Source organism: Pinus tabuliformis, chromosome J (assembly GCF_031772625.1).
Source record: "Pinus tabuliformis cultivar Carrire ecotype Pingquan chromosome J, CPIR1, whole genome shotgun sequence".
In the NCBI taxonomy this organism is placed as follows: domain Eukaryota; kingdom Viridiplantae; phylum Streptophyta; class Pinopsida; order Pinales; family Pinaceae; genus Pinus; species Pinus tabuliformis.
The window spans coordinates 962,388,722-962,460,810 of record NC_142295.1 but is presented as its reverse complement, the minus strand read 5'-3'; the positions used below and the strand labels follow the sequence as shown (position 1 = coordinate 962,460,810).

General features: G+C 39.4%; 1 protein-coding gene across 1 annotated transcript; it reads left to right on the top strand.

Moving 5' to 3' along the window:
- Window positions 1-48,421: 48,421 nt before the first annotated feature.
- LOC149230026 (uncharacterized) lies at window positions 48,422-48,739 on the top strand. Its single transcript, XM_089381183.1, has one exon. The coding sequence runs from the start codon at window positions 48,422-48,424 to the stop codon at window positions 48,737-48,739; it is 318 nt and encodes a 105-aa protein (XP_089237309.1).
- The last annotated feature ends 23,350 nt before the right edge of the window (window positions 48,740-72,089 follow it).

The following is a 72,089-nucleotide window of genomic DNA, read 5'->3' as shown; positions in this document are numbered from 1 at the left end:
CACATACCAAAAGATACAAGCCATAAACCCAAGACTTTATCAGAAATTGACATCCAATGCACCATGTTTAGGACTACTCCAAGCTCGTAGATATGTCTCCCATCAAATCAGTGTAGGAAAAAAAACCCTCATTCAATTTTGGGGCCGACTTGTACTTTTGGAGGGAGCTGCTTCAATTTGAATTTTTGAACCCCATATGCAATAATTTAATTTTGATAATATTATGATCCAAAATATTTAATTCAATCCTTTGATGAATGCCCTTCTTGGCCTCATAATTTAAGCAATTTTCTTGGCTAATGATAAGCTACCACATCATCTTATTTTGGGCTCTTTGACCACAAGATGCGGTTTTGACCTTCCGTAAGGTATATATTTCAAACTCCAAGGAATTATGAGATGTACCATATATCGCTAGAATCAACATGATGAGGAGAATCAATTAACAATGATCTTGAGCCCAAATTGTATAAATTATGGTGTAGATTTGCAATTTCTCATGAAGTTTTAATCAAAATCACAAGACATAAACCTACGCTACTGCTCTGTGAAAATTAATTCACAATTTAGAACAAAAAATTTAAACGTGCAACAAGAAATAATGCACATGCGCACAATAGTTTCCTGGGGAAAGCAATCTACTAAAAACCCCAATCCCTGCTTTCATTAATCTCATGAATAGAGATGTATTACAATTTCTTTGCTCAACTGAGCATATCCTGCAAGTGAGGAACCTATCTCTATGCTCACCGAGAAGCTCTGACCCAAACTTAGTCAATTTCTGCCTCTGCTTGAGCCCCTATTTCCTTGTGCAATTCCTTAAGAAATTATGCCCCTATTCCTTATGAATTTCTCCAAAATGGATTGCACAATTCCCAAGGTTGATCATCTAACTTCATGCAACACCTGCACACTCAAGACTAGTCTATAACTGATGTTACACTGCCTTGGAATCTCCACCACAGTCGGGGAACTCAAATTCTATGCATGCACTAGCTATTTTGGGTTGATTGAACAGTTAACTGGATGATCATTGAGTTTGACTGATGTCCCACTACACAACTGACCTTCCACTAGTTCCTCGAACAATTGGAACTAGTTTAACTGAAAACAACTTGAGATAATTGAATTTGATAGCTAAAAATTAGCAATCGCACATTCTTAATTGAACTCTAACATGGGCGCTAAAAGACGTGCGGGTCAGGGAATTTTTTAGGAGCGATGGAGGCGTTTCTTGGACTTAGGGTTTCAGAAGACTTTCTCAGCGCCGCCGCGGACCCAAAAGATCTGATCTGCCCCGGATCGGCTAGAGGTCTGGCCGATGGATACTCTGAGCTCGGAGGCCCCTTTGGGTCCTGGATCGAATCTGCGGATGGAAAGGATTTTCACGCATCGAACCATAGCAAACTGCGCTTCCCCTCCTTCAGGGTGCAGATAGACTACTCCACGGCGGCATCAGGAACTTTTTGTCCGATGTTTTATACCCCAAAACAAATGGTCTTCATCCTGTCACGTCTTGATACGCCATCGTACGAGAATTTTTGGCACAGGAATGGAAGATCTGTTTGCGACTATGAAGGGAAGAGGCATCTGCTAGCTTTCATGGCCCATTTAGGCACCCTGTGGATTCGATCTGCCGATCGAGGAAGATTCTTAAAAGGTAAAGCCGTAGATCAAGTTGGGGGTGGGAGTAGGGCCCTGGTTCCACGGCGTTTTGAGATTTCTATGCCCTCTGCAGCGCAGATCTGGGCTTATACCACTTCGACGCAGCTGTTCATGCTCTGGTATGGAAAATTTGTTTGTGACTATGGAGAAAAGAGGAGCAGGCCAGCTCCTAAGCCTCGTCTTGATACGCCGCGATCTCGATCTGCAGATCTAGGGCGGATTTTAAAATGGCAAAGCCGTAGATTAAGTATGGGGAGGAGTAGGGACCTGTCTTCGCGGTGTTCTGAGAACCCTATGATCTCTACAGCGCAGAGCCGGGCCTTTATCACCTCGACGCAGCTTTTCAACAGAGGTTCTGAAGACTATGTCATGCAAATGAGCGGAAGCCCTAATAGTAGTCCCGATTTGGGAAGCGGCATACTAGATCGGGCCAGACTTTGCAGAACTGGGGTGGATCTACCAGTTTCTGCCAGATCCAGGCAGAAGCAAAATGGGTTTTCGCCAGATTCAGAAAACAATTCCGAAAACCGGGTTTTGATCAAGGCAGACACAGCGGATCTGAAGCAAATTTTCATCAGATCAACAGAGGGAAGACATGTTTGTATGCAGATCTGGGAGCGGATGAGTATTCTGGAACTGAAAAAAGAGATCCAGGACAAACTCGGAATCCCAGCTGTATTACAAAACCTTTTATTTTCAGGGTTTTGCATGCAGGATCAATATACACTTCAGTACTACAGGGTTACGAAGGACTCAACAATCATACTTAATCACCGATTGCGAGGCGGATCTAAGGGATCTACCTCAAAACCTACAAGCTCATACCGCGATGCAGCCAAAGGGAAAGAGCCTCCAAAGGGGAAAGAATCAACAGCTGTAAATGCACCTCCAGGTCAGTATATCGTGGACCAAATGCCAGAGAGCCCCTCTATCTCTTTGGATCTACCAGAGGTAAAGTACATTTTCTCTGATTTACAGAAAAATGCTGTTATATGTAGATTTAACGGTTTCTGGCCTAGAACCGATGCATTGCACCAGTGGATTCACACTGTCTGGACAAAAAATTGCCAAATTCACCTATGCTCAAAGGGTTTCTTCATAGTAACTTTCCTCGAAGCAGAAGAAAAGGAAAAAGTCCTCAATGAAGGGCCATGGTTTTGGGGCAATGCGGGGCTGTTTGTTACTCCATGGTTCCCGGAGTTCGATGCAAACACTATGGTGGTATCAAGGATGCCTGTATGGGTAAGGTTGCATAATCTTCCGATACATTTCTGGCACTCCAAGGCCTTACTAGTTATAGGGAATACCCTTGGTAGAACGTTAAAGATTGACACAGAGAGACACATAAAAGGAATCTTTACTTTTGCTAGAATATGTGTCGAGGTAGATCTTAGCCAAGGTTTACCGGAAAGCATCATTCTGAACTTCAACAACTCACAGTGGAAACAACCTTTGGACTATGAGAATACAGCCTTCAGATGCAGGGGATGTCAACAAACAGGTCATCTGTTCAATGCATGCAAAAGCCTCAACAAGAGCAAGCCACAACAAAGGAAGCCAAAAGGTTGGCAGAACATAGATGAGGTTGTAAAGAAGAGAGCCGCGGAAAGAAAAGCCTCTTCGACACCAGAAGTTGAAGAATCAGAAACAGATGAGGACGACACCACTATAGCGGAAGTGGAAACAGGGAATCAGAAGGAAAACATATCAGAAACCAAGGCCCCACAACAGGTAGAGATCCACCAAAGCCAGGCAGAGATGAATAGTATGGATCAAAGCATGGGAGGCAACAAGCGGCAACACCACTCAGATACTTCAGATTCAGACAAAGAAACAGGCACACAGAATGCAGGAACACAGCTAGTCATTGCATCGACCGAGCCCACTCTGGGAGAGTGGCGTAAGGTCGAAAAGAAAAAGGGGCGAAAAACCTGATGCCGGATTTTCAGTTTTTCCCCCTTTTTCTTGCTCTTTCCTCTTCTCTTTTCTTCTTCTTTGAGCACGTTAGTCTTCTAACGTTGTGTAACCAAGGAGCCCAAGTGGCAGATTGTGAAATGCACCATTGCAGCTACTAGTGTAACTTTTCATTAATTTCATTAATAAAAGGTTACCGTTTTTTCCTTTGGGAAAAAAAATTTGAACTCTAACTCCTCCAACTCGAATTTACTGAGTAAACTGGGTGACACAAGCCATCTCACACAAGTTAACTGCATCCAAGTTGTCTACTGGTGTAGAAATTCGATTTTTCTCAATTTAATCAAGGAAAAATCAAATTGAGAATTTCTTGCTACAATTTTCAATGCTCCCTCTTAGCAAGAAAGGGATTATCAACTACCCCTATCCTACACTTGTGGAACTCTAACTTCCCTCTTGAAAAAACCTTTGTCAAAATGGTAGCATCTTGTTCCTCCATTAGAATGTATTGTAGCAACATTATCTACCTCTGCACACAGTCCCATAAATGGTGATACCATAGATCTATATGCTTGGATCGATCATGAAATAAAAGATTCTCAGAGATCTTGATGCAACTTTGATTATCATAGTAGATCATAGTTGGATCCATCATCTAACCAAACAATACAAGAAGTGTCTTTCTCATCCAGATTGCCTCACATGCTGCTTGACCTGCAACCATGTATTTTACTTCTGCCGAGCTGAGCACCACAAATATTTGCTTCTTGATGTACCAAGAAACAGTTGCGGACCCAACACTAAAAAAGCCACCTGATATACTCTTTCGGTTGGATGGACTCCTTGCCCAATCTACATCTGTGAAGCCACACAACTTCACTCCCTATACTCGTCTGTAACGTAGTCCAAATTGGGTAGTGCCTTGAGGTATCGTAAAACATGCTTAGCTACCTTCCAAAATAATTTGGTTGGCCTAACCATAGCTTGGCTCAGCTGGTTGACTGCATATCAAATATCTCATAGTGCGTTCACAAGATACATTAGTGAACCCACTAGCTATCGATAAATGGTAGCATCCACTTCTTCACCTGAAGTGGCATCATCCTTCCTCCAATTGGTTGCTAGAGGTGTCTCCATGGGTTTTCAACTCTCCATGTAGAACTTTTGTAGTATCTCATTTGCATACTTGCCTTGAGAGACAAATAATTCCCCATCACCTTGCCATACTTCCAACCTGAGGAAGTAGTGCATGAGACCCATGTCCTTCATTTTAAATTCCCTTGCAAGGTCCTCCTTACAAGATCTGATCAACTACTCATCACCAGTTAAAATAAAATCATCAACATATAAGACAATAATAAGTAATTTACCTTCTACCAAGATATGATAGAGGTTTGCATCCACTTCACTTTTGGTGAAGCCCAAACCAGTGAGATAGTTATCGATCATGGTGTACCAAGCACAAGGTGCTTGCTTGAGATCGTACAATGGTCTCTTGAGTCTGTATACATGAGACTCTTGATCAAATGTCTCAAAGCCTTTTGGTTGCTCGATGTACACCTCCTCCTCAATAACTCCATTGAGAAATGTTGTTTTTACATCCATCTGATGGATCTTCCACCCCATCTGTGCAACCAGTGCAAGAATTGATCAAATGGATGAGTACCTTGCTATAGGAGAAAAGGTCTCCTTATAGTCAATTCCCTCAACTTGAGAGTACTCCTTGGCCACACATCTGGCCTTATACTTCTCTATTCTTCCATCTACTGCCTGCTTCACCTTGAATATCCATCTCAAAGCCACAACTGATTTATCTGCTAGTCTTGGGACCACTTCCCAAACATTGTTCTTTACAATGGATTCATATTCCCCCACCATTGCGTCAACCCATACAGGTTGCTCTACTGCTTCCTCGAAAGAGGATGGATTAGTCTCTACAAGATCAGTCATTAGAGCCATGTAGCCAGTGTACCGATCAGGTGACCTTCTCTTCTTGCGAAAATTTGAAAGAGCTCCCACATTCTCCCTCGCATCTTACACAAGTCTATCAACTTTCCTCTTTCTTTTTCTTCCTTCTCTAGATGGTTATGCTTAAGTGGTTGTCTCCACTCTCTGCTCCTCAATTTGTGGCTACTCCACAACTTCCCAAGGCTCCTCCTTTCAGTTGAAAGCTCCTCTTTTTGTGGGATTTGAAGCTCCCTCTCAAGAGAGAACCGCATGGTTTTCTCCTCGTCAAACTTTACGTCCCTTCATACAACTGTCATTATCAAGGATGGAAAGTACATATGGTAGTTGTGTGGATTTTCTGTGTAACCCACAAATACCCCCAACTCTACTATTGGCTCAAGCTTCTTCCTTGATTCTTTGGAGACATGGCAGTAAACAGAGGCTCCAAAAATCCTGAAGTGCGGCACATCTGGCTTTCTCCCCGAGAAAGCCTCCTCCGGTGTAATCATGCCTAGAATCCGATGAGGACTCCGGTTCTACAAATAGACTGTTGTATTGCACGCCTCAGCCCACAAATGTAGAGGTAGGCCTTGGTCATGTAACATTTCCCTCATTGCTCCCATAATGCTACGATTATTTCTCTCAGCCAACCCATTTTGCTGTGGGTTGTGGGGTGTTGTCAACTCTTGTCGAATACCTTCTGTCGCACATTTTTTTTTTTAATTCATTCGACATATACTCACCTCCATTATTGCTCTTGAGAGCCTTCACCTTCTTATCGATTTCTTTATTAAGTAGTTCCTTGAATTCTACGAACTTGGAGAATGTCTCATCTTTCTTCTGCATGAAGAAGATCCAACACTTCGTTGAGAAGTCATTAATAAAAATAACAAAATATTTATGTCTGGCAGTGGAGGATGTCGAGAAAGGTTCACAAAAATCAAATTGGATCCTTTCCAAGACTACATGTGCTTTGTTGTCGCGATCATGGAATGTGGATTTTGTGTACTTCCCCAAGGTACATCCTTTGCATACATCCTGCTGCTCAAGTGCTCATTTAGGGAGGCTAATGGTTATTTGTTGCATAATCTTCAAGGCGCCATGATGCAAATGGACAAGTATTTTGTGCCAAAGTTCACCGATGTCACGACCCTACACTTTCTCCGTCTTAGTGCTTAATGCAACACAGTCTTCCACATCTAGCAGATACAATTTCTTCACATGAACCCCAATTTGCTTCACTTATCCCATGGCTATGGGTCTTAGGAATGCTTTTCCTTTGCAGAAGATCGCATCATAACCACGGTCTTCCAAAAATACAATAGAGATGAGATTTTTCTTTAGGCCTATAACAAACATGACATCTTTGAGCCTAAGAGGGGATGCCGACTCCCTCTGAAAGGTGATTGTACTAATCACGGTCGCACTATACCTTTTGTCGTCCCCCATCTTGATGTGCAACTGGAGATATTTCTCCTCCAGGTCACTAAAAAAGTCTCTACACCCTATCATGTGGAACGAGGCACCTGAGTCCAAGTACCACATGATCGCCATCACTGTGTTGACCATGCATGCGATAAGGGTAAAGTCAAGCTCAAACTATGAAGCCAAGGTTTCACCTCTTACTCCTCCTGAGGTCTTTTTTCTTGCCTTTTTATGTGGACGCTTCGTGGCATAGTGCCTGAATTCATGACAATAGAAGCATTTAATTTTGGACAAATATTTCTTCTTGCCCACTTGGCTAGACTCTGTTTGGATTGATATTTATTCCCTTTTCCCTTCTTTCCCTTTCCAACCAATGCAAAGTTTTCTTCATCCTCGCCCTTGGATGAAGTCCCATCTCTGGTATTCCACCTTATTTCCTCCTATACCAAATCAGACCATAAGCATTCCTAATTCGGTAGTTTCTCCCTCCCGTTCACTAAATCTTGGTAGCTATGCTAGCTCTTGGGAAGGCCTAGAAGGGTTAGGCTTACCAACTCATCTTCTGCAACATTTATGCCAACCCCACCAAGTTCATCACGACATTGTGTGAATCTACTCAGATACTATGGAATAGTTTCATTCTTTTGCATCTTGATATTTTGAAGTTTATCCTTGAGCGCCAACTTCCTGTGGTCACTATTATTCTCGAACAATTCTATCAGTGCTTTCCACATTGCGAACGAAGTTTATTTCCTAGAGATTTGAGACAATGTGATCCCGTACTCCCTCTAATATTATTCTCCTCGCCTTGGATACATTTTTCTTCCACTAAGAAAGGTTTTGAGCATCAATTTATGTTGGTTTTGCAACATCTATCTTGATGTATTCTAGCAATCCATTGTCATCCAATATCGCCTCCATGTGATCCTTACATGCAATGAAATTAGCGTTGCCTTCAAAGGCAAACTCTAGCCTTAGTCCATTGAAGCCCATCTTCTTAGCTCTGAAGAGACCCTGCTACACTGAAATGCAAATTCGATCCTCTTGAGAAACAACTTCAAAATTCTTGCTCTAATGCAAATCCTGCTTTGATGCCATGTAGAAATTATGGTGTAGATTTGCAACTTCTCATGAAGTTTTAATCAAAACCACAAGACACAAACCTACTATATTGCTCCCGGGAAATTAATTCACAATTTAGAATAAAAATTTTAGACATGAAATAAGAAATAACACACATGCACACAATAGTTTTATTAGGGAAAGAAATCTGCTAAAAACCCCAATGCTTGCTTGCGCTAATATGATGAATAGAGATGTATTATAATTGCTTTGCTCAACTTAGACAACCTGCAAGTGAATAACCTATCTCTCTGCTCACTGAGAAGCTCTGACCCAGATTTATTCAATTTCTTCCTCTGCTTGAGCCCCTATTTCCTTGGGTAATTCCTTGAGAAATTAGTTCCCTATTATTTAGGAATTTCTCCAAAATTGATTGCACAATTCCCAAGGTTGATCATCTAACTTCATGCAACACTAGTATACTCAGGACTAGTCTACAACTGATGTTACATTCCCTTGGAATCTGCACAACATTTTGGGAACTCAAATTATCTGCATGCACTACCTATTTTGGGTTGATTGATAAGTTAACTGGATGATCACTAAGTTTGACTGAAGTCTCGTTGCACAACTGACCTTCCACTAGTTCCTCCAATAGTTGGAACTAGCTTAACTCAAAACAACTTGAGATAACTGACTTTGATTGTTACAAACTAGCAATCACACATGCTTAACTGAACTCTAATTCCTCCAACTCGAATTTATTGAGTAAACTAGGTGACACAAGCCATGTCACACAAGTTAATTGCATCCAAGTTGTCTGCTGATGTGGAAATTCAAATTTTCTCAATTTAATCAAGGAAAAATCAAATTGAGAATTTCTTGTTGCATTTTTCAACACAAACAACTTGATCTTCCTTGTAATTTTGGTCTTCAAAGGTAGGGCTTCTAGGGATTTCCTTGCTCTTTGTCACTTGGAGCTTCCAATCAATGCAATCTAGACAAATATTAAGAGCATTTAATTTTCAATATACATAAAATAATTGTCACTAAAAAATAATAATTTTCAACACTCTACAAAAAAATACATATTTTGCACATAAATATAATTGAAAAATTAAGTATTTCGGGACCTTTTCGCTAAAAACAACATATATTTTATGGTTTTTTTTTTTTTTGGAAAAATAACAAATTTTATGAATTTTATATCTAAAGACGATAACATATATATATATTCCACAAAAAAAAGAAAAACAGACAAACATACAAACCATTAAAAATAAGAATAAAATATAAAAAACATTAAAAAGAATTAAATTGAAAATAATAAGTATTTTGGGACCTTTTCGCTAAAAATGATATGTATTTTATGAAAAAATTGAATAATTCTTCTTGGAAAAATAACAAATTTTATGAATTTTATATCTGAATCCTTGATGGGGTGATTTGAAAACAAACCAAGTGGCAGAGGGTCAGTCCTCGGGACCGTCGGTGGTTCCACACAAATAATTACTCCACTTATGGCTATACAGGACCGCATTTACTACGGATCGTGGGAGGTCTTGCTCGAGAATAATACAGCGAGGTGGTTGTAGAGGCAATTAAGTAAGGCGAATAGGAAATGAGTGTGGCTAGTCAGGGAGACTGGTTCTGTTTTCATGTTGACTCCTCGGGGTTGTGAGGCCCTGCATGTTCTTTCATCCCTCTCATGTGATCGGGGGCTATTTCTCTACTTTGTCCTTGTGACTCGGGGTCGCTCCTTGTAATCGAACTGAGTCGTCTCCACGCTTTGGTTCACTGGTGGCTCAGGGACTTGGAAGACAGGGTGATGGACCTCATTGTTTTTATCTGGGAAGAGGAGGAGCAACAACTGAGTTTCTCGGTCCAATGGCTCTTGGTGTCTTTGGATCCTCCGTCTACAGTCACTTAGGGGAAGAAGGGTGTTTGAGACTCTACAGGGTGACCTGGGTGCACCTTGAGGTCAAATTATGTTAGAAGGGATCTCGGTGGAAGGGGTGAAGCTAGGCTACAATGCTTCTTAGTCGTGGGGAAAAATCAAATTCGCAAGTTGGTGAGTGGTGAGAGGGAATTGGTGTGGAGGCCCTTTAGTTTTGCCTCTTGGTCTGCCTCCTCCTATTCCTTTCGAATAATGCTTGGAAAGTGGTCAGTGCAGTTGGGGCAAAACTTGTTTGGAGCTGTGAAGTGGCAATCAAGCCATTGGGTGACCCAGGAAGAGTGTTGTAGAAGGGAGGAAGGTCTTGTCTCTTGGGGAGCGGTGTGCGCAACTCAGTTCAGTTGGAGGGAGGTGCCTAGTCAGGTGCTTCACCCTTCTATGTGGCATCTCTTTGACACAGGTATTGTTAGTTGTTTTTACAAGGAATTCTACTTCGGGGGAACATCACCCCTATTTATGGTTAATTGTTATTTCCTCTCAATGCCTCAGTAAAGAGGGCAAGCTAGATGTGGTGGGGGGAAACAACAGCAGGTGCGACGTCATGAGCTCGACCATAGTACCTTTTCATCCAACTCAGAAAGTCGAGAGACCGAGGAAATAAAGACGGTCTACCCAGTCCAGTGTCAAAGTCAAGTTGAAGCTCCAACTTCCCTTGACTCCATTGTTGGTCAATTACGTTAACTACAACTCAACATGGACATCCTTCACGACCACAGGCATGAAGATAGAAATGAGACCATGACACACTTCCAAGATATCCAGTTTAGTCAGAGGGAGATTTTAGAGTAGCTGGAGAGGGTGAGACGTCAACACCATCATATGATTGACCACCTTTGGAGTTTGGAAGCGAGGGTGGAGCACATTGATTTCGATCTTCATGGTCACGGTGGCCTTTTTGTTGCTCCTCCTCACCAACCCCCCTAATATGCGGTATATAGTTTTGGTTTCCTTTTTGTTTATGTCTGATATGCTTATGTATATATGTACTTCAGAAATAATAGTTGTTACAAGCTCATTTTGGCTAGTTCCAACCCCCACTCTAAAAAAATCTGGTTGGAATGAGAGAGGGGATGTTGGTAAGATGAACGATGTAAATTGTATTGTCATGAAAATATAATGTAAGTTTTTTTTACTGACAAAAAAAATGAATTTTATATCCGAAGATGATAACGCACACACACACACACACATATATGTTGGGTTGTGTTATATTCTTTCCACGACTACCCCATGGGGGGGGGGTCACAGGGGGGCGATAAGCCCCCCTTGTACGTTGCGCGGGGCGCTTTTGGGGGGTATGTAGGGAGGTGGTAGCCCCCCTGGATGTGGTATGATGCAACACCCTGGGAAAAAACATTTTTGGACCCTATATTAGGTGGGCGGACCTACCTATGGTTTTGTGCATGGATTTCGCACATGGTTTTGGGCATGATGGTTTTCTGTCCATGGTATTTTGTAGATCCAATCAAGGGAACTACAATTATGTTCTAATCCATGGTTAATGGATTGGGGTTTATGGATGTTTCGGCATGTATATATATATATGTATTGTAACGTTGAAAGGGATATAATGAAAAATCACTCTGGTAGTCCCGGTTTTGGGATTCAGGGGAAAATCTCTGTGATATATGTTTTATGTTTTATGCTCTCACCATTGTTATTTTCTGTTTTTAGAATTCATATGCAAGTAATTTATGTACGAGGTTAAAACCTACCCCATATATATATATTCCACAAAAAAACCATTAAAAAAAATAGAATTAAATAAAATAAAATAAAATAAAAACATTAAAAAGAATTAAATTGGAAAAAAATAATTCATTAAAATAAAAATAAAAAACATTAATTAAAAAATATATATATTAAAAAATAATTAGAAAATAAAAACATTAAAATGTTAAAAAAAAAATAAATAAAAAATAAATAAAATAAAATAAAAATAAAATCTCTTCAGTTGGGCGCTGATAGGCCGATGCATGGTAGCACATACAATGGCACTTTGCCGACTTTTTAGCTGCGACTTTTTTTTTTTAATATTAATTTTATTATAATGATAATATTTTTTTTAGTGTTTTTTAAATATATATATATATATATATATATATATATATATATATATATATATAAGTTTAATAAAAATAATAAGCCTAATGATGTGATTAATCTTAAAGACATTCACTTACAATATGGATCACAAAAGTCTAAGATCTAAAATTAATATTTTAAAGTTAAGATTTTTTATAAATTTATATATCGTTAATGAATATTTCAATACACATGAAATAATTGTCACTAAAAAGTAATAATTTTCAACACTCGAAAAAAAATACATATTTTGCACATAAATACGTATTTCGGGACCCTTTTGCTAAAAACAACATGTATTTTACAAAAAAATTGAAACAAAAAATGAGAAAAATGACAGATTTTATGAATTTTATATTCAAAGATAATTATATATATATTTTCCATTCTAAAAAAATCACATAAAAAAAGGGATAAAAAGAAAAAGAAAAAAACCATTAAAAATAAGAATAAAATATAAAAAACAAAAAGTACAACTAAATTTAAAAAAAATCCCTGATCAGGGTGCGTACCAATGGTAAATAGGTCTACAAGGGAATGATGGTGTCAATCCCAAGAAGCCCCCCTGCCACCCTCCACATGCACGAAGCACATGGAGTGGTGGCTCCTTGCATGCGACGAGTAAATGAAGGTGGCAAGGTCATTAATGGGAAATGAATTATCAGTTTTCTTTATGGTCAGTTTGGTAAGTTTTTGTATTTTTCTCTCCTCCTGCCTTAGCTTTGGTTCGCGCAACACAGTAACTAGGAGACAGACATGCTAGTGTGTTTTCCCTGGAAGTGGGCTCAGTCGCGGTCAATCCTAGCTCTGGTCTCCAGGTATGTTCATAGTTTCTTCACCTGTGTCCCTATGATCCGCTATATCTGTCTGTTGGCTTTCAGAATGAGAGGCTCTGGTGCAATCCGGTCTGGTTGGAAGGTGGTTTATGTGGTTTCATTAACGAAAGTTTCAACAAGGGAAGTAGTGGTTGTGGTCTTTTGTTTTCCTGTGTCTGTCGTTTTTGGTATTTATCTGTCTCGTATGGGATTATGTTGGTTGTGGTGCTATGACCGCTCTTAGGCTCTTGTTTATTTTCCTTTGTGGCCTTGAGGCCTCCCTTCAAGTCTGTTTATTATTAATTTTGAGTTGGTTGCCCTGAGGCTCTGGTATGCAAATGATTCAACTTATAATTTCGGCTCTCAGCCTGAACGAAAGAGGATGTTTGTTGGGTTCTAGGGGTTTCTTCCTTCTCGCTTGTTTTCTTGTGTCAGGCATATGAATTGGGGTCTGGTTCAGTTCTTAGTTTTCCATATGTTTCCCCTGGCAGGTCCCCGACTCGTGGCGGCCCCTGGAAGCTTTGTGTTTCTGGGTCAACGGGTGGTTTACGGGGTCTCTGTTTGTTAGATATTGCTTTTTTAGGTATCATTGGATGATGGCTCGCTCCACCTCTAGCAAGGGTAAGGCTACCCAAGGCTTGGGTGGCCGTCATAAGAGTCAAAGGAATTCCCTAGGGGGCAACTAGCCCAGCCCCTCTAGGGGTCGGACTCGCAGCCGAAAATCAGTTTCTTCAATTATCAATGAGGCAACGACGACTTACCATGAAGGCACCTCGACTCAGGTTCACCAATTGGTAGAGGAATGGGAGGAAGAGTTAAATAAGAAAGCAGGGCTCATGGATATTGATTTGGAAGACTGACAAACATTAGTGTTGGACCCTGGTCATACCCGGGGTCGGACTACCCAATTTAAGAAAACACTCCACCTATACTGGTTAATGAAGAGTCTGCTGGCTAAAGCTCTTGAACAAATCCTGGCTGGGGTGGCGGCGACCACTCATGGGTTCCCTGACTATAGTAAAGAATTTCAGAAAATTCAGTTTCAATTGCAGCAGCAGAATGGACGACTCAGTCGAATTGAGCAGCACATTCCGTGCATCCCTCAAACTAAGCTCCCTGGATCTAGCGCCAAAGACCCTGCTCTAGTTGAGTCAGTAGAAGATGATTAGCTTGAGGTTGGTCTTTCAGTCTTTTTTTTTTGTTTATGCAAAAGTTTAGTATAGTTCAGTATGTTTATAGCGATGCTTTAAGTTATTTAGAGTCAAGACAATTTAAAGACAACCAGACTTATTTGGCATGGATGATCAGACTTATTACATTTTGTTATTGGATGGCTTATCATGTTGTTAGGTGGCCAACAGACCTAGTTTCCCTCTAGGCAGGTTGAGGCCACCTAACCTTCTGGATCTGGATGTAATCTGCCTTTTTGATGATGAAATAAAAAGGTCCTACAAAAAAAAAATAAAAACATTAATTAAAAAAAATAAAAATTAGAAAATAAATGCATCAAGAAAAGTAAAAAAAGTAAAAAATCCTGCCAGTTGGGGGCAGAGAGGCCAATGCAGGGTCGATGGAGCAGGCATACAATGCCACTTTGCGACCTTTCAGCCACGAATGGCAGGGTTGTTTTTTTTCTTTTTTCTTTTTTAATATTTTTTTTTTGTTTGTTTGTCAAATTATCTATGTTATTCCAGACTTGACCTGTGGCTTGAGAAACCATGACCCATGGGCATCTAAGCATCAAAATCATCTGAGGATCGCACTCGACGTGGGCCACACCATCCCTAAGCTGAATGGATTTTAGCATGTCTCCTCCCCCTAGCACAGGCACAACAACCTCTATGAGGTTTGATCCTGGGTTGCCTTGTTGACGAGGCCCATCCTCAACTGGTTGTGCTAGTGGGACTTGAATTTCTAATAATAATTTTATTCTAATGATATTTTTTTTATTCTTCTTATTTTTAAATAAAATTTTTATTTTTGGGTGTTTTTTTTCTTATAATTTTTTTGTTTTTGTTTTTTTAATTACTTTTTAATGTTTTTGTTTTGTTTGTTTGTTTTTTTTTTTTTTAAATGTTATAAATATATGTTATTTTTTTTTTATTATTTCCTTTTAACTTAATAATTATTATTATTTAAATATATTTTTAATTGTTTTAATATGTTTTTCCTTTAATGTTTAAATATATATATTTTTTTCCATTTTATATAAATATTTATATTTTTTTTTTCTATTTTTTGGTTTAAATTTTTATCTTTGATGACTTAATTTTGATTATTTGTTTATTTTATCTTATATATATATATATATATTGGGTTTTTTTATTTTTTAATGTTTTGTTATCATTGATATATATATATATATATAAAGAAACATATAGCAATTTTTATAACAAAAACTGGAAACAGGTCGGGTCCCTTACATTCATGAGAAGCTCAGTCTCAGAAGTATGCAAAGAAATATTCAAAGAGACCTTACTGCTACCATTCTTATTTCTATATAATGTTCTTACATCGCTTATAATATATATTTTCCAAACGACACCACATAGCTTTACTATCCGACATAACATAATAATAAAAAGAGAGGGTACCCATGGCTTCCATGTTCCATGTCCTGTTGAGCCACTTTGAGAGTCTAGTCAAGGTCTATGATTATCTCAGCACTAGGCCCCTGAGCACTTTTCGCTGCTTCTGCATCTTCCTTCGCCATTGCGGTGGGAGTATCACATAGCCCGAAAACCTCTTTTAGTACTCCTACAGTGGTCGTTTCCACCTTAACTTTGATTTTATCCACTTTGGACTTCAAGTTGATCATCCCGATGTTCAGATTTTCCATGGCCTCCTGCAGCAATTCCATGTCTTTCCCTAATCCTGACAAATGTGACAACACAACAATGATTTGTTCCTGAACCTCTTTTACAACTTGCTTACTTGAATTTTCAATTATTTCTGCCACATTTCCACTGCTCCTGACTTCCTCAACTCCATTTCCACTATCGTTGCTTGCTGAGGCAGTCTTTCTTGCTATTCTTCCCTACATCAAAACAATTCTATGCTTGAGTTGCATCACTGAACTCCTACAAATTGTAGAAATTTCTCTTTAGATCAGCTAGCTCTGATACCATGTACAAATTCTGCAAATTCTCTACAAATCTACCTCTAAGATCATGTAGAAAATCTGACTATAGATTAACCTGATAATGCAATGTAAAAAAAGCAAAATACTATAATCTACTTCTACTATCAATTTGCGGAAGCTTAAAGATTGACAAGATAGAGTTGAACACATATAACCAAAAGAAGAAGAATCAATGCACATGAAACACAAAAAATACTCAGGGGAAAGCCTCAGCTAAAAACCCCACTGTCTGTATTATCATACAAGGTGGGAATACATCAGAATTATACAAAGCCCTAGCTCTCACAGCTAGCCAACTCTTAGTACAATCCTCCTAGATGCTCACAGGCAATTAGAGCTTCTCACAAGCCTTCTCCTCTGCCCTCCAAGCTCCTATTTCCTTGCGCAGTTTCTCCTGGGTGATCCTCCTGTTACCAAGTGGAACACTGATCTCACACCCTGTCAGAACTACGCAATCCTCAAGGAACCTTTCCTTGACTGCATGCACGAGTTTCCTTTATAGGAGAAAACATGCAACTGATAGTACATTGTCCTTGACATTTAGCTCAACTGGGTCTTTCTTAGACTAGACATGCATGAGTTTCTGATGAGGGAATCTTCAATCATCTGGAGTACACTGGTTGAGTGCATGCATGCATCAACTGACTGATAACTCACAATTAGTTCCTCAAACAACTTGGAACTAATTTAACTGGACTTAACTCAGTACACAGAGCTAACTAATTACAACTCAAATATAACTCAATATTATTTCCTTAATTAAGGGATAATCTCCTTAATTTAAGGGATAATTGTTGCATGACTTTAGAAAGACTTCTAACTTGAATTTCTCCAACTAATTAATCCATAATGAATTAATTAATTATTTTCAAGCAGCTGGTGAGTCTAAATTCGAATTTTAACTCACAATTTTAATTCAATGACAAATAAAATTGGAATTTTTGGATTCTATTTTTATCATTTCTTGTTGCTATTTTCAACAGAAATAACTAAGTGATCCTTTTCAAATGAGACTCCCATCTTTTCGAGATTAAATGACTTCCTTGTCTGCAACTACGTCATGGCATATTCCTCTATTCAAATCACCACTAAAATGCATCCGAACTGATATGTGATGGTACTAAGATTGATCTCACCTGCCTTCCCAATTAATAACCAACTAGGATGAGACCACTTGTCTTGCAACATGAATATTATTCTCCCCCACACCCATTTGTTAATTAATACACAACTACTCTCAACAGCTTTCGACGATCTCCTTGCCATTCCCAAGGTATTAATGAGATTGATATTTCTCTGAGCTATGATTATTCCAATGTTCCACCTGTAATCCATTAAGTATTTAATTAATCCCTCCATTATGGTACATGACATATTACCATGGTTTGATCAATGTGCAATACTCCTTGTTCTAATGTTGCACCAACGTTGGCTTGTAGGTCTTCCATATGGTTATTTTCCCTTTTTACATGAAAAAAATTGAAATCATCTAACTTGCTGAGTATAATCATAATCCTTGTAATCAATGAAGAGGTTTCAGAGTCTAAAAGATGCTCGTTTCTGGAGAGCCTTATGCATTTTTGGATCACCACCATTGAGTCACTGACAATAATCATATTTTTAATGCCTTTAGAGATGCTTATCTTCAGACCTTGCCAAAGTGAGAGTGATTTGACTTGGTTGTTTGAGGATTTCCCTAGACCCCAAGTGAACTTTGTTTCAATTTTTTCTTCGAGGTTATAAAGCACCTCTCCTGCTCCTGCTTCCTCGATTATTAATATTATTATTATAAATGTTTTTTTTTTGTAAATCAAGATTTTATTCATTCATAAAGAAGGAGGTACATTAGTAGCAAAATGTAGGTAGTCTCACCTCGATCGAGTTTGTTGACTGCCGCAATCAACATATGGAAAAAAACAAAAAACAAAAATACAACTAGAGACACAGTTCACAATTTAGGATGCCAAAAGCACCAATAGACACATAAAACAAGTAAAACACATGTAACCATGCCAGTTATCTGAAGTAATGGAAGCTAGGTTATTGGGATTTGTCCATGGAGGAGGAGGAGGACGGAAGGAATACTGGACATGCTCTTCAAAGTGGGCCATCCATGACTCCAACTTCTCCACCTTCTCGGATAACAAATTTTGGCCTCGCTAGACCACCACGACGTGCTCTTGGACATGGCACTGGAAGTAATGAATTTTGTTCAATGTGGCAATAAGCTCTGCATGCTCTTCGTACCGTACTCGGTCTAAGTATTCTAGGCGTTACAATACTGACTGAATCAAATCTCGGTATTTTTCCAAACAACATTGACGTTTTTGTCTTTGTCCGTGCCCAAAATGTCTCATCTTCCCACATATACCCTTGCCTCTACAGCACATCGCGCCACCTCGTTTTTGAGTCAGCGAGGTGTGACCCCCATGACCTGTCGTTGAGCCACCATGACCATGACCATCGCAAGCCCCATAGACTGCCCACCCCGAACAATAAACATTTCTGCCGCCTCGACCGGAGCTAGTGGTTGCCACTGCTACTTACAAGGGAGACTCCCAATCGCCTTGACCATCCGAATTGTACATCATCTGGGAAGAAGAATGGGCAATGCGAGGTACCAAGCATATTATGGTAGAACCGACACCGCTAAGAAGGGACAAAGCTAACCAACAAAATACTACACCGACTACAACTTCAACTGCAGAGAATCGCCCCACCCACGCCGACAAGACCATAGACAACCAACCTAGGAGAAGAGCAGGGAACCACAATTTCCAACTGGCAACAAGGAGTTGGACCAATAATTCATCGACCTTGACCCTTTGTAAGATGACCACTAACCAGACCACCTGAACTCCAACACACTTGTGCCACAGAAGCTGCTTAACCTTACAGAACCCTAAGAAAGAACTACTAAGGACGACGAACAAAATTCTGCCCCGACATAGAGGAGAACCCACCCACCCACAACAGGACCTTTGAATGAGTTTCAGAACCAGAGGCCCAAATCCTCTCCCGCTTGAAAAAACCAAAGACCACACACCAACAAGGAAATTACCCAAGTTACTGACTTGGAAGCTGGGGAGGGTACGACAACGATGAAGTCGCCACCTTTCCACAAATGTGTCCTCTATATTGTCTATTCTCGTGCCCAGAACTCGAGCTTCTCTCTCCAAAATGATACCATGCCCAAACTTCTTGGTAGAAGACCACACCACCCTCCATAAACCTTCGACGATCGCCTCCTCCTACTCGCTTCGAGGTTGATGGAGGTTTCGCACAAACAACAATAACACCTCTCGTACACAAGATGCCGTGAGAGGACAGGGAGGCCGGCCCTCGCAACAACCGCTAGGTGGCAGTCACGAATACCCACGTGTAACTTTGTTAGCCCGATTCATCACCCCATCGAGGAATATTATTAATAATTTTTTCAGTCTTTTACTTTTTGTTTTGTTCTATATTTTATATTTTATTTTATTTATCTATCTATTTATTATTATTAAATTTTTTTCTTTTTTCTTTTCTGTAGGTTCCATGTCAATCTTAAGCTCACATCCCGACACATTATGTGTCAATTTGATAGTTGATTTTAAAGTTTTTTATTATTTTTGGTGGGTTATATATATATATATATAGGGTCATTTTTTTTAATGTTTTATTATTATTATTATTCAATCTTTTACTTTTTGTTGTGTTTTTTGTTTTTTGTTTTGTAGGTTCCATGTCGATCTTCGACTAACATCCCGACCCATTATGTGTCAATTTGATAGTCGATTTTAAAGTTTTTTTTATAATAGATCAAGTCCACCCCCACAAAGTGTCAACTTCATGGTTGATTTTTAAGTTTTCATTTCAATGGGTCGAGTTCGCCTCCACTACGTGTCAATATGATGGTTGCTTCTTAAATATTTGTTGCAATATGTCAAGTTGTCTTAGGTTAAGATTTTAAAATAGTTATATTTTAGCATTTAAAATAGAATTTACTTTTGGTATAATGACTCTTTCATTCATGTGTTCATTTAAAAAAAAAATTGTCATATAATTTTTCCATATTGCCATAGTTGAAATATGTTGAAAACTTAAGGTTATTTGTAGTCATGATATTTGGTTTTAATTCCATGGTTGAAAATTTGTCAAAATTTTAAGGTTTTTTCTGAGTCATGATATTTTATCTTTAATGCTATAGTTGAAAACAATTAAAAATATTTTAACTTTAACATCATGGCTAAAAAATGTTGTAGTTTTAAAGTTTTTTAGAGATGTGGTATATTATCTTTAATACCATGCCTGAAAATTGTTGGAATTTTAAGGTTTTTTGGAGTCATGATATTTTATCTTTAAAATTGTCAAAATTTTAAGTCTTTTCAGAGACGTGATATTTTATCTTTAATGCCATGCTTGAAAATTGCTGAAATTTTAATGTTTTTTGGAGTCATGATATTTGATCTTTAATGTCATTGCTAAAAAAAGGTTGAAAATTTACCTCGGAAAAAAAAAAAAAAAAAATGTTGTTCCAGCATCAACACTTTTTGTTTTCAGGGTGTTTTTTCATTTTAAAAAATTGGTTTTCACTGCCATTTTTAAAAAATGTTGATAATTTACCCTTACAAAAAACGTTGTTCCAACACACACTTTTTGTCTTCAGGCTATTTTTTCATGTTTTTTGGTGGTTGTTTGGCTAGAATTCTCGTTTTGAGGTCACAATTCCCGTTTGATTGACAACTTTGATAATTGAGAAAAAGGATTCTAAAATTTTCCATTCCCAAAGAGATCAACTTGACTCACTTGTGTATGAGTTGGTTAAAGGTCCATTATTGTAGAAGTTTTTTTACTTCTCATGCCCCGAGGTATCTAGATACATTCTCCCAGAGGATAAAATGAACCTATATAATCTTTCCAAGAGGAAAGGGGAAGGGAAGAGAGGAGGTCCTATGCGTGAAGGTATACATGTATTATTTCATTTTATGATCAATGAAAGTTAATGTTCCCTTCTTGTAAGTCTGAATTTATGATCAGTTGTTCATGTGTATGTCTGTTTATTTAAGTTGAGATCCTGTATGGAAGGCCATTTGTGCTCTTTGTTGGTGGCGCTTATGTGTGGGTTCTAGATTTATTATGGAGGATGAGATATCCTAGTTGGAGCAAGGAATCTCTACATCAAACCCAACATCCATCACCGATCTGTGAGGATCATAGGTTTCAACTCAAACCCTAGCTAGGAAGTTGTATGCATGAATAATTGGATTAGATCATATGGTTTGGGATCTATTTGGTTGATTGATTTTGGTCATATACTCCTCGATCTGGTAGTCTTGTCATGGTCATAAGACTACGAAGCAATAGCTCCTAGTGGTTGTGTGTAATTTTCCATAACACCATAAAACCCTACAAATTCCTAGCCCATTATTTCTAGATGAAATCTAAATGATACTCTTGCAAAGGTATTTGAAGGCTCATGCTTAGCACAAGAGAATGAAGATGTCAAATTTAAGGTGTCCAAGTTAGAAGACAAAATAACACACATTGAAACTACAATGACAAAAAAGGTTGAGATCCTAAATATGGTTAAGTAAAATAGTACTCCAAATGTTGAAATATTATCTCAAAGATATGACACACAAGAAATATATCAAGTACATGATTATCATTGTGAACAAGCCTCCTTATCCCAATTTCTCCTCCTCAAGAAGGAGATAAGGAGATTAAGAAGATCAGTCCTAGTTTTGGAAGTTTCTTATAATTTGGAATTCAATAATTTCATTTATTACTAGAGGTTTATTGGATCTTAACCCTATGAATTCGTATTTATTGTTGTTATGAAATATAAAACAAAACAATAATCATAACATATAATCTTTCAATCCTTAATATCCCTGAACTTCTAGGCAATTCAAGAGAAAAGATACCAAATTATTTTGATAAGTTTCAACCATTTAGTAGTAAATACAACAATCAAACAACCCTTATCCTTTTCAATTAGAAAGCTAAATCACTTAACATAGTTTCCTAAACTTATGTCAAATAAGAAAGATATATATAGTTAGAAATTACAATGTAACGTACCCAAACCCTTTTTTCCAGTTGAAGGAATGGGGTATTTTTTTTTTCCTACAACTCATGGAGATATCAGAATTATCACATGACCGCTAGTTAAGCCTCTGGGCACTTAGCTTGCTTAAGCCCTCTGCGGGCTGAATTCCCTTTCTTAATGGCTCGACACCATTGGCCTTGTTTCCACATGAAACGACCAAAGGCCAGGGACTAAGGCCGGAGCTCCCAAGGCCCTTCTTATTCCACTATGCCCCTAGTCCATTTCTACGCGAAATGAACAAGGGTTAGGGCTTAACTTGTAGCGCTTCTATCTCAAACATGATCAACGGTTTAGAGATGTTCTTGCGAAATCTAAACGGTGTCCGACATCTCATCACTCACTGTACTTTAACGAGTGGGATTCCCCCGAAAGGTAATCCGCTCACCTCTAAATCGACATCTCAACTCTATTTTTGGGGGGCTCATCATTTGTCATACTATAACAAGTGAGGTGCCTTAGAAGGTAGTTTGATAAGCCACCTATGCCTTAATCAACGGCTCAGATCTATTACAGGGGACCAACCTATTCGAGACCTGCCGATCAACTACTCATTGGCTCCACATCATCCCATTTGGTCCCTCTCCCGGTGGTTCCCAAAGTACGCACTTGGTTACCCAGCAGCTTGTTGCACTAGGATTACACAGACAACAATCCCCTCTATGGGTCCTCCCTCCTCTAATGACTATGCAACTGTTCCTCGTCATTATTTTTAGTCCTTTCCAGTGCACTACTGAAAGTTACCTTTACTTCTCATTGGGTGTCACTTGCCAGTCTTGCATGGATGGTGGGGTCATATGGCCTCTTTCCCATTGGTTTGCCACAACCATCTCACTCACTTACTTTACCTCGATGCCTCCCTTGCGAATCCTCTCTATTTTTCCATGATCATATCGTCGGTATGACCTAGAAAGTGGGTTAGTCCCTGACCAATGGCGCAACAACAACAATGTGGTTCTGGTCATGTACCTCCTTTTACATCATCCAGCTAGGCCTTGCCCAACATTTCCCATATGTCGTCTTTTTATTCTTACGATCTATGCATCTGGGCTTTTGTGGATTGTGGGCCAACACACACACCAATAGCAACATCGTCGGGCACACGTCATCTATTGTGTCATCCCCACATTTCAATCCCGACTCTCCATTGTTGCGCCTTTAGAGATGTTCTGGGGATAATCCTCTAGGCTCCTACCTTTGGCCACGTCGGTTACCTCATGACCAATACCGCACTGTCACCTGTCCACCCGGGAGTCCTCAATCTTGGATCTCGACTCTCTAATTAAATTCCAAGTCGGATTTGGTTACGGGATTCCAATCTCCTGAAATTTCTGACATCAACTTTCCATTGCAGGATCCGTCTGGAGATGATCCCTGGTCTGTCCAATGACAAACATCCAGACTACTAATTAAATTAGCTTACGAGGTTCAACTTGTCTGAGACTTTTGCGCCTCGTTGTCATTCTCTTGACCAATCACGTGAAAGGAGAATCTGGCCCCTCCAATAGAAAGCCTTCCACTTAGGGATTCTGATTCTACAGGGGATAAGGGCGTCCAATCCCTTTTATAAGATTAGAGATTCACTACTTTGTGCCACAACAAAGTCCTTTTTCCCCTTACCATTCTGCCATGGCTCGATCAAGCAACTTCAACTCTGCTTCAGACATTATCTTAGACATAAATCTCTGTAATCTCCATGAAGACAAGCTTTGCCACTGTGCAGACTTCCTCGAGTTAGTCTTCTCGACCGCAACTCTGTCCCAGAGTTATGGTAGACCTCCCAATCTTCTTGAAGATCTCGCCACTCTGTTAATATCCAACTAAAGCATTCCACGTTGTTACCCCTCTTGATCTTGGGTGTTTGCTACAATGAGGGATTTCTAGCTCATGGGCCTTCCCTGCCCTTAGGTAAGGAATTCCTCACATGGTAGCGTAGGTGCTCCCATGACTATTGCTGACCATGGGCTTAGCGTGAGCTTCTGAGAGGTTCCCACCTCGCCTGCTACACGCCAATGGTTACAAAGTCTACGTTGACTCTGCAAGTCGCTCCTTGGTACCACTCAAGGATTTCTTGGGCATTTGGCTATTCTAAGGGACATGTAGCCCTCATCGCCAAATTCTATGTGGAGTGAATGGAGTCTGATGTAAATGCAAGATTGGAGGTCACTTAGGGAAAGCTGCAGGGCTCGACCGACCCAGGGAAACTCCCCTTAACAGTCATACGTTGCTTGCTTGTTGGCATAACAACTTGTAAACAATTACTGACTCTACCCAATAGAGGTCCATGTAATCTATATATTATTACAAGGATCTAATAACCCACTATTTTACAAGGTTTAAATCAAGCCCCCTCAACCTTGGTTATGGCCTAAATCATATCATGAAGTTCTTTTTCTTTAATTATTTCATTATTCTAATCACAATTAAGTATTTCATTCAGATTTAAATTCAACTTGACTCTATAACTTAAACATCATTATTATGTGCTTTATTTCACCGTTTAGGCATCAGACACACTGTTTTTGCTATCAATAAGTTTCCACACATATTTGTTTCCAAATTCAAGCACAAACACGCATGTATACATTCAACATACATATCAGGGAGATATCCCCACAAAGATTCACCACTTATGCTAGTATTAACAACACAATGCAGTCCCTAATTTCCAGAACCATTCTTAACAACAATGCAACATGATTCAATTAGGTGTAAGAAACCATTCATAAATACTTATCTTAAAGTTGTAGGGAAACTGAGTTAGGGACAAGGACTCTCCACCCAACCATAGACAACTACAACCACTTTTACTTGTAGTTGTCACCCCCGAGCTAGATTCTAGAGTCTGAGGGGGAAATTCTTGCTTCGAGGACTACACACCAACTTCCAACTGAACTAGGGACTCCAAAGGACTCATTCCTCAATCCCACAATCTGATTGCTTCTTTCCTTTCTAGCACAAGGAGTCCGAGGTTGCCCACCTCACCCCAAGTGCACTCATAGTGATTCACCCCCTTTTATGGAGTCCAGAATCCACTATACCAATAGGGAAATATCCAGTTGTCTTTGTTCCAGTATTTCTTTTCTTCTACTTCAAGATGGCTTCTTCCCAAGCTGTTAAAGGGCTCCAGAGTAACTGTCTTAGCCCACAACCTCTATGGATAGAGAACCAATCCCCTTCTCTTCTCTTCTCTTCTCTTCAACATTTCTTGTTGAATGCTTACGCTGGGGGCTAGATTTCCAACTCCCTTCTTGGTCTACCTCCTAAAACAAGGTCTTTGTTCCCTTGTTGCGAGGCGCTCGAATGGGTATTTCTGTTCAAATGCCATGTGCCTCTCTTTGTCTGAATGCCTTCACCTACTGTTTGAAAACTCTCCTCAATGCCTCTTAACTTGCATTTCTGTTGCATTATTTACTATTGCGTCCTTGCTATTTTGCAGCCCTTCATAAATTTCTGTCCTCCTTGCTTGTAGTGTTTTTTTCAAGCAAGCATAGGCCTGAGTACATTTCCTCGGCCCATTTAATTTCGAGAACCATCTCATTAACTTCATGCAACAACCAACCTCCAATGGCTCTCTTGAAATTCAGGTTTCTCATTTGCACAAGAAACCATAACACCCCAAGAAACAATTCTCCTTCCCCAACTTTGGAATCCATGTCCCTGTGACTCAATCCCATCATTTTCTTTGATTTCGAACATTGCATAATGTTACATCATATTTACAATGTGGCTCGTATGAGAACCTTGGGTGGGGTTGTCATAGTCCTCTCGCCCCTTGAGGGAACTCCAGCCCCGATGTTCATTTACACTTATACAATGCCAAAATTAAAGTAAGACACATACTGTTTCAGGGAGATTTATACACACAACTCTATATAGTATTTACAATTATACACACTTGTTTTAACCATCAAACAAGAAATGATAATTAAATTTCATGGCATCAACCATTTCCCATGTGGCCTCCTTTGGCCCAAAGTGCTTCCACTGCACCTTGACTTGCTCTATGGCTCGATTCCGGAGCATGAGACTCCTCCGGTCTAGAATGCACATTGGCTCTGGTTGGAACTCTCCCTCTAGTTCCACCTGTAGCATAGACCAATCAATCACATGATTAGAATCCTATACATACATTTTAAGTAAAGAAACATGGAAAACATCATGAACTCTAACTGATGGAGGTAATGCCAGCCTATATGCTATTGGTCCAATCCTCTCAAGGATTTCAAATGGCCCACAATATTGTGGTGCCAACTTGGCACATGTCCCCATCCTTAGGGAACTTTTCTTGGGTTTAATTCTCAAGTAAACATGTTCCCCCACTTGGAACTCTTTTTCCACCCTATACTTATTTGCATCACTTTTTTGTCTATATTGTGCCACTTTGAAATTTTGCTTTATGATCTAAACTTGTTGTTCCATATCCTTGAGCATATCAGGTCCTACATGAACTCTATTAACTAGATCACTCCAGCTAATAGGAGTATTACAACTCCTGCCATACAATGCCTCAAAGGGGCTCATGTTTATGGATTCTTGATGTCCATTATTGTATGTGAATTCCACAAGTGGAAGGTATTCTTCCCATTTATTGGGCTGATGCATCACATACATCATTAATATGTCCTTAAGGTTCTGATTGATCCTCTATGTTTTCCCATATTTTTGTGGATGATAGGTTGTACTAAATGCTAATTATGTTCCCAATCATGTAAACAATTCCTTCCAAAACCTAGAAGTGAATTTAGCATCTCTGTCTGACATAATCTTCTTGGGAATGCCATGTAGCCTCACAATATCCTTTATGAAGATTTGTGCTATATCACTAGTGAAATTGATGGATTTGACTGCCACAAAATGAACTACTTTGCTAAGTTTATCCACCACTACCATGATTGCATCATGTTGCTTAGATGTTTTAGGGAATCTTGTAACAAAATCCATAGATACTACCTCCCACTTACATTTTGGAATAGGGAAAAGTTGCAACAATCCTGTCGGATGTTTGCATTCAGCCTTTACTTGCTAGCATTCTATGAATTTTATATAAAATATGCCACTTCTCTCTTTAGATTTGGCTAGTGATAGTACTCTTTAATGGCTATGAGGGAATTTTGATACCTTGGGTGGCATGAGTAAGGTTTAACATGGAATTCTTTCATTAGTAACCTTTTTATTTCATCATTGTTAGGCACATAAATTCTGCCTTTGAACCTGGCTAAGCTATCCTTAGTGAGATGATACCTATCATCCTCACCGTTTTGCTGCAACTTTTCTTTCGTTTGCTGGTATTTTTCATCCAGCTGTCCAATGCTTTTGATTCTTTCTTCCAGATCTGTTGCATACAAACTTATTGCTTCCAAGTGATTTACTAGGATTCTTTTGCTCAAGGCATCAACAACCTTGTTTTCCTTACCCTTTATGTACTTAATCTCAAAGTCAAACTCGTTGAGCATGGCCAACCATCTTGCTTTCCTAGTGTTATACAAAATCTACACCTGCGGACAAAAGTGTCTTCCCTAGGTTTGGTGGACCTAGAACAACAGAAATCAAGGACTGTAATGTCTTCCTTAAAGTAAATGGACAATGGGATGAAGCCTACTTGAAATCTGTTGCAAGCTTCGCTCCTCTCTTGGCTTGTATGCTCCAATCCTAGCTCTGATCACTATAATTAGAACCTGCACAATCATACAACACAAACCAAAGATCTACAACATCTATGTAGCATAATCCAATCACTTCATTCAATAGATTAATAAGGTATTTAAATATAAAAACTCCTAACATCACATATAGGAAAACAATGTACTTATATTAATAGAAACAAAGAGAGTTAAAACCAAATATAGAGTCGATCTTGTAGAAGAGCTTCTCCAAGTGACTTGTCCTTCCTTGTCACAAAGTGTTCCACTCTATCACCCTCATGCATGGAATAATGTTTCTCACAACAATGGCATAAGGGTAGAATCTATCTCCAAAAGCCAACCCCTAGCTTGTGGATGGCAATAAATATATAGAAGAGGATGGTAGGTTAGAAATTCTTATCCATTTACCAATCTAGGCTTAAGATTCACTCTTGATGGGAGGATGAGGTCAAGGGCTAAGGGGTGAAATATCCAAGGTAGGATAGGATAGGATTCAAGATTTTCATCCAAGTTAAATGGTTATAACAACTCCTTGAAGATTTTTGGAAGAGGAAGCTTCAAGTTTATTTTTTATTTTTCCCGAATTTCTAGAATCAGTGCACCCCTAGCAAGGGGCAACCCGTTGGTGATCAACACATGTCCAGAGAGGGACAACATGCTATTGAACACAGTCTCCCAAGGAAACATGGTGCATTGGGCCTTAAAATCACTGAAATGAAGTAGTTAAAGGCATAAATTGAGGGATTAGGGAGAGTCATGCTTAGGGCTTTGTGCAATGATGATAACAAGGGGTAAAATGATGTTGATTGATCTAGTTAACATGCGTATTGACCAAGTGTGACAAAATTTCCTATAACAGATCCCCCCTAAAGTGTAAAATTAGAAATGGAAACTAATAGCTAAAGTGATTTACCTTGTGACAAGTAGGGATCAAGAACAATTGGCAAGATGATTATCTGTTACAATACATTTATATCATGTTATCTCTGTTGAGGGAGGCATAACTATGCTCAACATATAAGCTAACATTACATGTACAATGATCAAAATACACGTCCACTAACAACAAAGGGTGGACCAATAACTGGATAACTGTCCGTATGATCATAGCCATCGTACACTGTGATCTTGTATTAACCTTGAAATTACAGCCCAAATGGATGGAACTAGATCTGGGGTCTTCTATCTCGTTCACATGACCGCCCAATGTACGAGTATAACCATGTGAATCAATGAGCTAGAGTTGAACATGGTATTTGATTACCAACCAATGATTTAAGTCGTTAACAAATGTGAGAGAAACCACTGATGATGTTAATTCTTCTCAAGGTACTGCAATATAATTTGTATGGTGTGAATGAATGAGTTTAAGTTGAACACACAGAGAATCTGTCAGTTGAAGGCCAATGATGTAACCTTGTCGAGAGTAAGGAAATTTTCCATTGATGTAAGCAAGCACCAAGGTATCAAAGGGTTGTTTCTAAGTCAACCTCTTGGATAATGAGTTGATGTCAATAGGAAGGGACATGTTGCAGGAGGGCCTTGATGTATCCCCCATCAACGACATGAAACAACTATCATGATTTGAGACAAAATGATGATGACAAGGGACTGGATCAGAAATGCCATACATGGAATGAAGGATTAAGAGTATTATAGCAAATATTAACTGAATGACTTCTCTTTAACACACCAGTAACATTGAGAGGAGTTGGAAGCATTGATCCAGAACCGAGAAGAGAGGCCTTGAAAAGGTATGATGAACCAAAAGACAAGCAGATTTCCCAACCCAACAAGCACAAAGATGAAGTGGAAGAGTATCGTGTTCAAGAGAGACTCACTGCCATCAACAATTGGAGTACCCTGTTTTCCCAATTTCCCCAACCATTGTTGTTCAATACCTCTTTACTTTTGACAATCTTGAGGAGGATAAAATATGCTTGATCTATAAGTTCATCCTTTAGATAAATCCCTCCAAGTATATTTAACGAAACTTGAGAAGAAGTGGTTTGGTCCTGTCATGATCGATGAGTCCATCATTGTTTGATGTTTTAATGAGTCCAGCGAAGGTCTAACTTGACGTCTTTTTCATGTTTAGAGAGTTTGAAAAAGATGTGAAAAAAAATCCAAATGTTCCTTTTCATAGATAGTCCCTTGAGTCCGAAAAGGTAGAAAACGATAATCAGGAGAACCTGTTGGGCCATTCGTTTTTGAGGACCTAAGGAGTTTTGGTGATAAGCTAAAAGGCCAATGACAAGTGGTGGAGATAGTTGTTGGAAAGATGCGGTAGAGACCATCGGGAAAGAGGAAGGAACTCATTGAGGACTGGTAGTTGCGGAGGAACGACAGAAAGAAACATCCAAAACCGATCAGGAAAAGAACAATAACATCCGAGCAATAGGAACAACCGAGAAAGGAAGAAGGCAGAGTCCCCGATAAAGAACTGGTAGTCCAGGCTGGCATGTAAAGATAAGAAAGGACGAGTGAGAAGGTAGAAAAAAGGAGAATATTGGAATGTTATTGTGGAGCTAGTAGAGTCGCTCTTTGTCTGTTATTTTGTATGATTATGTATTGATCTGTCTTGTGAGTTTGTACTATGGAAAAGAGGCTCTTGAGCCCGATGTAATGATGTTGTTGCATAGATTAATGATGAAGAAGACTTATTGGGACAATTGTGTGTTAGTCGAATGATTATTTGATTATTTAAAAAAATTATATTTGTGTATCTAAGTAGTCTTTCCTTTACGAGTATGCATGACTTGTTGTGATCAGGATTCTATGTGGTATGATTTAGTGTTATTTGATTCTTGTCTCTTTGATATGATTCCTCCTAATACTAGATCCCAAACCCCATCTAACTAAGGTCGCAACATGCCTTAGGTGAGACTTCTTACCCATTTTGGGTAAGGTAAAAATGTCAACGTTGTGCAAGACTATAACGGAGCTTTGTTGGCTCCTATGCTTGAACTGGGGATCTCAACCCTGTTACTATTTTTGCGCCAACAAATGGTTCCATTGCGGGGACTCTAAAATTTCAGAAAGGGGTTTGGAATATGGTATCAAGGATATTTAAGAAGGAGCTGCAAGACTGGTGGCACAAGAAAGTGGACTGGTTCGTCTCTCAACAAGCTCAACTTTTCCGACGAGGTGTAGGGAAGTTGAAGGAAGAGATCCTATACTCAAAACCGACTAGAGATCAATATGAGATCTTCTGGTGCAAGTTTCTAGAGGAGATTTACAACTGTTTGCAAAGATTACAAGTAAAAGGAAAAACCAGTGGGCAAAACCTATCTCATTGCGCCTGGACTCTAGATCTTATCGAGCTACATCGCCTTGACACTATTTGTGGGTTGTGTATTTGTGGGTGTAGACCACACTAGAGGAATACATTATTGAGTTCACAGTAAAGATTCATCAATATTTTTCTAAAGCTAAAGCTGTGTTCAGGTTGGGATTGAGAGGAAGACTATTGAAGGGAACACTGTTGTGGGTTAAGATTCTAATGGTGGAGGAAAACTTTTTGGTGTTCCAAAACCAAAACATGGAAGCTTAAACGCCTAGTACCGAGGGAAGGACCTAAAGGGAGGGATGCTACCAAGCAGAGAACTATGAGAATGTCACAAGAATGGACGTAGATGACTTTCAAAATGTCGGGGCTCTGAGGTCGCAAAGTAGAGCGCGAATAGTTGAGAAATGGAGGGAGAGGGCTCTACAACAAATTAAGAGCTGGGATAAGAGTTTATATCAAGCAGGAGTAGTGTTAAGAGATCCAAAAGAGGAAGAGAGTGTGGAAGTTGGTCCAGTTGGAAGAGCATAAACAACTATAATGATTGTGGGTCTGGAAGGTGACAGGAACCCACCCCCACCATTAGAAATGGAAACGTCGGATGAAATAGGCCACCTAGGCTCTAAGGAAGGCCTGGATGATGACATGCACTTTTCTATAAGGAGAATATTTGCTAAAAATTATGTGTCTAATGGAATTAACAATTTGCCTTCCCAAAGCTCAGGTAGTATCTCCCCCAACCTTCCCTTGGTACTCTATCATAATCCTGATAAATTTATATCTAAGTTAATCAAAACTATAAGAGTTCACAGTGTGCATGCTAATTACAAAGCTAGTGCTAGTAGCAGTGGAACTAGTAATAGTGGTATGAACCTGCAAGGATCATTGCAGCCTGGGTTGTGGGGATTTGTACTCCTTCCACAAGTTCATTCAAATATGGCAGGATCATTCACCAGGTATCTCGAGTTCTTTGGTAAAGGGAACGATGATGTAGAGCAGCATTGGTATTTGTGCAAAGCCATTTGGAGGGCCCGTTAGACACCGGATGATGTAAAGTTAATTGAATTCCAAACCACTCTCAGAGAAAGAGCATTGAGATGGTTCATAAAGTGGTCAGAACTACACTAGAATCCAACTGTAGATGATGTTAAGAGGGAATTTTTGCAAGAATTTAAGCTTCCTTAGACCAATCAACAGGGGTTGTCTGAACTATGGGAGATAAAACAACGGGAAGGAGAGACCACATGGGAGATGATGCATATATTCAAGGATGTGATTGGAAAACTAAGTTACCCAATAGATCCAAATCATCAATGAGATTGGTTTATCAAAGCATTATTTCCTCTCACCTATACACCATTGACTCAACAGAAAATTGATACATTGCAAGATGCTTTGCAACAAGCAATTCATACTGAATCTATGGGGGGATATCCACATGACTAACTTTCGCGCGGGGGGGGGGGGGGGGGGGGGGGAGGAGAAACCCCTCATGATTCGTCTATATTATGTCTACAACATCAAATTATGAACCTGAAAGAGAAGTTGAGGGATTTTCAACTGACACAACTGACACGACCAAATGTATGGTGTACTAATTGTTTAATGGAAGGTCATGTTGCTACGGAATGCCCAAGGTTGCGGGGCCCAAACACTACACCTACACTAGTGGGACCACCTGGATCTACACCCATTGCAGGAGTTGCGCAAATAGGGACGCAAGGATTATACATAGGGCACAACCAATTTCATGCGTTCCTGAATCAACAGAATTAAGCACAAACTGAGTACTGCGAGATATGCAAAGGATATGGGAATCCCCCTCATCTTTGTCTAATACTACAAAAATACTCCAATGTTCCAAACAACACCTTTTGTGAATTTTGTGCTTCAACAACTCATCATATTGATCAGTGTAGGGCACTGGATGCCCTAGCTGACCAGTTGGACTGATCGATCTTCCAAATCAATGAGACTCCTTGAGGACGAGGAGGACTAGGAATAAGGGGAGGTAGGATAGGGGGCATAGGCCCAATTCATTGTTATAACTATAATCAAGAAGGGCATATTTATTGAGATTTTCCACTACCCAGAAGACCATGGTGCTCTCAGTGCAGGGTCAACACACATGCAACAAAGGATTGTCCAAAGTTGATTACTAGATGGGAGGAACACAACCGCCAATAGGGGAAAAACTTAATCAATGCAGAACTGAGGTTGCTAGAGACAACTCCCCTCTCAAATATCAACATAGTCATCCGTATAGGAAAAAATACTAGAGCTGACATAGGGGCCACTTAACAGCCCAAGATCATAAGACTGACTTTCCCAAAGCGCTCATATGACCCTAAACAAAAAAAGCGGTATTACAAGGAAGCCACACAGACTTTCAACAAATTAACACTAGGTGGAGGGTCACATGAGGAGTATCCAGGATTCGTAAGTGCTAATAGCCTGGACCCACCGAAATCCAATGCTTGACTCACCGCAATCCAATGTTTGACTCATAGAAGAATGGTTCAGATTATTTTTGCAAATCGTGAATGACGATCATATGTTGGGACAGTTGCGAAAAAGTATGAAATCTGCTATCATGGACGTGGTGGCTGAGGGAGAAATCATCTCTTCCAACCTACCTGAAAGACACTCTAGGAGGGTGTAGAGGAACAAGAAGATAACAAGTAGGGAGTTCCATATCGATGTTAAGATTGTGGGTTTCCAAATTAAGTACACCATGTTGGATCTAGGCTCAGATGTCAAAATTTTGACAAGAAATTGTTGGGAAGACCTGGGAAAGCCAAAGTTGATGTTTTCACCAATCCAGTTGCATATGGAAAATCAATATTGTATCCTTCAAGTTGGACAACTGCAAGATGTGGAAGTCGATATAGCGAGGGTGAAGACCTATGCGGGAAGTGATAGACATCATGGGGGACAAGGACCCCTACCCAACGTTGCTTGGGATAGACTGGGATTTTGACAACTATGCCATAATTGATTTAAATAAGGAAATGATGGATTTTGAAGTAGAATAGGTTAGAGTTATCCAACCCATAGACCCTTATCAGGGACCAAGGTTCACAAAACCGACAGATGATAGGGAAGAAACATAATTGTTGGATCAACAATATAAACTAATAGTAGGAATAAGGGAGGATTATATCAACCTACCGATAAAAGGGTCCATCAACTAGTGGAGCATTCATAGTTTGGAGGCCAGTTCAAAGGTTGCTTGGGATGATTGGAAGTGGGGTGGATACAAAATCAACACTAGGCATTATGCCATAGTTTGTTGGATAAAATGGATCAACACTGAGGTACGAGAATTCCCTATTTTCAATGATATAGATTTAGTAAATTCTTTTTTCAATAGAGTTGATGCAACTGGTCTTGAAGAACACAAAGTGCCTCTACTGAAAGTTGCATTACAATAAACACCAGCAAAGTGGTGGGGATTTCATCGCAATCATTTAAGAGAATGGGAGAATATAAAAAATAACAATGGAAGTTAGATTTCGATAGGCAGGGGAGTACCCTCAAGATTTTGTGAAGTACAGGGGGGGACTCTTGTTGACACCCAATCATACGGATTGGGTGAACAACTGTAATTAGTGCAAAAAAATGGAGATTCATCATGAGATGAACTGAACAGTCACTCCCTCTTACATATAATAATGAACAACCTGAATGAATAATATGATTACATTTGAGGAGTTACCTCCTGGTGTGACATGGTATCAGAACCAACGCCATTTTTGGCTTCCCTCTCTACTTTGTAACTCCCTTCTACCTATGTTCTACCTATTTTGTATAACTGACCTCTTGCAACCACTCCACAGGTGTGCCTCTCTCAAGAATTTGATAACCTTTTGCAGGTTTTCCCTCTCTCGCAACTGTTGCCCCTCTCTGGCAACTGTTGCAGATGTTCGGCTGGTTATGTGAGGCAACGGCTCCACAAGCGCAGTTGAGGTATCACTCCCACACCTGCATGCATGCTGCCTACCGATATACCTCTCATGGTTTCATCACTCTCTTAGTTTCATAGTGTTAAACACGAGTGCGATGAATGAAATTCTCTTATGATTGTGTATTAGCGTTCTGGACCCTAATCGGGTATGTTTCTCTGTTCATACATTTTATTTATAAATCACAGTCAATTAGTGTTAAGCGTTAATACTGAGTTTAAGTGCTAAACCTTTCCTTAAGCGCCTTTATTAAAAGTATGAATTAAGCATGTGGGTGGTATTGATAAGTGGGAAGCGGTATCTCACGCGCCCTAAAGGTTGTAAACGATATTCCTAAAATTCACGTGATTAATCTTAGTGGGTGACACGTAGCACGGGAAAACCACTTTTCTCACGCACTCTCGACCTGATATCGGTCGTGCAAGATTTCACACGAGATTGCGCGACAGTTGTTCGATTGGACGGGTCACATCGATGGTGGAGATCGTCCGGGTTAGTTGGTGAGCGGACGACACGATATCCGTTGGATTTGGAGAAGTGAGATCAATGACGTGGATTGAAGCGATTGATAAAAGGAGAAGTCAACGAGGGACCGACAGTGATTGGTTAGATAAGTAGGACCATCAGGGGGAAAATCCATGTACAAAACCGGATTTAAGTGCAGCTGATTGGTTACAAAGTTAACCAGTAGTCAAATTACAGACTGCCACCTCATTTTCGTCAACCTCTTGCATCATTTTTTTTACCAGCAGAAGAGCGATTTGTTTTACACAATACATATTTTTAAAATGCACTCATTGATATCTGTTGTGGGAGTGGTTCTCAATGGAAGGATAACTATCCCGAGTGGTCTCGGAAAATCAAACACACTCTCATTTTTAATAAGTTGTGGAAAGGAGTGTGTGTTTGAAATAGAGATAAAGAGCCAAAACAGCCTACCTCAGACAAGGAATTCACCGTTTGGGAAAATAAGAACAACAAGGCTTATGCATTGGGAAAATGAAGAGGTGAGTTGCCATATTTCACCATTTTCAAATGCTTTCGAAGCCTTACAAAAACTAAAGGAACTATAAGACTCACACTACGCACTTGAAGTTGTTCAACTCATGATTAAATTGTTCACCCTTGAATTACAAAATGATGATCCTCTTGATCTTGCGTCAGAAGTAAAATCTATTATGCATGATATCAAAGTCACTAATGTTGAACTGGACATTCCTCTGATAGCTTTTCTCAAGGCACTTTATCCCACTTACTCAAATTATCTTGAGTCATTGCAAGCAAATGGAAACCTTAAAGATATTACCTTTGACTCCCTTGTGAAAAAATTTGTTGAAAGAGAGAAAGCTTTTAGGAAGAAGAAAGCTCCTTAGTCTTCTGAAGAGGTTGTGTGCCTTGCACATAGAGAAGAATCTTGCTCAAGATTCTTCGAGAGGAAGAGGTGGTCGAAGAGGAAGAGGAAGAAATTTCAGAGGCAGGGGGGGCAGACACTCTCAAGGAGAAAAGTCATATTTGCACTGCATACGTTGCAAAAGAGATGGATCACATGATGCATCCACATGCAAGTTGCCTTGGGACATAATTGAGCATGAAAGAAACTAACCCAAAGGTAAAACTAATGACAAAGAGAAAGGTATAGCACCTAAATCCACTCATTATGTTGTGGCACACTGTAATATTGGAGTAAATGAAGACTTATTTAATGCTTCACTTGCTTCTTGGAAAATTGATTGGTTGCTTGATTTAGGAGCAACTTGCCACATGACTTTTAGAAGATATTTTTTTGAATAATTTACTGACAATGTTGATGGAGTAGTATACTTTGTAGACAAATCAAAACTCAAGCCATTAGGGCTTGGTACAATCAAGATTAAATTGCCTGGTCTTCTAGAGTTTCTTCTGCATCATGTTTTATATCTCCCATAGTTGAGGAGAAACTTGATGTCCTTGGTCCACATCCGCCAGCAAGGACACTCCATTCATATGTTTGATGGCAAGCTTGAGGTGAGAAAAACATCAGACCACTCACTTTTTATGACGGGGATAGAAGAAGAAAGGCTTCTCAAGCTACAGGGTACCTCTCCTCGTGCAAAAAAATTCTCATACAATTCTCATTATGAAGAAGGTATATTTCCATAAAGTTTATTGTGGCATGCTAGATTTGGACACTTGAACTATGACAACCTCCACTTGTTGAAGAAAAATGGTGTTACTGGTTTGCCTACAATTCATAGGAAACTTAAGCAATGTGATGCTTGCATTCTAGGAAAGCATAGCAAACAATCTTTTCATGATTCACATTCTAAAGCACATAGAAAACTGGAACTCATTCATTCAGATTTATGTGGTCCAATGCCTGTTCCTTCTGCAAGTGGAAATAAATATATGATGACATTTATTGATTACTACACCAGAATGTGTTGGGTTTATTTATTGAAGAACAAATCTGATGCTTTTCAAACATTCAAGAACTTTCATACATGGATTGAAAATGATGCACAATCTCATATTGGCTCTATTTGCACTGATAATGGAAAAGAATACACTTCAAATGAATTTGAAAACTATCTTCGCCAACATGGGATCAAACATCAAACAACTGTGCCTTATAATCCCCAACATAATGGAGTAGCTGAAAGAATGAATAGGACAATCTTAAATATGGTGCGCTCCATGATGTTTTTCAAAAATGTAAAAATGATGTTTTGGGCTGATGCAGTTCTATGTGCTGTATATGTAAAGAATAGATGTCCATCTAATTCTATTAGAAATAAGACTCCTTATGAAATGTGGTATGGGCATTCCTTCGGTAAAGCATCTCAGGGTCTTTGGTTCCACATGTTATGCCTTGATACTAAAGGTACATAGAAACAAACTTGGTGCAAGAAGTCGTAAGTGTATCTTCCTAGGGTATTCAAACACCTCTAAAGCATACCATTTATATGATGAAGTGAATAAAAAGTTTGTTGTATCTAGAGATGTAATCTTTCTTGAATCATCCAAAACTGACAATGTTGTTGAGTTACAACTTGATCGCTTGGATAGATTTGCAAATGAAAAATCATTTCAAGAATTTGATAATCAGATTCCACATCTTGAAGGGGGGATTCCTATACTAGATCAACCTGTGGAATCTTCTTATAAAGCACTCTCTCCCTTGCATGAAACTCCAACAACGGATGATACTTTGAGCGATGTGATTGACAGGATTGGGAGACTCAATCTTGATTCAGTCCCAACTCAATCAATGGAGTAGCCTGGACCATCTCAGAAAGGTCCCCCAAAGTGGTAGACAAAGACACTTGAAAGTGTTCATCCTGATGAGGTTGGAAAGACAGGAACTTGAAATTCAACCTGACAAAATGGAGGTTATGTAGACGACTCTGATTCACCTGTCGATGTGGATGTTTCTTATGATTGTGAATTGAATTTGTCTACAGATTTGAACCAACTTCCTTCAAAGAAGCTGCTTCTCATGATGAATGGAAAGAAGCAATGCAAAAGGAGTATGATGCCTCGATAAAGAATGGCACTTGGAAGTTGGTTGATCCACCATTTGGAACCAAACCAATTGGCTGTAAGTGGGTGTACAAGAACAAGTATAAAGCTGATGGCTCACTTGACAAGCACAAATCCAGGCTTGTGGCAAAAGGTTTTGCACAGAAGGAAGGGGTTGATTATGAGGAGACTTTTTCCCTCACAATAAAATGGGCTACCATCCGGACACTCTTTGCCCTAGCAGCTCAGAACAGTTGGAAAGTCCATCAAATGGATGTAAAAACTGCTTTCTTGAATGGAGATCTAAAAGAGAATGTTTTTATGTCCCAGACTGAAGGACTTGTTGTAAAAGGACATGAATATAAGGTATGCAAACTTGTGAAATCCTTGTATGGCCTCAAACAAGCACCGCGAAATTGGTATGAAAAAATAACTGAGTGAAATCCTTTTACTCGAAAGATTTAGAGTGAGGATAGCAAGAAGAGCTGCGGATCTTCATTTTCTTAAAAACTGTCGGGACAATAATCTCATTCCTCCATTTGCACAAGTCAGGCATAGAATCATCATTCATTAGTCCTGATGATGGATCCCAGTTGGGATTTGAAACGTTGGCATAAAAATGTTCATACTATGGATTCTCCGGTAACTGATTCAAAAGATACAAACCACAGACCTCTTAAATCCAGAATCTTGTCCCTATACGGAGGGGATGCTTGGAGTGAAATCCTTTTACTCGAAAGATTTAGAGCGAGGATAGCAAGAAGAGCTGCGGATCTTCATTTTCTTAAAAACTGTCGGGACAATAATCTCATTCCTCCATTTGCACAAGTCAAGCATAGAATCATCATTCATAAGTCCTGATGATGGATCCCAGTTGGGATATGAAACATTGGCATAAAAATGTTCATACTGTGGATTCTCCGGTAACTGATTCAAAAGATGCAAACCACATATCTCTTAAATCCAGAATCTTGTCCCTATACGGAGGGGATGCTTGGAGTGAAATCCTTTTACTCGAAAGATTTAGAGTGAGGATAGCAAGAAGAGCTACGGATCTTCATTTTCTTAAAAACTGTCGGGACAATAATCTCATTCCTCCATTTGCACAAGTCAAGCATAGAATCATCATTCATAAGTCCTGATGATGGATCCCAGTTGGGATATGAAACGTTGGCATAAAAATGTTCATACTGTGGATTCTCCGGTAACTGATTCAAAAGATACAAACCACAGATCTCTTAAATCCAGAATCTTGTCCCTATACGGAGGGGATGCTTGGAGTGAAATCCTTTTACTCGAAAGATTTAGAGTGAGGATAGCAAGAAGAGCTGCGAATCTTCATTTTCTTAAAAACTGTCGGGACAATAATCTCATTCCTCCATTTGCACAAGTCAAGCATAGAATCATCATTCATAAGTCCTGATGATGGATCCCAGTTGGGATTTGAAACGTTGGCATAAAAATGTTCATACTGTGGATTCTCCGGTAACTGATTCAAAAGATACAAACCACAGATCTCTTAAATCCAGAATCTTGTCCCTCTACGGAGGGGATGCTTGGAGTGAAATCCTTTTACTCGAAATATTTAGAGTGAGGATAGCAAGAAGAGCTGCGGATCTTCATTTTCTTAAAAATTGTAGGGACAATAATCTCATTCCTCCATTTGCACAAGTCAAGTATAGAATCATCATTCATAAGTCCTGATGATGGATCCCAGTTGGGATTTGAAACGTTGGCATAAAAATGTTCATACTGTGGATTCTTCGGTAACTGATTCAAAAGATACAAACCACAGATCTCTTAAATCCAGAATCTTGTCCCTATACGGAGGGGATGCTTGGAGTGAAATCCTTTTACTCGAAAGATTTAGAGTGAGGATAGCAAGAAGAACTGCGAATCTTCATTTTCTTAAAAATTGTCGGGACAATAATCTCATTCCTCCATTTGCACAAGTCAAGCATAGAATCATCATTCATAAGTCCTGATGATGGATCCCAGTTGGGATTTGAAACGTTGGCATAAAAATGTTCATACTGTGGATTCTCCGGTAACTGATTCAAAAGATACAAACCACAGATCTCTTAAATCCAGAATCTTGTCCCTATACGGAGGGGATGCTTGAAGTGAAATCCTTTTTCTCGAAAGATTTAGAGTGAGGATAGCAAGAAGAGCTGCGGATCTTCATTTTCTTAAAAACTGTCGGGACAATAATCTCATTCCTCCATTTGCACAAGTCAAGCATAGAATCATCATTCATAAGTCCTGATGATGGATCCCAGTTGGGATTTGAACGTTGGCATAAAAATGTTCATACTGTGGATTCTCCGGTAACTGATTCAAAAGATACAAATCACAGATCTCTTAAATCCAGAATCTTGTCCCTATACGGAGGGGATGCTTGGAGTGAAATCCTTTTACTCGAAAGATTTAGAGTGAGGATAGCAAGAAGAGCTGCGGATATTCATTTTCTTAAAAACTGTCGGGACAATAATCTCATTCCTCCATTTGCACAAGTCAAGCATAGAATCATCATTCATAAGTCCTGATGATGGATCCCAGTTGGGATTTGAAACGTTGGCATAAAAATGTTCATACTGTGGATTCTCCGGTAACTGATTCAAAAGATACAAACCACAGATCTCTTAAATCCAAAATCTTGTCCCTATACGGAGGGGATGCTTGGAGTGAAATCCTTTTACTCGAAAGCTTTAGAGTGAGGATAGCAAGAAGAGCTGCGGATCTTCATTTTCTTAAAAACTGTGGGGACAATAATCTCATTCCTCCAATTGCACAAGTCAAGCATAGAATCATCATTCATAAGTCCTGATGATGGATCCCAGTTGGGATTTGAAACGTTGGCATAAAAATGTTCATACTGTGGATTCTTCGGTAACTGATTCAAAAGATACAAACCACAGATCTCTTAAATCCAGAATCTTGTCCCTCTACGAAGGGGATGCTTGGAGTGAAATCCTTTTACTCAAAATATTTAGAGTGAGGATAGCAAGAAGAGCTGCGGATCTTCATTTTCTTAAAAATTGTCGGGACAATAATCTCATTCCTCCATTTGCACAAGTCAAGTATAGAATCATCATTCATAAGTCTTGATGATGGATCCCAGTTGGGATTTGAAACGTTGGCATAAAAATGTTCATACTGTGGATTCTCCGGTAACTGATTCAAAAGATACAAACCACAGATCTCTTAAATACAGAATCTTGTCCCTATACGGAGGGGATGCTTGGAGTGAAATCCTTTTACTCGAAAGATTTAGAGTGAGGATAGCAAGAAGAGCTGCGGATCTTCATTTTCTTAAAAACTGTCGGGACAATAATCTCATTCCTCCATTTGCACAAGTCAAGCATAGAATCATCATTCATAAGTCCTGATGATGGATCCCAGTTGGGATTTGAAACGTTGGCATAAAAATGTTCATACTGTGGATTCTCCGGTAACTGATTCAAAAGATACAAACCACAGATCTCTTAAATCCATAATCTTGTCCCTATATGGAGGGGATGCTTGGAGTGAAATCCTTTTACTCGAAAGATTTAGAGTGAGGATAGCAAGAAGAGCTGCGGATCTTCATTTTCTTAAAAACTGTCGGGACAATAATCTCATTCCTCCATTTGCACAAGTCAAGCATAGAATCATCATTCATAAGTCCTGATGATGGATCCTAGTTGGGATTTGAAACGTTGGCATAAAAATGTTCATATTGTGGATTCTCCGGTAACTGATTCAAAAGATACAAACCACAGATCTCTTAAATCCATAATCTTTTCCCTATACGGAGGGGATGCTTGGAGTGAAATCCTTTTACTCGAAAGATTTAGAGTGAGGATAGCAAGAAGAGCTGCGGATCTTCATTTTCTTAAAAAATGTCGGGACAATAATCTCATTCCTCCATTTGCACAAGTCAAGCATAGAATCATCATTCATAAGTCCTGATGATGGATCCCAGTTGGGATTTGAAACGTTGGCATAAAAATGTTCATACTGTGGATTCTTCGGTAACTGATTCAAAAGATACAAACCACAGATCTCTTAAATCCAGAATCTTGTCCCTATACGGAGGGGATGCTTGGAGTGAAATCCTTTTACTCGAAAGATTTAGAGTGAGGATAGCAAGAAGAGCTGCGGATCTTCATTTTCTTAAAAACTGTTGGGACAATAATCTCATTCCTCCATTTGCACAAGTCAAGCATAGAATCATCATTCATAAGTCCTGATGATGGATCCCAGTTGGGATTTGAAACGTTGGCATAAAAATGTTCATACTGTGGATTCTCCGATAACTGATTCAAAAGATACAAACCACAGATTTCTTAAATCCAGAATCTTGTCCCTATACGGAGGGGATGCTTGGAGTGAAATCCTTTTACTCGAAAGATTTAGAGTGAGGATAGCAAGAAGAGCTGCGGATCTTCATTTTCTTAAAAACTGTTGGGACAATAATCTCATTCCTCCATTTGCACAAGTCAAGCATAGAATCATCATTCATAAGTCCTGATGATGGATCCCAGTTGGAATTTGAAACGTTGGCATAAAAATGTTCATACTGTGAATTCTCCGGTAACTGATTCAAAAGATACAAACCACAGATCTCTTAAATCCAGAATCTTATCCCTATACGGAGGGGATGCTTGGAGTGAAATCCTTTTACTCGAAAGATTTAGAGTGAGGATAACAAGAAGAGCTGCGGATCTTCATTTTCTTAAAAACTGTCGGGACAATAATCTCATTCCTCCATTTGCACAAGTCAAGCATAGAATCATCATTCATAAGTCCTGATGATGGATCCCAGTTGGGATTTGAAACGTTGGCATAAAAATGTTCATACTGTGGATTTTCCGGTAACTGATTCAAAAGATACAAACCACAGATCTCTTAAATCCATAATCTTGTCCCTATACGGAGGGGATGCTTGGAGTGAAATCCTTTTACTTGAAAGATTTAGAGTGAGGATAGCAAGAAGAGCTGCGGATCTTCATTTTCTTAAAAACTATCGGGACAATAATCTCATTCCTCCATTTGCACAAGTCAAGCATAGAATCATCATTCATAAGTCCTGATGATGGATCCCAGTTGGGATTTGAAACGTTGGCATAAAAATGTTCATACTGTGGATTCTCCGGTAACTGATTCAAAAGATACAAACCACATATCTCTTAAATCCAGAATCTTGTCCCTATACGGAGGGGATGCTTGGAGTGAAATCCTTTTACTCGAAAGATTTAGAGTGAGGATAGCAAGAAGAGCTGCGGATCTTCATTTTCTTAAAAATTGTCGGGACAATAATCTCATTCCTCCATTTGCACAAGTCAAGCATAGAATCATCATTCATAAGTCTTGATGATGGATCCCAGTTGGGATTTGAAACGTTGGCATAAAAATGTTCATACTGTGGATTCTCCGGTAACTGATTCAAAAGATACAAACCACAGATCTCTTAAATCCAGAATCTTGTCCCTATATGGAGGGGATGCTTGGAGTGAAATCCTTTTACTCGAAAGATTTAGAGTGAGGATAGCAAGAAGAGCTGCGGATCTTCATTTTCTTAAAAACTGTCGGGACAATAATCTCATTCCTCCATTTGCACAAGTCAAGCATAGAATCATCATTCATAAGTCCTGATGATGGATCCTAGTTGGGATTTGAAACGTTGGCATAAAAATGTTCATACTGTGGATTCTCCGGTAACTGATTCAAAAAATAATTGAGCATCTTCTGAAACTCAATTTCAAACATTATGATCTTGATGATGCAACTTTGTTTGTCAAGAAGGTTGGAAAGTTGTATATCTTGTGGTATATGTATATGATCTTTTGATGACAGGGAACAATGAGAGCTACATTGCATCCATAAAGAAGGAATTGAGGAAAGGTTTCGAAATGACTGATTTGGGCTATGTTCATTACTATCTTGGTATTGAAGTAACTCAACATTCGAAGTCCATATTCCTTTCTCAAAAGAAGTACATTGGATATTTGTTGAATATGTTTGGCATGACTGAATGCAATCCTTTGACTACTCCAATGGAACAAAACTTAAAGCTCACATCCATTGAAGGAAAAGAATTTTAGGATGCAACAAAGTATAGACATCTTGTAGGAAGTCTCAACTACCTAACTATTACCAGACCAAACATTTTGTTTGTTGTTGGAATCCTCTCCAGGTTTATGCAAAAGCCTTGTGAGGGACATTGGTCTGCTGTAAAAAGAGTTCTAAAGTACTCGAAGGGAACTCAAGACTTTGGAATCAAGTATACACAGATGGGTGACTTCAGCTTGATTGGATACTCTGATTCAGACTTCGATGGAGACAAAGAAACTAGGGTATCTACTTCGGGTTATGCTATGAGTCTTGGATCAGGAGCTGTCTCCTGGAGATCATGCAAATAATCAGTTCCAGCAGATTCCACAACAGAGGCAGAATATGTGGCAGCAGCTGAGGCAACAAAAGAAATTGTGTGGCTCAGGAAAATTCTGGAATATTTGCAGGTAAAACAAGTACAATCAACTCCACTCATGATTGACAATACCTCAGCAATAAAGTTGGCCAAGAACCCAAAATTCCATGATCGAACGAAGCACATCAATACAAAATATCATCTCATTCGACATTATGTTGAGGCCAAAACAATCCATATTCACCATTGTTCCACTAATGAGCAGATTACAGACATCTTCACCAAAGCGCTTGGAAGAGAAAAGCTTGAAATATTCAGAACGATGCTTGGACTCACCAACATCCCTTCAGATTAGGGGGGGAATGTTGACACCTAATCATATGGATTGGGTGAACAACTGTAAATAGTGTAAATAAATAATAGAGAAAATGGAGAGTCATCGGGAGATGAACTAAACAGTCACTCTCGCTTGTATATAATAATGAACAACCTGAATGAATAATACTATTACATTTGAGAAGTTACCTCCTTGTCTGACAACTTTGACCCTCGACAACATTTGCAAGAATGTAAGGACAGACAAAATAGGGAAGGAGTTCAGAAGGAGTTGTTGGGTGCATGGTTTTATACACATGCTAATGACCTTTCCAAAAGCATGGCATGTAAAGAAAGAAACAAGGAGACAAACTTGAGATTGGATCGCCTAGATGATCAGTTTGTTAGCAACTTTTCCTTTTGAGACAACGACGAAAGGCTAACCGAGGCATTACAGGATGTAAAGCGAGTTCTGCTTACAAAAATCCAGCTAATGGAGGGATGCATAGATCAGAGCACTCTACAACATATATATGAGTCCGAATATCATGAGGCCGTAGGTGGACAGAGAACCAGACAAAGATGATCTTGAGGAATTACGACATCTAACATTCAATGATACTGAGGGGGAATGGGACATCAAGGATGGGCCTGTGATTGATGCTCCGCAACTACTCCCCTTGAAGTTGCATAAACATAACATCAAGACTGATGACAAGCCAAAGTTAGCCTCAATTGGAGATTATTGGGACGAGCAGGCTACAAGAGAGATATTTGATCTCTAGAAAGAATATAAATATTTGTTCCCCTCGTCTCTTGCATAACTAAAGGGGATTAAGAGGGAGTTAGGGGAGATGAAGATCATGCTTAAACTAGATGAAAAACCAGTAAAGCATCGACCATACCAAATGACCTCGAGAGTTAAGGAGAAAGTGAAAAAGGTGATAGATAAGATGTTAGCAGCAAGGCTTATATTCTCGATTGATGAAGTAGAGTGGGTAAGTCCAATCATTATACATAATAAGAAAGATGCTACAAAAATAAGGGTTTTTGTGGACTACCACATTCTAAGCAATGCCTATGTTCATGATCCTTTTCTCACTCCATTCAATGATGAAGTTTTAGACAATGTGGCAGGGAATGAAGCCTATTCTTTTACAAACAGATTCTCCGGTTATCACCAAGTCAGGATCACAGAGGAGGATAAGAATAAAACCATGTTTACCATGGAATGGGGGTCCTATGCATATCATGTTATGTCGTTCGGACTCAAGAATGCACCCACAGTGTTCTCAAGGATTGTGATTGTTGCTTTTAGAGATTATATCCACAAGTTCTTAGAAGTTTATATGGATGATTGGACAATTTATAGTTTGTTGAAGAAACACTCCAATTTTCTTAGAATCATGTTTGATCAATGTAGACAGCTGCAAATCTCATTAAACTTGAAGAAGTGCATATTTGTGGTCCCCTTCGGCACGCTCTTGGGCCATATATTATGCAAGGAAGGAGTGTGTGTAGACCTCGCTAAGGTTGCGACAATCGTGAACATGGATCCACCCACAAGTGTAAAACAACTTAGATCCACCTTGGGCCACACATGGTACTACAGGAGGTTCATCCACAACTATGCCTCGATTACTGCACCAATGGAGAAGTTGTTAAAGAACGCTGAATGGTTCACATGGTCAGAAGAATGTGATGCTACACTTAATATATTGAAAGAGAAATTGGCAAGTGCACCAATCCTAGTTTATCCATATTGGAACAAATAATTTCATGTTCACATTGACACCTTAGGTATTGCATTAGCAACCATCTTAGCTCAACCCGGGGTGAGAAACTTTCGATCACCCCATTTACTTTGCTAGAATAAAGTTATCTATGGCAAAGAAAAACTATACCACAACTGAGCGCGAGGCACTTGTGATGGTATATTCGCTTCAAAAGTTACGACATTACTTGCTAGGATGTCCTTTCAAGTTTTTCACTGATCATTTTGCTTTGAAATATTTAGTGAACAAACTCGTACTTGAAGGTAGGATTTGCAGATGGCTTTTGGTATTCCAAGATATCACATTTGAATTAATTGTTAAGCTTGACCGAATGAATGTGGGGCCTGATCACCTCTCGCAACTAGAGTTAACTGAAAGTGGAGAATCCCTTGATGATCGACTACCAGATGTCGATCTATTTCGAATTAAAGCGGTACCAGATTAGTTGGAGGATATAACAACATTTATAGCTACATTTAAATGTCTAGAGGAATACACAACGACACAATGGAGGAATATGGTTGTCTAGGCTGCAAATTATCATTTCATTGCGGGACAACTGTACAAATTGGGCCTTGATCAAGTGTTGCGTAGATGTGTCCTCAACCATGAGAGACAATATGTATTATGGGAGTGTCATTCAGGGGTTGCAGGAGGCCATGTTGGGGGAAAGGCCACCATAAGGAAAGTACTGCAGGTAGGGCTCTGGTGGCCCACAACTTTTAGGGATGTGAAGGAATGTGCCAGAAGGTGACACATTTACCAAGGGGTTGGGAGACCATTAGACCAAGATGAACTACCCTTGCAACCAGTACGCGTACTACAAATCTTTGAGAAATGGGAATTTTTACTTTATAGGACCTATCAATTCACCGATATGCCACTCCCAAGCCAATTACATCATCACCGCCATAGAGTACCTTACTAGATGGGCGGAGGTTGCACCAGTTAAGGACTGTACTATGGATACTACCGCCATATTTATTTTTGAGAACATCATCTCCAGATTTGGGGGCCACAGAGTCTGACTAGTGATCAAGGGACCAATTTCATAAATGACGCAATTGCCTCATTACTTCAGAACTTCATGATACAACACCATAGGAGCAGTCTGTATCACCCTCAAGCAAATGACACGATGGAGGCTTTCAATAAGATATTAGAAAGGGGCCTGACTAAGATATTCTCAGCCAACAGGGATGATTGGGATGAGCGGGTGCCAACAACTCTGTGGGCCTATCACACAACTGTTAAACACTTACACAAGCATACACCTTTCCAACTAGTATATGGACGAGAGGCTGTGGTACATGCTGAATTCGCTATTCCCAGTATTTTCATTGCACATGACACTCATATAAAGAAGGGAGATTAAATTATGAAGAGGTTGGAGGAACTTTAGAATTGGATGAGGCTAGGTTCATGGCAAATTTCCATCAAACAGTCGAAAAGCAGAGGCAAAAGGCATGGCATGACAGGCACATTAAGCATAAATCATTCACAGTAGGAGGACATGTTCTGCTATATGATAGAAAATTCTTGAAGTTTCAAGGGAAGATACAGATGCATTGGTTAGGGCATTTTGTTGTTGTGGAAGTGAAGGAACCGGGTGCAATTGAGCTTGCTCAACTAGATGGTGTTCTACTGCCAGGATGGGTGAATGGTGCACGCCTGAAACCTTCCAAGGATCAAACAATTCCACTCCAAATTAATGCATCTCCGAAAGGAGATCATAGGTAGGAATAGGTAGCACCAGTTACTTCTTTGTCATGTATTATTCCTGTCTGTTATTTCAATTGAAATTATTCTAAAATAAATCTCCCGCCAAGTCTCTTCTAGTTGTAGAGATACTTTCACCCCATCGCAACTGCATGTGGTCGGAGCACGTGTTAAGTGTCATTTCCGTAATAATTAGGCAATAATTTCTAGTGTCATCTCGAATTTATGTTAAATATTTCCCATAATACCCATAATCAATTCCTAAGTGTCTCCCATCATGATACCATAATTACCCATCAACTCCACCTTTCCTTTTTTAGTTTTGCGTCTTTCGAGTCAAGTCCAGCTTAGTCAATGACAGTGTTAACACAATTGAGAACACAAAAGGAAAGTTACCATAGTAATTAGTTAGGAGGTCTAGTCAGAAACTTCATATTGAGCTTTACTACTTAATCTGAATGGCAATGCCGAGTTCTTCAGAGTTTGAAGCCAAGATGGTAGAATTTCTAAGTTTGTAGTTTGTGATGAGCCCCAGAAATGGGTAACTATATGGGCTCAGTTTGCCTATTATTCTGATTTAATCCACCATTCTCGATAGTTTTATGCATGCTTTTGAATATATTTATGTTAATTGAGTGAATGGGAATAGTCACTTTACCACAAAGTCTAATACGTGCTTATTGCAGATTTTTGGACATTTTTGGACCAAGATCAAGCATTTATGAGCAGATTGGCAGCCAAATTCGAAGAAACAAGGCTGAGGATTTATAGGATGGGTGTCTCCTACACTAAATGACCCCTTCCTCGAGTTCTCCACCAACAGCTCGGAGTTCAACAACCCACCAAAGATGATTTCAAGGGGCAGCCGAGCAGGTCTAGTGAAGTGGCTGTTATCTGCAGTTTTGGGCAGCCAAGCTCCTAAAGTTAAGGAGGACTGTTGGGAGTCCTCATTTGCATAAATAGGAAGGCTTCAAGCCTTATTAGTTTAGCCATTTGATAGTCTATTTTCACACTTTAGTGCAGCTCTGTAATCAACACATTTTCGAGCTTCTTCTTGCAGACAGTTTTGTGATGTAACTATTTTTTTTTTTATCAATGAAGATGAATCCAGCTTTGAACCAACTCTGAGCTTTCTTAGGAGGCTGTAGCTCTTGGGGTTGGGCCCAACCCAAGTGCCCAATACCTCCTTTCTGTACTTTTATGTGTTCTTATTACATTCATAGAATAATTTCTATTATTTAGGTTAAATCTTGCTTTGTTACTTAGGTTGTTTTTGATGATTAAGATAATTGTTCATGCTTCAGGTTGATTTGATAGTTTGATAACATAAAAGATCCACAAAAAGGCTACCAAGCAGTCCTTGATCTCCTTTCTCCCTCCTTGGGACCATGAATTGAGACCAAGGCACACTTGCTGCCACAAAAACATTGTTTTTGCCTTCCAATGCAATTGCTAGTGTTAGGTTTCGAGTTGGAGAAGTTGATATCAGTTGTGATTTCATGTTTAGATCTGTTCTTTCTCAGTTTCCATACCTTTCTTGCATAACTTCCTGTTTATAAAGTTCTATACATCACTCTTCCGGTTTTTTAGGTCAGAATTAGGTTAAAATAGATAAATCTCTGTTTTTTTAGTCTTTTCTTGGATCAATTTTGGAAAGAAGTGTGCAGAACACCTGTAAGACACTCCAACCTACCCTTCCTCCATCATACAACCTGCTCCAGTCTCTCTCTCAAGATTTCCTTCACCAATTCGCCATACTTTCCCAACTTGCCTTAATTTCTACATTTTTGTGCAACATTGCTTTCTTCATCTTTGAAAAAATCCAACCATCTTCATCACTCCTGAGCTTCATTTACCAGGTCTTAGACCCCTTATCATCTCTATCCATCCTTAATTTCCACTTTCCCACCGTTTTTCCACCATCAACCCTCTAAAAACCACTTTCGGCCTGTTCCTGTAGAATTTCCTATAGATCCCTTGCAGCGTCCTGTAGAAGTTCACGCGAGCGATTTTTGGAGATCTGAGCACAGTGAAAATATCCAGAAGGGTGCTAGGAACCCTTAGGTCCTCTCCACACCTTCCCAACCTCCTGCAAACGCCCACTCCATTTCCTTTCGCCAATAAACCTCTGCACAATAAAAAATAGTTAAAACACATGCATAATAATTCTGCATAAAATTGCTCAAAAATACAAAAAGATGATTTTTCCATATTTTCCTTCAGAAGTAGCTTAAACACATGCATTTTACCTTTTCAATAGTCAATGGCATCCATTTTAGTAGCTTACATCTCTTTTCTTGCACAAGTAGGGTTAATCGGTAAAACTAGGGTTTGCTAGGGTTTGTGTTTCCTTTTAGCTTTCATCTTCTTTCTGCAAGTAGACTAGCCTCTTTTGAGTTAGCTTTCATCCATCACAGTTAAAAGCTTCTTCTAAGAACTCATAGAAGTTGGCTTAAGCTCCTAGCGAACTTGTGCCAGCTGATCAAGTGATAGCCTGCAGTAAGAGCTAGTACTTGTGCATATAACACCATCGCTTCCAAGTTTGTTACGAACTATCGAGTTGATAAAAGTAAAGTAGGGAGTCCCAGGAGTTGCAGCATCATTGCTGCAATACTGGTACGCGCCTAGCGAACTTGTGCCAGCTGATCAAGTGACAGCCTGTAGTAAGAGCTAGTACTTGTGCATATAGCACCATCGCTTCCAAGTTTGTTACGAACTACCGGGTTGATAAAAGTAAAGTAGGGAGTCCTAGGAGTTGCAGCATCATTGCTGCAATACTGGAGCTCACCATATTTTTGGCACCGTTGCCAGGGAAGCGTCAGAATATTTTTTGATTACTGCTTTTCTTCTATTTTCTACTACAACCTTCTGTTAAAGTAGTTTATTCCAACAAAAGTAGAATAGTTGTTTCATTTCAATTCTGCAAAAGTAAATTAGAACATTTCTTGATTTCATTTCAATTCCGCAATTTCATTTCAGCAAGAGTAGAGTAGCATTTCCTTCTTTCATTTCAATTCCGCAATTTCATTTCAACAAGCGTAGATTAGCATTCCCTGCTTTCATTTAAATTTTTCAATTTCATTTCAGTAAAATATATTAGTCATTTCTTGCTTTCATTTCAATTCTGCATTTTCATTTCAGAAAGATAGACTTTTAGTTAGTTGCAGTTCAATCTATTTCAGTTTTTGCAGGTACAAGCAGAAAAAAAAGAAACAAAAATCACCCAAAAAAAAGAGATTTCCTTTCATGCCTCGTAGGAACAAAGACAATTTAGGAAAATTCCTACCCAACACCCCCACCACATCACTAAGTCACCCTTCTCTCTTCTTTGGTGGCAGTGATCCAGAAGAACCTATAGGTGAACCTCCAGAGATATACGAAGATCCTATAACAGAAGAAGAGTAAGAAACCATTCCTCCTGAGACCATGGCTAAAAACAGAAATGGTAGAGGAAATGGGGAGAGAGTAGTAGGTGCCTTTCCCATCCGAGAGACCAATGGGGACACAAAAATGAAAAACATAAGTCCCTCAGCCTTACCTCACTTCCATGGATTGACCACTGAAGACCCCGATACCTTCTTGTTTAAGTTTGTTGTCCTTTGTTGAACTTATGACTATGCAGAAGATGAGCAAAAGTTAAAACTCTTTCCTTCTACCCTCAAGGATGTAGCACTACGCTAGTTCATGGGGCTGCCTGGAAACAGTATCACAACTTGGGCTCAGATGCAGCAAGCCTTTAACAACAAATACCGGGACTACTGTAGGTCAAAGGATACAAAAGAAGAAATCTTTCGAATGACCATGGGAAGTGATGAATCTTTAGAAGACTATGAAGAGAGGTTTCAACTCAGTTATAAAAGGGCAAGGTGCACACTTGACCTCGAATCTCTGAAGTTGGTTCTGCTTAGAGGAGTCCATGAATACCTTCTAAATACCCTCCATTTGCTGGCCGGGGGAGACATCTACCAGCTACCTTATGATGACATAAAGATTGTGTTCAGAAACCATTCTAGGGCAGCCAGAAAGAGAGGTAGGGGAAGTCAACTCTTAGCCAGTACCCCCTTATCTAGTTCATTCCTTAAAAACGAGTTTGCAAATCAGATGGAAGATTTCAAAAGTGAGATGAGACAGACCATTTCCATGCAAATGGATACCTTGCGAATCCAAAAGAAGCAAGAGGAAGCCGAGAGGGCTTTGGCCATCTTTTGTCTCAGGTGCACTAACAAGCATCCTAGGAACAAATGTCCATTGCACTCTGTAGAAGTGTGTTTTGTCTGTAAAAAAGACCATCCTACAAATCAGTGCCCTTCCTTGCCCGGATATAAAGCTATGTACTAAGGGGTTGAAGGAGCCACTGAACCACTCTACTTCATGAACCAAAGAAGGCCACATGGACTCAGACCTTACCAGCATGGAATGCAAGGGACATCACAGACTTATTACAACCCCATTCAAGCCACTTCCATGCCTTCTTGGGGTCCCCATGCTCATCCTTCCTGGTCCACACCCCCTCCTTGGTCATATCCTCCTCAATACCATACTCAACCAGCTGCTCACTCGTTTCATTCTCACACTCAACCACAACCTCAATGGAATGCACCTCATCAGGGGTGGAGGCCCCAATACAACTCTCCTCCTGCTCTTTTGCCTCCACCACCTACTCAACCACAACCATTACCTCCTACTCCTCCAAGACAACCCTAGATACCTGCTCAACCGAACCCGAACCCCAATAACAGACAGGCCCAATAGTTATATATTGGAGAAACAACATTCCCTACCTATGCTGTGGAGATTCAGTAGAACAACCTATGATATGGGAAGGTCCTCCCAGATAGCCAACCTCCTCCTAAGGAGGATGAGGAAGAAAAACAGGAAAGTGAACCCAAAGCCATTCCACCCTTTCCTAAGAGACTAACTGGAACCACGCAACCAAACCTAGAAGAAACTGAACTTCTGGGAGAACTTAAACAATTATGTGTGAAAATACCACTTCTTTAGGCCATAAAAGATGTACCAATCTATAATAAGTTGATCAAAAAGAAGTGTTTCAGGCACCCAGGAAGGTGCAAGAGAGATGCCCCAACTATCAATGTCATAGGACAACTGTCTGACTTGATGTTGGGACAGGTAATCTGTCCAAAATATCTAGACCCTGGGAGTCCTGTAGTCGATGTCCACATCAATGGCACCATAATCCAACACACTTTGATTGATCTAGGGGTTGCCATTAACGTAATGACTAGGGACACTATGCTCAAACTCAACCTTCAAAGTTCCCTAAGAAAGACCTCAACAATATTGCAATTGGCAGACCGCTCCACTGTGACTCCTGAGGGGATTGTGGAAGATGTCATGGTCTCCATTGATTTTTGGGAGTACCCTGCTAACTTCTTGGTCCTTCAGCCAAAGGAAAAACTCACTGGGTATCCCCTCATCTTGGGAAGGCCTTGGTTAGCTACTACAGATGCTTACATCAGTTGTCGAGCTGGGAGCATGACCATCAAGAATGGGCATATGTCCAAATAGCTAGTCCTATATCCTCCTACCCAACCTCTGCTAGAACATGACTTACCTCTCTGGTTGGAGGAGGAAGATGAGGATGAAGTCTACTCCGCACCATTGTGCACAGTGGAAGCCACCAGGGGAGTCCTCAAACCTAGGATGATCTTATTGAGAATTTGATTCAAAATCCACCCCCCAGTGTGTTGCCATTAGAAGAGTTGGTGGAAGAAACCCAAGCCAGTGCTTTAGTTGATCTCTATGTGGTTGATCCGACCTCTCTTTGAGTTAAGAATGTAGAATTTGGCCATGAAAGAACCTTGAAGATCAACTCATCCCTATCCACCTCTCAGGAGAAAGAGCTGTGTAGCTTATTGAATAGCCATTTGGATGTTTTTGCTTGGAGCTACAAAGAGATGAAAGGAGTCCACCCTTCAGTCTGTACCCATCACATTTACATTAAAGAGGATTGTAAACTAGTCCAGCAGCCTCAACAGAGGATGAATCCAGCCCTTAAGGACATTGTCAAAGAAGAACTGCAAAAGTTGCTGGATGCAGGATTCATCTACCCCATCTCTGACAGTAAGTGGGTTTCTCCTTTGGTGCTTGTCCCCAAGAAAAACGAGAAGTGGAGAATCTGTGTAGATTATCGAGAACTTAACAAAGCCAACAAGAAGGACCATTTCCCTTTTCCTTTCATAGATCAAGTGTTGGATGGCCTGGCAGGGAAGAAGTTCTTTTCCTTCCTAGATGGGTTTAGCAGGTACAACCATATCCAAATAAACTCAGAAGACCAAGATAAGACCACTTTCACTTGTTCATAGGGTAACTTTGCCTACAGGGTCCTTCCCTTTGGGTTATGCAATGCTCCTGCCACTTTCCAGAGAGCAGTACTGAGTATATTCGCTGAGCTGGTTCATGATTCAGTGGAAATCTATATGGATGACTTTACCCCTTATGGTTCTAACTTCCAAGGAGCTTTGACTAACCTGAAGAAAGTTTTAGCCAAGTGTATTGAAATGAACATGTCCCTCAGTCCTGATAAATGTGAATTCCTAATGACTAAAGGGACCGTGCTAGGTCATACAATTTCTCAGAAAGGTTTATAGGTGGATCCAAACAAGATTGCTATCATCTAAAGGGTCCCACTTCCTCAAAAGGTAAAAGATGTTCGAAGTTTTCTAGGCTTAGTAGGATACTATAGAAGATTCATTAAATATTTTAGCAAGCTAGACTCTCCATTGTTTGGTCTTTTGGGAAAAGATGTTGAGTTGACATGGACTGACAACTGTTAAGAGGCTCTGGATGCTTTGAAAGGTAAGCTGATAACTGCCCCAATCTTGAGAGGTCCAAACTGGGCCCTACCTTTCCACATCCACACAGATGCCTCAAACAAAGCTATAGGAGCAACCTTAGGACAAGTTGAAGAGAAGCTACTGTATGCCATATATTGTGTTAGTAAAAACATGTCCAAGGCAGAGTTAAACTACACTGTAACTGAGAAAGAGCTCCTGGCTGTAGTCCATTCCCTAAAAAAGTTCAGACACTACATCACTGGCTATCAAACATTTGTGCATACTGATCATGCTGCAATTAGGTAATTGATGAATAAACCTGATGTAAACGCTCGTATCATTAGATGGTTACTTTTATTGTAGCAATTTGATTTGACCATTGTTGATAAGCCAGGTAAGGAAAATGTTGTTGCTGATTTTCTGTCTAGACTAGATTTGCTTGTATATGAAGAAGGGATGGTGGATGATCAAATGCCAGATGAACACCTGTTTGCTATTTCAGTACTCTCTCCATGGTTTGCTGATATAGCAAATTATTTGGTTTCAGCACAGTTTCCGCCATACCTGTCCTCAAAAGAGAAGAGCAAGATCGTGAGGAAAAGTGCCCCATTCACTTGGATTGGGGGCAATCTTTTTAAACTTGGCCCAGATCATATTTTGAGGCGATGTGTCAGGGAGGAGGAAGTTTTTGACATCCTCCTAACCTATCATGATGGGCCCTGTGGGGGCCACTTTGCAGCAAAGAGAACCGCCTTCAAAATTCTGCAGGCAGGGTACTATTGGCCCACTCTTCATCAAGATGTTAGGAGATACATCAACCAATGTGACAGATGTCAAAGGATGGGGAAACCTACTCCAAAGGATGAGATGCCCTTGCAGTGTCAAGTGACTTTCGAGCCATTTGAGAAGTGGGGCATGGACTTTATGGGTGTTATCAACCCTCCTTCAAAACATAAGTCCTACATCATTGTGTGCACGGATTACCTGACAAAGTGGGTGGAAACAAAGGCAATCAAAGCAACAAAAGAAGAAAAAGTAGCTGATTTTTTGAGGGAAAATATCTTCTACAAGTTTGGCTACCCAAGAGAATTAGTCACAGATCAAGGAAGTCAGTTTACCTATAACCTGATTGAATACCTGCTCACTCATCACAATATTAAGCATAGAACTTCCACCCCCTATTCATCTGCAAGCAAATGGACAGGTGGAAGTTACTAACAGAGCTTTGGAAGGGATTTTGACTAAGGTAGTGAGCAGCAACAAAAAAGATTGGGCAGATTGCTTGGTTGAGGCCACCTGGGCCTATAACACTACTTGGAAAACTACAATAGGTTTCACACCCTATGAACTGGTCTACGGGAAGAAGGCTTTGCTTTCCATAGAATTTGAATATAACACATTGAGGTTGGCAGCTCAGCTGGACCTAGATATTTGCCATGCACATCAGGAAAGATTGCTCCAGTTTGATGGATTAGATGAACAGAGAATGCAGGCCCTTCTCCACTTAGAGGTAGTCCAACTTCAAAGAAAGATATGGCATGACCGACACCTCAAAGAAAAGCAATTTCAGCCAGGAGATTGGGCACTGCTATATGATTCAAGATACAAGGATTTCAAGGGCAAGCTAAGGACAAGATGGTTGGGACCATATACAGTGGAAACATGCAATGACAATGGTTTAGTCCTTATTCGGACCATTGATGAAGAAGCCATCCCCATGCTCGTCAATGGGCATAGATTGAATATCTACAAGAAGCCCCTTTCCAAGCAAGAGTTCATTGAGACTCTTGGTAAATCAGTATTGGTAGTGGAGCAAGTCCCTGTCTCCACTCCACCTACACCATGAGCAAAAAAAAAGAATAAAAGATCCTTGGGTGAAAACCTCTTGGAGGCGCCTAGGGCAGACAGTGAGGGTGAAAACCTCCTGGAGGCACCCCAGCTATCTCATACTAAAAAAAAGGAAAAAAAAAGAAAAAGAAAAAGAAGGAAAAAATAAAAAATAAACCTAATTTCTTTTGAATAAATTGCAGGTTGCAAGAAGGTCATTGCAGGTTTTAGGAGGATCGCACAAGACAAAGACAGAGGACATGACCAGGCTGCATGCATCCCTCACAGTCCATTCCTCCATCACCGTTACCCTTCCCCAAGATTTGGTCTCATTTGGTCTGAAATTTCACATCCTACAGGAAACTCTGTATCTTCTATAGGAGGATCCTGTAGAAACTACAGAAAAGCCAAAATTGATCTCAGAAGAGGACCCGAGGGTTGGAAATCTGTCTATGAGGCCTATGAACCTCCCTGCCTCCATCCATCACCCTATGTCACCTTTTCCATCTCTGTACACCTTCATTACACTCGTTTTTATGTCCCTGCACAGTCACACACAGAAATTCTGTTTCCTTCATGCTGCAAACAAAAAATTTAATGACAAATCAAAGCAGCAGCCTTTTCACTCACCATACCTGATACCTTCCATCTATGATTCCTTGTCAGCCAAGACCCCTGTCAGCAGTTGTAGCCCTACTAATATATTAGCTTGAATTTCAGAAGGAGAAGCAACTACAGGAAATCCTATAGGATTCCTGTAGCAGTTGATCCCTCTGAAAAACATACTCCAGAGATAGGGACAACAAAGTAGGGCATATGAAACATGCAACGAGCTCTGTTTGAACATGAGAACATCAGCAAAAGCCCGAGGCCGAGCATGCAGAGCGCAAGCAGCAACAACAATGAAGAAATGGGTTCCAAAATCTGAAATATGCATAACACGGCTGCGACTGAGCAGGTAAGTGCCTAAACCTATTCCTCAATTACATGAATCATATTTCAAGGCTGCATGACTATGGGAATGGTTCCGATTGAATGGAATCGGTGGCCAGTTAACTGGCCACCCTCGTTTAGTTACACATCCTCGTGGAATTCAAACAAGCCCTGTCAAATTCAAAACTACCGATCAGATACACAGCCAACACGTGTGGTATGTCCATTCAGGAAGAAACATTCGGGACTGGTAGTGGTGGCGACAAATAACGAGAGTAAGGGAGGTGATGACCAACGGTCCGGATGGGGATAATGTACCCATCCGGCCACCTCATCTCCTCACCACGAATCACGCCAGCAGTTAAAAGACAGCTCAGTTGAAACATTCACCACCCTTTGTTCATTTTGCATTCACGACGTTCTCGACTGGAGTATGCACCTACCACTTCCAGAGCAGCTAACCAGTCGTCCTCTACCAGTTTTCTGCCTGTTTTTTAAAAATCTCCCGCCTATCAGGCTCTACAGGAGCACAGTTTCATTCTACAGGAACCGAGAGATTTCTACAGGAAGGTTTCTACAGGAAAGGCAGAGAACAGCTATGTAGAAAGAAAACCCGGGATTTTCGTCGAAATTCAAGCTCAAAACGAGGTAGGCTCAGGAAAACTTCTCTGCACATGATTTGTTTGAGTAAGATGGTGAATTAAACACAACATTAGATTGAAAAAAGAGAGTGAACGTCTGGATGCACATTGAAAAAAATGAAAGGCTGCCTGCATATTTCCCTGAGTCTACACAGTTTCTTCTTTTTCTTTGCATCCGAAATCTCCTCATCCTTTTTCAAATTCTCCTGTAAGGAAGATACATGCAACAGTAGAGGCCAGCCTGTGTGAGAAAAAAAAATGAATTTGAATATCTATATACTTGCTGAGAAAAGAACATGTGTCCTTATCCTTTGTTCTGTAAAAAAAAATAAAATCTTTTCAAAAACAGAAAGTCAAATTCAGGGTGACAACAGTTTAAAACAGGGGAATTATTGCCATTTGATGTTGTAAGGAAGCACACGGGAAATTCCTTCTTTGATCTAAGAAAAAGACATAATTCAGCTATCTTTTGTTTTAGTGTTGACCGTTTTTGCCACCTGAGCATTTTCTTTTCTGGTTAAAACACAAAAAGAAGCACTCAACACCATGCCAGGAGGGTTCATGAGAAAAGAACCTTTAAACTCTAGCAAATTGTATGAGCACCCTAAGGTGGTGGACCTCTTCACCAGGGAAAACTGGATATCCTTCTTCAACAGAATTCAGAGTTATGATGAGGAGGTGACTGAAGAGTTTTTGATGTCCCTAAGACCACATTCGAAAACACATGCCATAGTTAGTTTTAGGGGTTTGACCTTAGAACTTACACCTGATTTCATTTGTAGAATTACCGGTCTCCCACAGGGGCTCCCTTGGAGCAAAGAGGAGAAATCATTGGGACAAGTTGCTAAGAAGGAATTTTTTTTGCCTGAGGAGCATCCTGTAGAAGATAAAAACGGGGTCAGAAGGACAAGCTTGCCTCCTCTCTGGAGTGAAGTCAGTGACCAAAAAATGAAGTATATCACATGTGAAGGGAGGTTCAACATCATTTATGGTTATCATTTCAGGTTGTTACATGAATTGAGGTATGGGATGGACTTGCCTCCAGCTAGAAAACTGAGCATCCCATATTTCCTCCTTCAGTCTTTAATTGAATGTGGTACAAAGCTAAATGCAGGGGTCCTAGATCAATTGGCCCACCATGGGCTCATCAAACTGTTGGTGGAAGATGCCTTACACACCTATACTATCCCCATAGCTTGGGAAATCTTCAGAAATATATCCAGGGATGATGACATCAAAACTTTGACTGAGGACGTTAGCCCATCCAACAATGATGAGGAGGAGCAAACTGAAGAAATTGAGAAGAACAATGATGAGGGAGCACAAGACATTCAAGCAGAGGGCAAAACAGAGGAAGAACAGGAGGAAAAAGAGGAATTTGACAAGACTACTGAGCCTAAGGCAGAAAAGGAGACAACATAAAAAATAGAGAAGGGAAAAAGGACAAAGGTTGGGAAGAAAAAGGCCAAGAAAGCCCAAAAGAAGACTACCACAACCAAGGCAGGGACCCAACAAGAGAAAGAAAAGACACACCCTGAGATATCAGTGACACAAGCAGAAACAGTGGGCATAGAGATTTCTATAGGAAGTGAAGGAAAAGAACAGCAGAAAGAAACATCCCCTGAAATGTTGGCAAGGGAAGCAGCAGCTGTGCTTGCTGCATTAAGCACACCTACAAAACAAAAAGGAAAAATAAAAAGGCAAACCTCCATGTATTTTAAAGCCAGAAGAAGCACAAGGATCAAAGTGGGCAAACCCCAGCCACCATCAAAGGAACCAATTGTCATTGAGGACACACCCACTAAAAAGAAGGAAGAGTCTCCTTCCAAGATATCTATCACCTATGAAAGAGGAAGCCCAAAAACCTCCACATGGAAAGAGAGAATTAAGTTGATGGACTCAAAGGCAGTTCTACAGGAAGCTGAAACATCTCTACAGGAAACTCTAGCCAAGTTAAAAGAGACTGAGAAATTGGAGGAGAAGGTAGCCAAACAGTCACAGGGGGAGAGCAAGGCCAAAGAAATACCTGAACCAACCCCTCAACCTAATTTGGGCTCATATTACAATCTATTAGAGGGTGGGAAAATCATCCCACAGAAATTTGTTGTACCTTTATTCTTCGAATTAGAAAAAGAGAGGGTCAGAACCCACACATGGATGCAAATCACCAAATCTAAAGGAGTTGAGGACATAGGCCACATGGAGGACAAGCTAAAGGAATTAAGAGGGGAGTTGGCCATGGTGAGGCACATAGAAAGTAGTAAAAGAGCCCAGCTACAGGAGGAGAATGAACTGCTGAAAAAGCAGTTGCAACTACAAGAAGTTCATAAGGGAGATAGGCTGTCCATTTTGGGAGGGCAGCAACAACAAGAAGGTCCTCTAACAGACAAGGAAACAACCAAGAAATAGCAGAAAGAGGGAGAGCCACAAGCTGATGTTGAGATGCTAATGAAATTGCTGCAAGAAAAGGAGTCTCAGGCAGCAGAAGAAGTGCAGGTTTTAAAACAGTAGTTGCAAGAAAAAGAAGCCCAAATGGCCTGCATGGCCAGCTGGGCAATATAAGCCTTACAATGTAGGCAACCTGCTAAATCCTATGCCTTATATCTTAAAGACCAATGGCTACAATTTCAAATTAAAATGTTGGCCCAAAGGGGCACCACCCCATTCCAAAATTATAATCAGTTTATGCATTTGTGTGACAGTAGCTCAGCTGAAGATAAGGCCAAGTTAGTAGAATTCTATTTACACAACTTGGCACTTCCTAACATGAATCTATGGGACCCAAACACTGCATTAGAAGATCTGCAACTCATGGCCATGGCTTCTTGGTTAAGCCATGAGGAAAAGAGGGCAGTAGAGATTCAAAAGATTATGGCCAGGGAGTTAAGTGAGCCACTCATGATAAGGGCAGAACCAGAAGATCCCTCAACTCTTATATATTCCCATCGGCACCTTGTAGACAACCCTCACATTGCACTTGACTATGTTGAAAGGCAAGCTCAGGCCATTGCTCACTTTGAAGATATGGAAAGACTGTTTGGTGATAACTGCCTTCATGCTTGCACAAGAAGATGGAATACATTGTCCCATAGTCTGAAAATAAGAGAGTACCACTCCCCAACCAGAATGAGGGAGGCTATGAGAAGAGTACTCCTATACAAACAATCAATGCAGAACTTGAAAGCCAACTGGATTGGCCTTAAGTTCAACCCTCCACTACTGCTAGGGCTGTTAGAAGGGGTTAAGGAAGAAGAGGAACAAAAGCAATGGGAGGAAGTGGACAGAAAGGCAGGTTTTCATGACAGAGAAGAGGACATCACCTCAGAGGCCTGGGATGTCAGAGAGGCAGTCAAAGCAATCAAAGATGATGAACTGGATTAGTTTCTCAGAGGATGAGCAACACATTCAGCAGGGGTGATGATGAGCCCCGGAAATGGGTAACTATATGGGCTCATTTTGCTTATTATTCTCATTTAATCCACCATTCTCCATAGTTTTATGCATGCTTTTGAATATATTTATGTTAATTGAGTGAATGGGAATAGTCACTTTACCACGAAGTCTAATACGTGCTTATTGAAGATTTTTGGACATTTTTGGACCAAGATTAGGCATTTATGATCATATTAGCAGCCAAATTCGAAGAAACAAGGCTGAGGATTTATAGTAGGGGTGTCTCCTGCACTAAATGACCCCTTCCTCGAGTTCTCCACCAACAGATCGGAGTTCAACAACCCACCAAAGATGATTTCAAGGGGCAACTGAGCAAGTCTAGTGAAGTGGCTGTTATCTGCAGTTTTGGGCAGCCAAGCTCCTAAAGTTAAGGAGGACTGTTGGGAGTCCTCATTTGCATAAATAGGAAGGCTTCAAGCCTTAGTATTTTAGCCAATTTATAGTCTATTTTCGCACTTTAGTGCAGCTCTGTAATCAGCACATTTTCGAGCTTCTCCTTGTAGACAGTTTTGTGATGTAACTATTATTTTTTTGATCAATGAAGATGAATCCAGCTTTGAACCAACTCTGAGCTTTCTTAGGAGGCTGTAGCTCTTGGGGTTGAGCCCAACCCAAGTGCCCAGTACCTCCTTTGTGTACTTTTATGTGTTCTTATTGCATTCATAGAATAATTTATGTTATTTAGGTTAAATATTGCTTTGTTACTTAGGTTGTTTATAATGATTAAGATAGTTTTTCATGCTTCAGGTTGATTTGATAGTTTGATAACAGAAAAGATCCACAAAAAGGCTACCAAGTAGTCCTTGATCTCCTTTCTCCCTCCTTGGGACCATGAACTGAGACCAAGGCACACTTGTTGCCACAAAAACATTGTTTTTGCCTTCCAATGCAATTGTTAGTGTTAGGTTTCGAGTTGGAGAAGTTGATATCAGTTGTGATTTCATGTCTAGATCTATTCTTGCTTAGTTTCCATAGCTTTCTTGCATAACTTCCTGTTTATAAAGTTTTGTACATCACTCTTCTGGTTTTTTAGGTCAGAATTAGGTCAAAATAGATAAATCTATGTTTTTTTACTCTTTTCTTGGATCAATTTTGGAAAGAAGTGTGCATAAGACTTGTAAGACACTCCAACCTACCCTTCCTCCATCATACAACCTACTCCAGTTTCTCTCTCAATATTTCCTTCACCCATTCACCATACTTTCCCAATTTGCCCTAATTTCTACATTTTTGTGCAACATTGCTTTCTTCATCTTTGAACAAATCCAACCATCTTCATCACTCCTGAGCTTCATTTACTAGGTCTTAGACCCCTTATCATCTCTATCCATCCTTAATTTCCACTTTCCCACTGTTTTTCCATCATCAACCCTCTAAAAACCACTTTCGGCCTATTCCTGTAGAATTTCCTGAAGATCCCCTGCAGCCTCCTGTAGAAGTTCACGCGAGTGATTTTTCGAGATTTGAGCATGGTGGAAATCTATAGAAGGGTGCTAGGGACCCCTTAGGTCCTCCCCACACCTTCCCAACCTCCTACAAATGCCCACTCCATTTCCTTTCACCAATAAACCTCTTCACAGTAAAAAATAGTTAAAACACATGCATAATAATTCTACATAAAATTGCTCAAAAATACAAAAAGATGATTTTTCTATATTTTCCTTCAGAAGTAGCTTAAACACATGCATTTTACCTTTTCAATAGTCAATGGCATCCATTTCAGTAGCTTACATCTATTTTCTTGCACAAGTAGAGTTAGTCGGTAAAACTAGGGTTTGCTAGGGTTTGCGTTTCCTTTCAGCTTTCATCTTCTTTCTGCAAGTAGACTAGCCTCTTTTGAGTTATCTTTCATCCATCATAGTTAAATGCTTCTTCTAAAAACTCATAGAAGTTGGCTTAAGCTACTAGCGAACTTGTGCCAGCTGATCAAGTGACAACCTACAGTAAGAGCTAGTACTTGTGCATATAGCATCGTCGCTTCCAAGTTTGTTACGAACTACGGGGTTGATAAAAGTAAAGTAGGGAGTCCCAGGAGTTGCAGCATCATTGCTACAATACTGGAGCTCACTAGTTTGTTCCCAATTTCCTTTGTCCCAAGCTTAGGTTCGAGCCCCCAGTGTCTCGTGTCTATCAATGCCATTCCAAAATGACGAAGGCAGTGATATATGTTCCAGAGTTTGAATTTGATGAAAGAATCATGAAAACAGAGCTAATTTATGGAAAATATGATAAAGCAATGCTGGTTGATAATGACTTCTCAAACTCTTTCCAATTTCTAACCATGAAGCGTGAGGTCTACATTGAACTAGTGATTAAGGCTGATGGAAGTCAATCCATCAAAGTCATAGACGATTTCATAGGAATTCAAAGGTCAACCTTGTTGAATTTGAGGAGTCTTCTCGTGTTCGGAATGACTGGGGCCGCCATGCAGTGCATGAAGCTACTTATCAACAAAATGCATGGAGGATAACTCTAGCTTGACAAGGAACATTCAATTCACATGGTTGACATCCAGAGGCTCACAGGATTATCGACGACTGGAAATGTTGTATCCACTACATTCCAGATAGCCTCCAAACGGGAGAAGAAGACAAAAAATGATATTACTATAACAAGTATGACACCCATAGAGGAGGCAAGGGCACTCTCATAGAGACAATCAACTCCCCCAATATCAAGTTCACATTCCATATCATTACAGGGAAGCTCATGCACCATTTTTCCAAGAACGAGTGCATGCTCAACTATATCAACTGCAGAGCACTGTGTACAAGGCACATAGTTGAACTAGTGCAGTTTCCTACTTCAAGAACTATTTGAGGCCTGTGAGGAAATTTACAAGAGATCAACCCACTTCATTTATGGGTACCTTGTCATTGCTCTGGCTATGTGGAAATGGTGCTCACTAGAGGGACGAGAGTTGGTTCATATCACAGAAGGCCAACCTCTTTCTCTTAGGTACATGCCCTGGTGAACCTTGGGATGGTACAAGAAAATGTTGGAGGTCATCAAGACTATGGAATGGATCCCGAAGCTGATGCTCGATGATTATTCATTGGAAGTATGGTTTGGTGTTAGTCATGGAAATACCTAGATAAGCCGCAATGTGTCCATTCCCACACATTTTAGATGAGACCTCAAAAGTTTATGTTGATTGAAGAAGTGTTCCATACAGAGGTAAGCTCGTGGCCAAGCATTACAGGGGAGGTTTGCAAAGAAAAGCACATATATTTCTTTAGAGGGATGGTACCCCAACCACTACCTGGAGAGACACCTACGGATTTAAGGGAGTGGTTGGCTAAATAAGAGCTGCAACTTTTCATCAAGAGACTCGAGAAACAAATGCACTTTCTCAAGGAAACTATCGTCAATATCAGAGTCTTGATAGGTTTGTTCCCTACTTTTGTTGAATTTCAACGTTTAAGGAAGCATGAGTCCATAGTTATTACTCCCTTATTTGCTGCACTTTCGGTTGTAGGGCCCCATTCCCAGTCCGAACCAATAATCCCAAAAGCCCAATGACCAAAGGCTACAAAACCTCTAGTTGGGTCTACAAAGAAGAAAAAGAACCTCGCTAGACAAATTGTCGATATGACTCTTGAAGAACCCCAATCACAAAAAACATCGCCCATTATCGAAGAAACTCCACCCTCCACTTCTGTTGCGTCACTTAGATCGCACAATTCATCGCCCCACACAACTTCCACATCCACCACCATTTCAAATACCATACCCTTTGGAACACTATTGGGATCTGAATACATCATATCATTTAGTATATAAAGTCTCGATTCATAAGTCATATTCTCGCATTTATGACACCTTCCATAACAATTATACCGCCAACTTCTGCTAAAAGTACCTCTTTCACCTTGTGGTTAATTATGATGGATTTCTTATCTTTTTAATGGTTAAATGTGTTTTTAACATGGTTTTATCAATGACAGTTTACTAATGTGGTTATGTGGCCAAGAAGCATGCTCAAATATGAAAATTTCTATTTCTCTACCAGCTCAATAACAATTTGGTAGTTCAGTACTTGGTTTGCTACCAGTTCAAAATTTGGTACTTAATTCTGCACCTACACGAATGGAAAAAAGTGCAACTCACATTAGATATCTACATTTGTGCATGATCACTATGGGGTCAATTTACTATGCAAATTAACACAAGTATTTAATTATCAATCTGGGCTTGTAAGCTTGGAAGCATGTCCAAAATATATGGATTTCAGTTGTAGTCAATTTTAGAAGATGAAATATAAAGATTGAAAGAAATGCATATTACAAATATAAAATGTAATTAAGTAATTTCCTATTCACTTATGTAATATGTGAGGGATGAGGCTCCTAACTTAGGAGAACCAGGTTATCCTTCCCTATAATACTACTTTCATGAAGAGAAATCCAAATCACTAATTAACAATGGTTTATGATGCATAAGATGTAAAAGAAGAGGCTCCTAACTAAGGAGATCCAGATTGTCTTTCACAATTCTACTCTATCATAATCACGATTGCTTCAAACTAGAAATGCAAAAATAACTTCAAATAAGAAAAGGAGAATGAAATTCAGTTTTAGTTCAAGATCAAATAAAAGGGGAATTTAACTTAAATTCTTGTGTGTCCCTTCATATGTAGATTAGAATTAAACCAATATTCATTCAGCAATCATCACACATCTAAATACATTTGAAACAAGAACTAATTTATGAAAACTATGAAAAATTAATCAAGAAGTGCACTTAGCTTGGTGTGGGGGCCTTCCACCCTTGCCTTGCACACTTGAAGAAATATCATCTACAACAACTTCAGTAAATCAACCAAGCATGAACAACAAATTGAAATGAAACAGGTTCTTCAATTAACTTTCAGTCTTCAAAGAGTCTCAAAATCAGATTACATAAATTCTACATCCTTAAGTCTTCAATAGTCTTGGCTTAAATAGAGAAATAATAAACAAACTTGACTAAAAAGTCTCTAACAACCTTATCTATCCTAATCCCATCTATCTTGGTCGAATCAACCCATTCAGTTACACAAAATTTGGAAAAATCCCCAAAATCACTAATTTTGGCCTATTTCCTAGGGATTTCCTAAATGACTGGTCTTGTTTAACCAGCTTTGACCGGGCCTGTTTAAGCTTGGTTTGACCGAACCAATAGGATTTCGTTCAATCTTAGTTACCAAGCTTTCTAGAAATGTGCTCAGCGTGTGCCCAAGTGTCTTGCAAGTATGACATCAATGAAGCTATTACGAGAATTTATGATTCTGTCCAAAAATGCACTTAAAATCCAATTTTTGTAAAAACATCTAAAAATTGCAAAACTTAATTTATATACCTGAATATGCATAATATGGTCAAAATAAGGTGTATTTGGATGATATAATGTGGAAAATGATGGAAATTAGGTGGATTTTAATAAGCAAAATTTGATAAAAAATGAGGGCCAACACTCACACTTATGTCCCTCTCACTAATGATATTCCTTATAACTCCATAGATATTTTGTGTAGTAACCCCCAACATAAGTGCCACTTTTCAAAGATTTCAATCCTTTAATTGATTATGTAGCTCTTCATCCATAGTTATATTTAATGTTTGATTTCTCAACTTGTAGGTTCAACATTCTGGTGTGAACTTGTGTTATCCAGCTTTGGAGGGCATGTTTGGATGCATGACTGAGCATACATTGTCACATTGATGTCGAAAGTTCTTTTAATTACTCATGCACCTCTTCCTTTACTCCTTGATGAACTATACCTTTAATCAGTTCCAATTCCATGCACATCAACATTTTGTGACCATCAAGGTTTTGTGATGTCTTAGTTCTGATCCCATAAGTGGAAGAAACCTTCAAACCAATGAGGCATGTTCTTAGTTTCTTATTGAAATACTTGGCTCTCATATTGTATTCTACTCACTATGTAATTATAAACAATTTCATTTTTACAAATTAGATTATCTAAGTCTATTGTTTTCAGTCCAATATTATTATTGTTTTTGGTCTCTAAATGATTTTAAATGAACTTTTCACACTTTCCAAGCATGATAATTTTTTTACTTCGATAATATTTGGTCATTGAGTGATTCTAAATATTATGGAAGCAAGACAACTAGGGAAAAAATTGTATTCATGAACCAAACTTCTGCAATATTGGTAATTTTTGAGTTTGGGTTGTTTGAGAGAGATATTCAACAAAATTTTTGTGAGTGAATATCTTGTCCTTATGCATTGTTGCCTTCCATTATAAGTGTACTATAGATAATCTAAGAAGATTGTTCCCTTATTTTCGTTTTAAAAAGCAATTATCCAAATTTCAGTTGATTATTGCCTTCCACATTTCCCCCACTCCTCCTATCGACGTTCCTTTGCACCTCTAGTTGAAAATGGTAGTTTAACTTTATTGGGGAAAGATGTAAGCAAAGTGCACAAAATTGAGGAAAAAGGAGGTGAAAATAGTTGAAACAAATAAGGCTTGTATGGCTTCTTAATGACAAAATTGAGGGCCAACAGGAGTGCTATTGAACATGCTTCCATTGTAACATCCTACTAGGTTTCTTCTTCTTCTTGTGAGAGAAAGTAGAAAAAAAAATATTTAGGTCCAAGATGAAGATACTTAGGGTTTTCATCCATGTTGAACTTAGAATTATGTTAATGTCTTTTTTAGTTATAGATCTAATGTTGAATTGAGATACAAAAATATAATTGTCAATTTTCAATGAAATTTATTTATTTTATTTTATTCCTAGGAGTTTGCCTTTTTAGTTACACTCAACATTGGTTATGGTTAGTCATATCAACAACAATGATTTTTCCCCATCATTTGGAGAAATAATGATGCTAACATCTCTTCTTTCAACAGGTTCCTTAAACTTTAATGTTGTAGGTTTTAACTCCATACAATTAAGTAATGCAAACAAATTCTATATAAAAGCAAAAAATATACAATGACACACACACATATTAACATAGATATTTTACCTTGGAAACTCAAACCGAGAAAACTAGAAAGATTTTTTTAGTGTATTCTATCTTTATAGTGTTACAATACAATATGTATATCCCATGACATCCATAAACCACCAATCTATTTACCTCATATTAGATTAAAATTATAATTCCTTAATTGGAATTACAAAACCATAGGCTAAAACACCATGTGCCCCAAAACTACTAAAAGATAAAATCATGTGGTGAAAACTACCAAAAATAGACACAAAAATTTCCCAAATTTTTTTTGGGTGTTGCTCCAAAACCCCCATGTAGGGGCACTTCCACCCCCTTGCGACCCCCCAAACAAGTGAGGTTGATGCCTTACTTGTGAACTCCCTTTTGCATTTGATATTGCATGTGCAGCACATGGAGATAGTCATGCAAATAATATAACACATACTCGACAAATATTGCATAGATATATTTTGTAAAAGTGGAAAAAATATTCTTCTTTTTTTCATTGTTAAACTTCATTTTATTTATTATGACTGAATATTTTTTTTTCCAGATTACAAAGATCAAGGATGGAATCCAAGGGAATCTTCAAGGAAAAGGAAGATCAACAATTACTCTAACAATTTCTCCTTGAAACCACCTAAAATAAAACCCCTCTCTTATTTTTAAACCTTTCATTAATATACTAAAAACTAAAAATTAACTCTTTTAATAAATCACTTATGAAATAAACCCGACTGAAAAAGATAACAATTACTCCTTAAAACCACCTAAAATAAACCCCTCCCTCATTTTTTAAACCCTTCGTACTAAAAACTAAAAATTAACTCTTTTAATAAATCACTTGATTTTATCCATAATAACCCATTATATAAATAAGAAATACTTGCACAATTAATCCATCTAGGTGGTTCGTAGAAATCTTTGCCCATACTCAAGTACTTTGATTGTATCTAAATTCATTATTTTAATTATGAAACAAAGTCCATAGTCTTGTGAAGTGTATGTGCAAAACAATTAGTGTAATAAAACAATTTAAACCTGCTACAAAGATTAATCTAATTCTGTGATTCTGCAGTCGAACCTGCGACACATATTAACCTGCTAATATGTGTGGAATACTTTATTGTTGACCGCTCCGTTGACCGGTTGTGGCACTTTGCATGTCCACTTCGTCTCATGAACATAAATCCATCTCCACAAAACCTGCTACCTTCTCTAATTCTCACTTTATCCTCTAGCTCTTCACAACCATCTAATTCAATGCGCTGCCACGATTGAGCTACAAAAGTAGAGATTCTGGTAGCGACTTGTTCGGAAACAATTTTAACAATAATTATGAATTCATAAAGATAAAAAGTATGACGTATGATGTATTATCATAAAGATACAAATAAGAAATCGAGATGTCTTATAAAGGAGCTGCAAAAAAAGAAAATAAAAATTTTGGAACAAGAGGAATCTTTTTGGCGATTGAAAAGTAGAGCGATATGGATAAAAGAAGGGGATAAAAATACAAAGTTCTTTCACAACTTTGCAAATGCCAGGCGTGAAAAAAACTCCATATGGAAGATAAGAGATGGAAACGGTCAGCTTATTTATTCCCAGCAGGATATATCAAAGGAGGCAGTAAGTTTTTTTAGTAAACAGTATCAAAGATCTGAAGAATGTAGTTTTAAGGATATCCTATGGGGCATTGAAGTCTTCCCAAGGATGTTTGATGAGGAAACAAATGATAAAAATTTTCAACAAATCTCTGAGGAAGAGCTGCTTGGGATTATGAAGTCATTTAAAAGAGATAAATGTCCAGGGCCGGACGGCTGGACAATAGAGTTTTTTACTCATTTCTTCGATCTTTTCAAAGGGGATTTGTTAAGAATGATAGAGGGTTCAAGAATGGTGGGCAGTATCAATACAAAGGTTGCTTCCACCAACATAGCACTCATCCCAAAGAAAGATGAAGCGGAGTCTTTTTTGGACTTCCGGCCGATCTCCCTGTGCAATATTACTTACAAAATTATTGCAAAAATAATTGCAGAGAGGATAAAAGGAACTCTATCCAAACATATTTCATCAGAGCAGCATGCGTTTCTTAAAGGGAGGAACATACAGGATGCGGTGGCAAGTACTCAGGAAGGATTATATGCTATTCAGGCAAGAAAAAGGAACGCAGTCATTCTTAAGATTGATCTCCAAAAGGCATACGACTGCCTAGATTGGGGATTCCTAAGGTGCTTATTGGTAAAGATTGGCTTAAGTGCTGGTATGACAAACTGGATAATGGCATGCGTTGAGATGGTGAATTTTTCGGTGATCATAAATGGAATTCCCTCTCCTTTCTTCTCTGCCTCCAGAGGTCTCCGGCAAGGATGCCCCTTATCTCCACTTTTATTTATTCTGGCAATGAATACTCTCAGCCTTCATATAAATAAGGCTGTAGCAGAATCCAGATGTTCTCCGCTTAAAATTTGCAGGGGTATTTCGATTTCCCATAATCTTTTTGTTGATGACATCATAATGTTTGGAATGCTATGCAGAATTTCATGGTTATGTTACTATGAGACTTTAAAATTTTTTCAAAGGGCAACAGGCCTTCAAATAAATTACGAAAAGTCTGTCTTTTTCCATAATGATTTGTGCCAGGATGAGATTGAATGGTTATCAGAGCTGTTTGGAATCAAAGCCCAGTCTATCAGTCTAGGATTAAAATATTTGGGCTTTCAGTTAAAAGCCGCGGGTTACAAAAAGGCAGACTGGGGATGGATTTTA

Coding starts and splice junctions, on each gene's coding strand:
- LOC149230026 (XM_089381183.1), top strand. CDS start 48,422: ATGGCAAATTTCCATCAAACAGTCGAAAAGCAGAGGCAAAAGGCATGG.